Source organism: Haliotis cracherodii, unplaced genomic scaffold, assembly GCF_022045235.1.
Source record: "Haliotis cracherodii isolate W230 unplaced genomic scaffold, xgHalCrac1.p SCAF_6, whole genome shotgun sequence".
Lineage (NCBI taxonomy): Eukaryota > Metazoa > Mollusca > Gastropoda > Lepetellida > Haliotidae > Haliotis > Haliotis cracherodii.
Window position 1 is genome coordinate 22,279,813 of NW_027266319.1, and position 54,046 is coordinate 22,333,858.

Below are 54,046 nucleotides of genomic sequence, written 5' to 3' on the forward strand. Positions count from 1 at the left end.
ATAGAGAGCCAAATGTAATTATTCTTTGTAAAACATTGCTGCAATATGAGTTTTTCAAAGATATTTACACTCTTAGTTTTTATGAAACAACTACAGTAAACTACGGTTATAACGAACTAAAAGGGACCATTAATTTTAGTTCGTTATAACCGTAGTTCGTTCTAGGCATCAGCCTATATACAGGAAATGGACAGGACCCCAAAAACAGTTCGTCATATCCGTCAGTTCGGTATAAGCGTGTTCGTTGTAAACGTAGTTAACTGTATCTGGCTTTGCTGCTGAATTCTAAATGATCGGTCCTTATGGTGTCCCCCACTTCTACACAAACGACAAGAGTCAGTTTCAACTTTCAAACAATATAAATTTATAAAACGTGCAGTATGTCTCCAGGGAGGGTGTCTTCTTTCAGTGTGGAGATGAGCTTTGTTACTGGCCATTAATTCAGTGTCGTCAGCAACGCGAAGAGCTACATGGGAGAGATGTTTCTATGTGGGAGTGTGGATTCATCAGAGAGGTTGAGGTCCTGCAAACACATTTCGAGGCGTAAAGAGCAAGGACTTTCGCCTTGTCATAGTACACCTTGTGAAATAATCTTAATGCCGTTTGATGTGACATTATGCGTAATAGAATGACGGGTATTCTTTATAATGTTAAAGCCCTTCCCGTTGATGAAAGGTACCAGCATCTGGACCAAAAGTAGTCGGTGTCGCGACAGTCATCATTAATTTTGTTCGTTCATTGTAAGAGGCCGCCGACCACGGTGCTGAGCTGTTACCGGTGGCGGCGACAGAGCTCCGCGAACGAGCTATCCCTGTGAGGAGTTTAGTCTGGCTCACACAAGGCAAAACACAAGTACATAACAGTACATGGACATGCGGAGGGACAACAGACAACCATCAATATCCCTCAACCCAGGTCCCCCGCCCAGACTCGTTATCCCATAAAGACCCCTTGCGGCAGACAGTACTTTTATGGACAGTTTAAATTATAACATTGTCTAATTTCTAGAATGTGATACACACATTATGCTGATTATTAAACTATCTTAAGAGTCACCCTGCAGAACAGTAATAAATTTCATCATGTTAAACAACAAGCATACAAAAAACCTCCACAGCCGGACCATACATCTCCGAAACCGCTTCATTATAGCGAGGCAACGGCAGCGACGACACTGGGGCACAGGATCACCCGACAGACAGTGTATATAGGGCATTAAGAGCACGTGGTATCAGTGGACGTCTATGCTACCTCGGTGTGATGTTAACACAACACCGACGTTACAGGTTGGCATGGACCAGGCGAGTTCGACGTTGGCAAGTTCGAGACTGGGGACACGTCATGTTCTCCGATGAGAGTAGATATTGCTTAGACCATGGATGTATATACGTCTTTGCTTGGACGGAAATGATGATCGGCAGTGAGTATACAGACGAGCAGGTGAATTAAGCGCCAAATTGTGCTCACCAAGTTCAACCATTTGGAGTCAGTAGCGTCATGGTCTAGGGAGGCATCTGCGCTGATGTCAAAACGAGGCTCGTTATTATTCAGGGAAACCTGAATACCCAGATATATCGGGATGAAGTTTTTGAGACTCGTTCAGCAACCATTCATTCAGCAACAGCCAAGTGGCATTTCCTTCCAGCAAACAATGCGAGACCGCACACGGCAAGGCTCACACAGAACTTTCTGAAAAACACGAACATTCAGAGTTTAACCCGACCGGCATGTTCTCCTGATATGAGCCTCATCGAACATTTATAGGATCACCTTGACCGTCAAATCAGAAGACGACCAGCGGCACCAGTCAATGTCTCCTAGAGGGCATCGGATTAACCCAAACTCCATCCACCTTGTTTGTTTGTTTGTTGTTTAACGCCGCACTCAGCAATATTCCACCTATATGACGGTGGTCTGTAAATAATCGAGTCTGGACCAGACAATCCAGTGATGACATTCTGAGCATCGATCCACGCAATTGGGACACGATGACATGCATCAACCAAGTCAGCAATCCTGACCACCCGATCCCGCAAGTCGCCTCTTACGAGAAGCAGGGTCGCCTTTAACGGCAAGTATGGGTTGATCAAGACCTGTTCTACCCTGGATCCTCATGGGTCATCCGACCTTGACGTCATCGTGGTGTCGTTGTGTTCAGGCGTGAATTAATGCACAAGGTGGACATACTTGGTCTTAAGTTGGTGTTGAATGCACAAGGTGGACATACTTGGTCTTAAGTTGGTGTTGAATGCACAAGGTGGACATACTTGGTCTTAAGTTGGTGTTGAATGCACGAGGTGGACATACTTGGTCTTAAGTTGGTGTTGAATGTACTTTCAGGGACCTTTTGACCAAGTCATTTTGACCAAGTGTTCTGAGAGTGATCATATGAAACTTGTCATTTTTTACTCCCGTGTATCTAAGTGTCTCAGTCAGTCGTAAATATATTTGAGGGTAACATGAGAAGTTTTGCACATTTTGTTAAAAAACAACTCAAATGAAATATACACATATTGACATTCTACATGCTTTTGTTTTTTTCTTGCATATTCTTTCAAACTCTTCGTATACTTGATTTTGGACATTAGTTTATACAGTAAACTACGTACACATTTAATACGCTTATACCGAACTGACGGATATAAAAAGGTGTTTTGGGGTCCCGTCCATTTCCTGTATATAGGCTGTATATGTCCCTATAACGAACTACGGTTATGGGTCAGGCTCGCTGACTTGGTTGATGCAAGTCATCAATCCCAATTGCGTGGATCGATGCTCATTATATTATTCACTGGATTGTCTGGTCCAGACTCGAGTATTTACAGACCGCCGTCATATAGCTGGAATATTGCTGAGTGCGGCGTTAAACAACAAACCAACCAACCAACTGCGGTTATAACGAACTAAAATTAATGGTCCCTTTTAGTTCGTTATAATTGTAGTTTAAAACTGTATTTGGTACCTGAACAGGCTATTATTCAGCTTATTAGAGGCAAGATTTGCCGGGGGTGGGGGTGGGGGTGGGGGGCGCAGGTTTATCAGCTTGCATCACGTGGGTACCCTAGGGTATGGTTTAGTTGTAGAAAGAGGATTAAGCACGTAGGTAGCCAATATTTTTATGCGTATGACAGGTAATTTGATGGAGCTGGTAATTCGTTGTATACAATGTAAGTCATAGTACATAATACCTAACTGTTCACATTTCTCTGTGTAGCTTGTAGGTAATGCAATAGCTCTTTCATCGTTTGTTTGTTTGTTTGTTGTTTAACGCCGCACGCAGCAATATTCCAGCTATGACAGCGGTCTGTAAATAATCGAGTCAGAACCAGACAATCCAGTGATTGACATCATGAGCATCGATCCACGCAGTTGGGATAAGATGACATGCATCAACCAAGTCAGCGAGCCTGACCAGTCGATCTCGTTAGTCGCCTCTTACGACGAACACTGTCGCCTGTTACGGCTTGAGTTCCTGAAGGCCTATTCTAACCTGGATCTTCACTGGCCTCTGTCATGGTAGTCAGACCGTGTGGGTCGTTACTCATACTTTGAACCCCTTTTTTATTGTTCTGTCCGGGCTCAATAATGTATAGGCCTGTGTGATATATACTCAACCGGAAAAGAAACGCAAGTCATGTTTTTTGTTTGTGAAATGCAAAAATAGTAATTTGTTAAAAGAAATATACGCAAACGTGAAGAAACGCATTGAAGAAACACTGTTCACTATTTATATCATTCATTTTGAGCATGTCGCAGGAATGCAGTCGACCCGTGAAGATCCGGGGTAGAATAGGTCTTCAGCAACCCATGGTTGCCATAAAAGGCGACTATGCTTGTCTTACAAGGCGACTAACGCCTTTTTGGTGCGGGAATAGAACGGGATTCCTCAAGCCTTCTTCCAAAGATTGGTCGACTCAACGAGGCGGCGATGTGCGGCCTGTATCGCAGCTAACGGAGGCCACATTCGCTATTAATGGACACGGCTGACAATTGTCTGTTTGTGGGGATTTCTCAATATACACGGATGGATGTCATCAAACAACAGCCATTTGTTATCACATATTTTCATTTCTTAATATTATCTATAAATCTTTTATGGTCTTAACGTTTTCCGAATTTTATGTACAACTGGCGTTTCTTTTGCGGTTGAGCATAGTTGATTGTGATCTGTAACAGAAATCAACCCATACTTGCCCTAAAAGGCGACTGTGCTTGTCGTAAGAGGCGACTAACGGGATCGGGTGGTGAGGTTCGCTGGTTTGGTTGATGCATGCCATCGTATCCCAATTGCGTGGATTGATGCTCATGGTGTCAATCACTGGACTGACTGGTTCAGACTCGATTTTTTACAGACCACCTTCATATAGTTGGAATATTGCTGAGTGCTGCTTGAAACAACAAACAAAACACTAAATAATTTTACATACCCAAAGATGACGCATGAAAATTTGAAGCGTCGTAAAATGACTAATACAAACACGTCACTCAGTCTGCTAGTTTCATTGGGTATAGTTTTCGGATTCAAAGATTATTTACAGACTAAGCCTCGTACAGAATATCTAAATTGAACTTTGGGGTCATTTGAAGGAGGAATACATTTGTTCAGGGTTGGAAAGTACATGGAGGGATTGAATTATATGCGGTGTTCAAAGTTACCTCCCTTTGACTGACACTGGTCAACAGTTCGTCAGCAGGGTACACAGCGATAATTTTTATCGATTATAAAGGCTCTATGCATGCCAGTACTTCTTCTTACTTAAAGTATGGGATACTTAAGAATTGACTTTCAGCTTGTATGAGTTCATTGGGGATATGAACCTTCATAGACTCACGCAGACCTTTCTCCCATTGAACACTTCTGGGGCATGATAGGGAGACGTGTTCGTCAACGTCATACGAGCGTACGCCGCGGACCACGCTGGCTGAACTAGACCAACCGCAGTGAGAGGAAGGGGGCTAGACACTCGCCATTGGAAGACTCATACGCAGTATGCCTCGTGGAGGTATTACGCATTTCCGATCCAAAAATGTCAACTTCGAAATATCCCATATATATAACTTACCGCTATAGGTTTTCAAGATTGTTTAGCGGACTTATTACATCTACTGCAACACCTTCTGAACCGTGGCCTATATTACCATGTGACCCATAATCGGCCTAAATCACCAGCTCTGTGACCAACATCCGCCCACACCCCGTCACACCCCGGGGGTAGATCGTCCATGACCCAGATACGCACATCACCAACCAAAGTTCCCTGTGATGATGTGCCCGGGGGCTCGATGCATCATTTCACAATAAGTATGTCCTCCCACACGTTTCCTGCGTGTGAAGCTACACGTGTGACTGGCTCTACTGGCTTGGCACGTCATTACCTCAACACTTACATAACAACAACGGATAAGCGCTAGATTCGTACGCAGGAAATTAGGCTGCATGAGTGTCATCCAATTTAGTTAGTTCTTCCAATTATTTGGATGAAGTGGTAGTTTCTAAATTAAAGGATGTATAGGACCATTTTTCATGTTTTGAGAACCGAATTTTCGGTTTTCAAATGCTTGTACCTTTGTTTTGTCCATATTTACCATAATTTCCATTGTTTACAACAATTTTTAGTTCCATGATTTGTTTCTGTTGACAACCAATAATAGATGAGATTAAAACAATACCATCTGGAAATAATAAAAGAAATAAATCTGGGTGTAATTGTATACAATTTGTGCAAAAGAAACTTGACACCCAAAGTACAGAACAACAAACTATTTTGATTTGATTCATACAAAATACTATTCATTTGTCCTTGGCACATGTAAAACCTAGATGCCATCAATGTGGTTCGACTAGATATAGAGACGACAGCAGTCAAACACATGCACTGTCGGAAATGTTTTTTACATAAGGACAGCAATTATTATTTCCTTAATTTGTTTCTGTTGACTACCAATAATCGTTGAGATAAACGCAATAACATCTGCAAAAAAATAAAGGAAATAAATCTGGGTGTAATTGTATACAATTTGTGCAGTTACTTTCAATTTGAGTTGCTAATTCATGTATAAAGAAGGATAAATAAAGGGACTCAAAATACAACCTTGTCTTACTCCGAGTTGAATATTAAACGTTTCTGAAAAATTATGATTATTCCTTTCGCAGACATTTCCATAGATGTTAATTAATATTAATTTGTTTTCATAACTTCGACCAAAACGTGGTATTTAAAATAGTCCATAAGTTAAAAAACTTTCGCAAAGTCTTAACTGAAGTTCAAAGAAACTTGAAACTAGAGTAAAGTATAACACACTATTTTGATTTGATTCATAGATTTCCTACATTAACAGTTTTAAGAGTTCAATTTGTCATCGAATACACTATTGTGTTCTTAGTTTATCGTGTATACTTTCGTATTGCTAAAATACTGTTGCTTAATCTGTCAGGCTGTCTATGCCTTGCCGTCTCGAATGTCCAGAGCTACAATACTGCCCCGCTAGGTACGAGATACCGGGGTACCGACTGTATTTGTATCCTAATGAGTTAGTCTGTGACTTTGTTGTGTTCATGTTTTATCCATGGAGTTACCGTGTATCAGGGGTAGGTGTCTCTCTTACAGAGCATATATTTCATAAATATATGCAACAAAACCCTTTCCATAATCATAAGATATCACTGCCAACAACAGAGGCGATTTTCGATTCCGACCATATGAGTGAGTGAGTGAGTGAGTATGGTTTTACGCCGCTTTTAGCAATATTCCAGCAATATCACGGCGGGGGACACCAGAAATTGGCTTCACACATTGTACCCATGTCGGGAATCGAACCCGGGTCTTCGGCGTGACGAGCGAACGCTTTAACCACCAGGCTACCCGACCGCCCCTCCGACCATATGACGAGCATGTGTTTATGAATCAATATCAAATGGCGATGATACCATGTGTTCGCGAAATGGTTAGCGTATCCTGCCCAACCGGTGGCACCCGTCACAAAAAAAACGCTGGGTCAGTTAATTGTTCACCTGAAAAAAACAACACAGGAACATATGGTAAAGTCAAAATAGGAAATTGCATCGTGCATATTTTTTGGTCACTGATGTGTCAAATTTAGAAATGTGCCCCACATGACTATGTAGTGGTCACGTAGTGTAGTGCTCGTCACGCCGAAGACCCTGGTTCGATTCCCGACATGGGTACAATGTGTGAAGCCCATTACTGGTGTCCCCCGTCGTGATATTGCTGGAATATTGCTACAAGCGGCGTAAAACCATACTCTCTCTCTCACTCGTTCTTTGAGGACGCACATCGGTGCTAAACCACTAGTTTGTCTTTGATTACATGTTTCAGGTGTTTGTAGGCGAGAATACAAAATTCTGGTTCTGATAAACCTGTAATATTGCTGACCTTAGCGTAAAACCCCCACTCGTTCATCCATCCACCCACTCGTTCATCCATCCACCCACTCGTTCATCCATCCACCCACTCGTTCATCCATCCTCCCACTCGTTCATCCATCCTCCCACTCGTTCATCCATCCACCCACTCGTTCATCCATCCACCCACACACCCACCCGACCTCCCACACAGTCACTACTCACGAACTCTCATCTCAAAAATTGATTAGATAGATAAGCATGTTGTTTGATCTCCTTTGCCCCAAGGGTGAGAGGCATATATCTACAGTCCGACAGTAAGCCAGATTAATGGGCAACTCGCGTACAGCCAGAATCATAGCTGCCAGGGATCTCATTTACTATTTGGTAACAGGTTACATGACGGGAGATTGGCCGGGGAGAGTCAGGTAGCTCGGCTGGTCAGGCCTCCCCAGGTACGTGCAGACGATTGGGGAGCGGTGTCCGGCTTCACGTTGCATGCTTCAAACTTCCTTAAAAATATGCCCAGACGGACAAAACGAGTGAGTGACTTGGGTTTAACGTTTCTCGGTGATACCCATGAGCATGGATATGGTGCTGACAAACATAGAAACATAATCAAGGTGAACCGGGATTCGAACCTACATTCATAGGTTTCTGGCGTGACCAAGGGACGCAACTCTGCACCGCAAAAAAAATCGCCCCCCCCCCCGCCCCCCCGCCCCCCCGGACAAAACGATGCATTTAGGGAGGATTCATATGTTGATAAATAAAATGAATCAATTGTGAAAATGCTGACAGTCTCAAAGAGATCTTCGAAAATAAATCACAGAAACTAGTTTAATGCATACATATTATCAATGGAAGTTGTCGAGAAACACCACGCCAAACCACCAAAAGTGTTTCTTGGATAGTGATGCTATATATTTTCTGAGTAATATGTGACTATTTAAACTGTATTTTATTTACTTTAATTAAAGACAGAATTTGTAAAAAGTTGATTTAACCTCCTCTTCCCCTCCGGACACACACAACCGTTGGGGGGGGGGGGGGGGGGGGGGGGGGGGGGGAATTATGATGTTTATCCGACTTCGAACTTTTGAACTGCTTCTTACGCTAAGCTTCATTGATTCGAACCTCCATCGTACGACCTAGTCCCAGGACTATCATCGTTCTCGGAATGCGATCGGTTAACTGTTTTGAAATATACAGCATCACAGCGATAGAGATAAGAGTTTCAGTGTTTCAGGCTACTTGAGATATCGCTGCCACAGAGCATCGAATATATGCCCAGGGCTATGTGACTAACAGTGTGGGGATTTAGAAGGGTTAGGTTTTTATCTTGTTTGAGGCCACCCTAGTACAGGAGGGCGCGCTAAAGAGCTTCTAAGGTCACGAATGAGTTCGGATGCTTTGGCATAAGCCTTGCAATAGGTATGATAAATAGACGTTATAACACATTCAGGGTCATGGGACTGCTGTATACTGCACAGACATATCTGGCATGGGTAAATTCGAGGTCAGGCTCCAACAAAGCTATGGTAGCCTTGCGACTGTCTTATCCATGTTAAACTACAAGGGTAAGAAAGATCGCGTTCCTGAAAGGGCGGTTGGGTAGCCGAGTGGTACAAGCGTTGGCTCGTCAACCCCGGGTTCGATTCCCGGCATGGGTACATTGTGTGAAGCCATCCATGATGTGACTGTGATATGATAACTCTGATGTACATCCTACCGTAGTCGCTATAAATGCTGTCCGTGAAGATCCGGGGTAGAAGAGGTCTTCAACAACCCATGCTTGCCGTAACAGGTGACTATTCTTAATGTAAGAGGCGACTAAGGGGATCAGGTGGTCAGGCTCGCTGACTTGGTGGATACATGTCATCGTATCCCTAATGCGTAGATCGATATTCTTGATGTCAATCACAGGATTGTCTGCTCCAGACTCGATTATTTACAGACCGCCGTCACATAGCGGCGTTAAACAACATACAAACAAACAAAGCTATAAAATGCGCAAGTATCATTAATTGGGAAAGATAACAAAGTATGTCGATTTGGCTTGAATGTCCGTGCTTTCTCTTCAGTTAGTTTTCGTTATTAAGTGTAACAATTATATAACATCGAAAGAGATTACCTTTGTCGATAATAATTACGAGAGCGTGCAACACAATTATTTGGTTAGCGAAAGTTTAAGTTGGGTTTAACGTCACTTGGAACAGCATGTCAGTAATATCACTGCCTGTCAGCTTGATGTGGGGGAACAACTCGAGGTAATACTGGTCTGTCTTGGAAGTTTAACATTTGAAACATACCAGCACGGACGTGCTAATAAACCGAATATAATCAGGGTTAATCTAGGATTCGAACCTACGATAACATGATCCGGACATGCCTAAGGGACGTAACTCTGCTGCACAGTAATTGCCGTACCCTCGACAAGTGGCCACCCGCTCCCCTCTAAACATATGTGAATGCAGTGATTTCACAAGAATATAATTGACATAAAAGGCTTTCACGATGTGACTTAACCCGTTATGAAACCATAAACCGTTAACCGCCTTTAGATTATAAGCCCAGGGCCAGTACCTGCTGAACAGGTGATTAATCCAACAGGAAAAGTAAGCTTAAGCCTGTAATAATCCCTCCCCCCCCCCCCCCCCCCCCCCCCCCCCCTCCCCCCCCCCCCCCCTTCCCCCCCACAAAAGGTGTTTGAAACCATTGAAACCATAGGTCACAATACACAAACAACAAACACCAGTTCCTGTGATATGAACACGGGTGATAGAGAAATGTACAGTGACTGTACAGTTGAAACTAAGTACACAAGCACAGCATGGTTCTCACGGTACAGGAATCTCGCCACCTGCCCCCCGTCTCCTTAGTGTATCAGCATGTCAATCTATCTCCCATCACCGAGCACTAGAGAGGCTAACCCATGTATATCGCCGTGTTTATGTCCCTCTTGTAAACATACACATTTATATTACAGGGATCCGAGAGAGAAGACTATTCGTCTGAGCGACCACGGCCGTAATGAGATGTAAAATGGATTAAAATGTAGACTGCAACCCGAATGGTTGAAAAACGTGGATAACGCCATACAAAAAAAAGAAAGATACTTTCTGGCATCAGTATTAAAATACAACCCTTAGTTTGAAAACACATAATATTTATCTCCTGAGTGTTGTTCCTGAGAGTTTCTGTGGCTTCGTTCCTGTCCCATACTGAAGCACGTGCACCACATGTGGTGTCTCCTAAAGAGAGGGACATTTTTCGAAATGTGCCTCTACTCATGCACCCAGCAGTGATTTGGTACCCGGTAGTGAGGTTGTTAACCTCCTGACGCCTCGCGGGCAGCTTTGGTTGTATACTCCCCAGGGAGCTGAGAATGAAATTCGAGTGCACACTGATCCATTGACCGGGGTAATGATACTGTAGCGCTATGAGCATCCACTTGATGAATGGAACGGTGCATTATGAATGCACTTATTTTATTATTAAGAACATCTTCGTAATGGGTTGATGAAATACCAGAGTGCATGGCATCCCTTCAGAGTGTATCAGTATACCTCTCAATTAGGGGTTGGTCGGTAGCCTCGTGGTTAAAGCGGTCGCTCGTCACGCCGAACACCAGGTTCTATTCCCGAATTTGGGCACAATGTGAGAAGGCCTTTATTCAGGTGCGCTGATATCGTGATGGAGTTATGAAAGCGCGAAAACGATGTTCTCACTTGTAAAAGAAGAAAGGTTGTTTACGGCGGAGTCAATATTCCTGTGATCGGGTAGATGACATATCCACCCAGAGCACACATTGTGGCCACCTGATCCTCTTTTCGCGAATATTGGCACACCTAGGCGTAATATCCATGTCAGGTATTAAATAGCCATAAAATACATCATTTGATGTTATTCAGCCAAAGGTAAAGACGGTGCCCAGTCTGCATGTCGCAGTGCCGGCCAAATATAATGAATACAACACATGTCTATGAAAGTATTGTTTACTGAGCATTAAAAACAGATCATACAAAATGTCTCTCTTTACACAGTACAGGCACCAATACACGTGATATCATTCAGCGGTTTCACATTCATCCATGATATCAGAGACCAAATGATATCCGACGATATGCGCATCAGATCATACAACGAATACACCATTCACACCAAGAATTATATGTACATCACATCATTCGGTTGGTACACAATTCAGAGATGATATACACATCATATCATTCAGCGGGTACAATCATTCAGAGATAACATACACATCATATCATTCAGCGGGTACAATCATTCAGAAATGATATACACATCAGATCATTCAGCGGGTACAATCATTCAGCGGGTACAATCATTCAGAGATGATATGCACATCAGATCATTCAGCGGGTACAATCATTCAGAGATGATATGTACATCCTATTCCCCAGTGGGTTCACCATTCATACCAGAGGTGATGTATATGAGATCACTCAACTGTATCTAATTCAATGACATTAACACCAACCAATCACATAAGGTCCCTGTCACGACCAGTATCAATTGATTATATGATAATTATGGATTATTAGTCCCAGAGGTGGATCATGGAATCCTCAGTCAATAACAATAAATACTAGCACAGGCAATTCATCTTCAAATGCCACAAGTCATGTTTGTGGATGGATTCAAGGAATGGTCCGTTTATCACAGTCAATACACATGATATCAACACAGCTATAGATTACACATAGGTTGGATGAATCTCGTGTCGGAAATCGCGTTGGAATACCTCTGACGTCATCGGCTCTGTGACGTCATCACTGACCTCTCTCCAAGGGTTACATAACAATCCTTTATGCAATAACTGGGTTTCTATTTCCAGTGACTCGGAAAATTTGGCTCTTGTTTTGCTGTTTTGGAGTAGGGTGTAGATATTCGCCCTGGTTTTAGGGTTGTGATGTTCGTGGATGCCATCGATGAAGTTGAGGACGTCTCCCGATGACCACTGGTCAATTTCCCGGACCTGCTTCACGGGGTCCAGACGACAGTATGTCTCTGAAGTAAGATCAGAAAAATCAAAAGTGTTCCTCTGCCTGGGTTGAGGGGGGCACACGCGGGCATACAACTCACTGTCTAAGTCGGACAAAACGTCACAGTCGTCTATCCGACCCAAGTAACCATCGAGAGACATGTTGTCGAACGACTTCGTTTTACACACAATCGCATAGTCCTGGTTTGAGGAATCACACATAACGAGGGAACGCTCCCCTCTGTTTGAAACACTGTTATTACACACTTTCACACACCTTGGAGGGATAGGAGGGTCCATTTTCTGTCCCGTGTATTTTCTCTCTGGCAAGGCGGGTGGGATCTCAGGGGACGTCTCGAGGTTACCCACGGTCGTCCATTTAGCAAGTGCGAGCTTGGTGTTTTCACACGATACCAAGCCTTGTGTACTAATCACGCTTTCGTCACCCGGAATAACTTCGTATATATGTTCATTGTCACTTTGCGCTTCGCTGGTTTTCGAGTATTTTGCTCCCTGTCGTGGCGACCCACGCATGACCTGATCAAGCCGGTGGTTATCGTCTGCTCGATCAGCTGGTTTAATGCTATCATCTTCAAAAGCACTCTGTTCTCGCATATCCATATTGAATAACCTTTGCGTTACACCTGACATAGCACATTGTTGCTTCCTGATTTGGGAGTAGCGTTCATTGCATGAAACAAAGCTTGAGTCGTTTAACGACGAGTCGGCCCGTGTGGGGGTGTCGTCTGCTTTTGTGTCTTGGTATCTCACGTGCAGATTTTCTTCAGATTCGCTTTGAGTTACAAGCACATCTGCCCTGGATCGCAGTTCGGGGCTGAATATGGGAGACATAGACACTCTCCCACCCTCGCATCTACAGTCGTGGTTTTCCTTAACTGCGTCACAAGAGTGTCGTCTCATCTTCCTCGAGGCATTCTCGTGTTGAAGATCATGAATAATCGCATACATAGATCTCGTCACTTTAGCCAACTTGTGACTCTGCTTAAGGCAGACTGAAGAGGGCTGTCCTGGTCGACTGCCGGGCAATATGGCATTATGATGTTGTCCAAATCTCACAAAGCGTGATTTACCGAGAGTTGGTACGAAGGGTGCTTGTTTAGATCTCACCTTCAATGGCAATGTTCCAGATGAGGCCTGTTGCGTTTGAATATCCCGTGTAACTGACTTAGGGTAAGTGTCCGATTGAGAGAAATAGTCTGTATGGTCATCGTCCGTGTTGACACAGCTCCTAAACTTGTCCAACTCGGGTTGTACTGGAGACGGGATCGAGTCGCTCTCATACCCGCTTGATATAGTCACTGGTGACAGTTGTGTGTCGTCTGCTATCGGGCTCGACTTCCTCCCAGACCTACACTCGTTCATTCTGCGTCCAGCGCGCTCCGATCTGTAAACAGTGTCAGGTCTGTTATGCACCTGACGAGTAAAACCCGTCTGGGTGATCACTGACAACATATCCGACTGGTAACCCGGACTGGTTTGTTTTATCTGATGCATGTAGCTGCTCTGTCCCTTTGCTGCAACTCGTTCTGTTTCGACGGGGCGTCTGCTCCACTCGGGACCAGTAGGTGAGTGGGACACTGGCTGGATCACTCTGTGACCGGGTACGGCTCTTGCCAGACTATAATCATTCCTGGGGCACCAAGCGCTAGGCTGGACAGCCACTGGGCCAGCGTTCATCTCGTCGCTGTGGTTGGTGAAAGTGTGACGATTTAGTTCTTTAGCCGATTCAAATCCCCTGCCTGAATCGACATTTAATGAAGCGTGACTTGATAGACCGTGGCGATTTGCTCGACTGACCAATGAGCTGCCAGCCATAAATTGGCCAGTCCTCTTTGCGCTGACCGATCGCATTAGCGCTGAGTGTCGGATAACCTTACTCTCTTTGTCCAGGAACAGTCCGGTGTTCCTATTGTTCAGTGGGTCATTGATAACACGCCCACGGTCGAGGTCATTTGTTTTAGGGTTCTGTGCGAAGAACCTACTTGTAGTATCACCTGTCACTTTACACGAACCTCTACCCACTGTCCGGCGTCGTATCACCCCCTTTGTCCACTCCACGTGTCCCAAGTTAGGAAAATGTCCATCCACACCAAACCCTTTACATCCAACTAAACAACTTGATTGATCGTTATTTTCAAAATCTGTTCTGTAAGACACAGACACGTCCAATGAAACTAGTTCTACGCTGGCAATCTGTTGCCGATCTAAACAAGACCCTTTCGACGACTGTTGATTCAGCTTAGAACCACATCTGCAAGCAACACACTTATCAGAGCGGCAAACGTTAGACGGATAGCACCCCACTGGGTCTTTCAAGCCTTGATGATCACACCCAATTATCCTCTTCCTTCTAAGAGCGTTATCTTTCCTGCTTCTTATCCCCGTCTTCTTATCTTCACTAACGGGTGGGCAATTTCTTCCGCCTACAGGACAATGCAGGTAGTGATCGATGTCCACTGATGTCGCCAACAGTGCTGCTGCACGGTGTGGATGATTGATACAAATGACGTCTTCAAATGTTGCATACAACAACCACATCTGCCGCGTCAGCGATTCACTCTGCGCACGGAGGTCTAACTGAAAAAAAATCGATAATATATCAATATTTTTACAACCATCTGTTACACAATACATCGTTAATCGCTCATCTTAACATCCAATAATACTTCATCATGTATGTGTGAAAATGTTTATAACAGACACAGCGATTGAAATAATAATTAATTTAATTGGAGACAGAATGGCTGCGTCTAATCCCGACTATCAACACTACCAGCGTGGCGCTGGACCTGCCAAGACCTGTCAGAAGGATGGTGGCAGGAATGGGTGGGGAGGTTGTAATAATATTGTCTTAGAACGTCTGAGATGTGGATCGTGATGACGAGATTGGGAATATGGCTGGACAAAAAGTGTAGATAAGATGGGATATTGTGTGACAAGAAGCAGTGGATTACGATGACAGGTCGAAAGAAGCACAAACATGCTTAACACACTAGTCTAGTCTATCAGTAACGGTAACGATAACATCTCTAGTGTTATCATATATTTCTTTATCATATCATTACAAACCCAACATGGTGATAATTATACCGACAACAAATACGTATACATTTTTGTAACTTCCAATATCACAGATCGTCAAGATATTAGCAGATTATTTCCTGTCGAAGGATATTTTGTTAGTAATTTCGAGTTCGACCATTTATATTTAAGGGAAAATGTTTAGAGATGATTAGTTTTTTTAGAGTGTCACGCATTGTAATACATAAAAAAATCATAAGTGTCATAAAAGGGTGGGGTCGAGTACAATGAGTACAACATTTCCTATGAGACACTAAGTATATATATATCTTACATATAAAATATATATCTTACATATAAAATATATATCTTACATATAAAATATATATCTTACATATAAAATATATATCTTACATATAAAATATATATATCTTACATATAAAATATATATCTTACATATACAATATGCAACTTGCATATAAAATATATACCTTACATATAAATATATATATCTTGCATATAAATATATATATCTTGCATATAAATATATATATATCTTGCATATAAATATATATATTCTACATATAAATATATATATCCTACATATATAATATATGTCTTACATATGAAATATACATCTTACATAAAAAATATTAATCTTCTACCAACCAATATAATTGGGAACTGATACAGACTATTGCTGTCGGGTTTTTTTCAGCGCCGGGGTATGGTTTTGTGAAAATAATTTCAGGTTGGAGAAGATATAATCATTTGTCCTTTATTGAAAACCTGTTTGTGAATATATGGCATGCATGTACGATGAGCTATGGTTGCACTACGCGTATATGTAATCTGAGTCCAGTGATAATGGAGAACTTCCACTGTAGACAACTGTCGACTAGATTATTATTTCAACGTAATTATGTGCAGGCAAAGTACACAGAAGCTCTCCATGCTAATGCAAGTGGCATGCTATTAGACTTCAAACTATCACGATCCCAGCTGATATAGACAAATTAGTTCACGATTTGATGCACACTCGTTCCAAAGATAAACATCTCATCTAGACCACCACAAAACAACACATGCTGCCTACCGGTGACGTAATAAAGTAATGTAAAGTAATGTACTGTTTCCTCTGATGTAATTAGAACTTTAAAACCGACCTCGTTACCACTAAATAGTATATTGACCCTACAAATAATGCCACGACTCTCAACGTTAAGTTCCACGCCCACCAATCCAGTAACACAATGGACAAACGTAAAACTTAAGACTCCTCTGTGGGTGAAATAGATGACTTTACTATGCTATGTACACACGTCAATCAAGCGTACAGTGCCACAACACCTCATTAGCATTCTACAGATGAACGTTAAATACCACTGTTAGGCTCGACGTGTAATGAAGTTAAGTTCGGACACTTTTATGATTGTGATAACACCCAGAAACGTACAACTCAAATATCTTCAGTATCAGCGTGTTACGTGTTTATGGCTAACGTTCGGTAACAGTGTCAAAACTTTCGTCTTTATTGTGTCGCCTGACAATATACACTTGTAGGCTGGTGACACGTCTGTAATGATAGGGGGGAAGTATAATTATATACAACTGCCGGCCCACTGGGGTAGGTAGAAGGATATACCTCTCATTGTGTTTGAAATTGAATCATAATGACTTCGTATAATGTTGAAGTCTGACGGGCGTCGGTATGTATATTTATGCCCTTTCTTCAAAAAGGGCGTCGCAGGTCTATCACAAGTAATGTAAACGAATGAATATTTCATTATGTAGATTTGAACATTATTACCTTCACGATTGGATGAAAGTAATTTCAATCAAATATATAGCATGTGAATTCCTTTTCAATACTTATTACAGTTGTAACAATGTTCACGACGTTATCAATACTCTTCACAAGTATTTTTAAAGCATCTTTATTACATCATGATTCACAAGTTATATTTATTTTCAAATCCGCAATATCAAAATCAAATCACTAAGATCTAAGGCCTAGTGGTTAAAGCGTTGCACCTTTACGCCGAAGACCCGGGTTCTATTCCCAACATGGGCACAATGTGAGAAGCATATTTCTGGTGTCCCCAGCCGTGCACTCACTCACTCACTCTCTGTAGTACATTCCACGTCCTTGCCATGGTGTCTCTTGATTAAAATTTTGCAAAGTATATATTTTATTGGTTATTTTATTTAATTCTGACTCGCCTCGTAAGTCGCAGCTTAGTTTCTGTACCAACTACTGGTAGAAACTTGGCTGTTTAACACCCCACCATATAACACCATAACGTGCCTCTTCCTAGCTCTTTATATACCTAGACCTTTATTTATCAAAGGGGCGGTACACTTGAGAAGATTTCTATAAAGATACCTATATGCGTGAACAGAACTACCTACACGACACATGTATCTATACTCACAGGTTGCAACTGAACACCATCATCAACTCTCGGGCAGGTACAGTCTGTCAGATACCTCCAAGACCAGGAATGTACACCACAGACTTCGGTGACTTAAATATTTACAATCATAATCCTTCATTTCTGCTAAAAGGCGACATCTGAAAAGCTAGCTTGCTGAGCACTTCAAAGACCGACATATACAGTGTTTATAGTGGGTAAATAATACATGTGGGAACATAGCCTGACTCAAGACTCACGAATGACAGATGAAAATCAATGAGACTGACAACTGAACGAGCTACCTGCATGACTACACACGCCAACGTATACTACAGTTCGCCCTGTATACCTAGACCCAGCCATTGACGTGTGTGCTTAAACGATACCATGGGCGAGAGACTTCGAAAAATGCAACATAAAGTATGGTTGATTATGGTTATCAAATCGTTACTGATATTAAATATTTATGAAGATAATTACTTGTTTATCAATATGCTTTTGTCGCATTGTTACTGTCTGCTAGAGTTTTGTGTTATTTACAAGAAGCTTTGTTGCAGTGGAGTTTGTCGGATACCGCTTGCTACACCGGGTGCTTTCATTGTTGGACAGATCTTTACAGTACGAACAGTTTTGTCAAGCGACAGAGAACGTTTCCTATATGTATTTGTATGTTGTAAAAACAAGGATCATAATCGGATCGAGATTCGAACCCACGAATAGCGGTTTCTGTCACCTATTAGACTCATCTCTGCATGTATCGTGTCGTGTAATTTTTCTAAACATTCTTCAAATGCTATTCAATTTGAATGCAGCATCTTTGCTTGATAAACTGGATAGGAGCGTGTGTGCTGCAATCGGACATTTCACTGCGTATGAATATATTTCTTGATGCGCATCTTTTTTGTCTCAATTCAATTTTGAAAAAAAAAACCCATTGAAATTCGATCAAGGAACTTGGATTCCACACCAATGAAATAATTGTTTTATCCATATTTATTATCAGCACAAATGTGGTGTAGCTCCTTTTGTCCACATTCTGCTACACAGACGGGGAAAGTTATCGTGGAAGTATATGACGTCATCATTGTATCATGACGTAATGATATACCAGCGTGACGTCATGTCTGTCTCACTACTGTGAGAGATTACGCAGGTAGGAAGAGCGTGTTACGGGGAATTACGGAAATTGTAGGAAATGAAACCTCCTGCTAACGCCGTAAGCTCTAAATGAAATGTCTGGTCATCGAAAACTCAAGAACACCCGCGGATTTTAAAACACGTAATCTTTATCTCCTAAGTGTATTCACTTCTGTAATAAAGCTGACGCGTTATCATCAAACAATTTACTACAATAGGTGTAAGTTATTGCTAAGATTAATCATTTTTATACCACGAATTACTCATATTTGTCTCACAAGGTATTCCAACATGTCCCAGCTTGATATCATTGTATATACATCAATATGATGAACGCTACATATCGGAGGAGCCGTTTCAATAAGGTCATCCAGTTCCAAAGATTATTAATCTGCAGATAACGATATGAGCGTGGTGTTCTATAGTTTGGAAATCAAGCAAAGATTTGAATGTTGGAAACGCAAGAACGTATTAAATGAGCCAGACCCCAGCGTTCTAACCCACCTACCTCATGTCTTTTGAGTGAGGCTGCACATCGCCCACTATGGGAACAAATCCGGTCAGAATAACTACAGTGTATACGCCTAGAGTATACACGTAGCTTCCTATACACCGGGTATACACTGTATACAAAGATGCTCTTACACACCGGGTAGATAAGCTTCGTAAGGTATATTAAACTTATATAAAAGCGTTAAATGAAGCTTATGGGTCAGTACTAATATGAATGTAATACTGTCACGTGGTCAGTTTCTGCCGAATACAATAAGTTCACCCTGGGGCTCACATGACGTAATCGGATGAATGCTTTAGAACTTAGCTTTGTGCAGCAATCACACGGGTTTGTCTTCGTTAAGAGGTAACGATAATCTGAATATACAGTAATGTGTAGAGGATTATTCAACCGATGTATACCGATGAGGAAAAATAAGGGAACGGCTTACATGAACATACGGGTTTGATATAAGTGAGTGAGTTCGTTTTTACGCCGCTTTAGCAACATTCCTGCCATTTCGTTTGTTTGTTGTTTTACGCCGCACTCAGCAATATTCCAGCTATATGACGGCGGTCTGTAAGTAATCAATTCTGGACCAGACAATCCAGTGATCGATATCATGAGAATCGATCCACGCAATTGGACACGATGACATGCATCAACCAAGTCAGCGAGCCTGCCCCCTCCCGTTAGTCGCCTTTTCCAGCAAGCATGGGTTGCTGGAGACCTATTCTACCCCGGATCTTCACAGGTCTCCTATCATCAACGCGGGGGACACCATAAATGGGCTTCACATATTGTTCCCATGTGGGATGTGGGCAATCGAACCGGGTCAACGGCGTGACGAGTTAAGGCTTAAACCACTGGGCTACCCAACCGCCTCAGATTGTTATGAAATCTTATATACCTCAGACGAAGACCACAATTGTTCGACGATTAAATGAAAATAAATAAAATACTCACATTATATTTACATTATTTTTGTGACACTATGTCGATTAACAAATATGTGACCCTTTTTTCTGTAATAATCTGTGTTGCCGTATTTGTACCGGTCAGTTTATTTTGAAAATGGCTTATTTCTTTAAAATATATTTTTTAGTTTGATTTAAATCAGAATGTTCTTTTGACAAATGATAAAACGTTGTTCTAGTTCCAACTTAATTTTCAAATATCAACACGCAAGTCTACAATACTTTGTCAAATTTAGATTTGTTAACTTTTTAAAAATGAAAAGATACCCTGAGCGCGGAGGCCTTTTGGGGCTATTTGTTTTTTTCTTGAAATTTCAAGATACTAACTTACGTATCTTGAAATTTCAACATAGCATCTTGAAAGTTCAAGAAATAGAATAAAGAACAAATGGCTCGAAAGTCTTCCGTATTTATATGTTATTAAAAGATATTTCTTAGTGTACTGTTATTCTTAAACCGGGACCCTCACACTCTCAGCAGCAGAATATTTCAATGCAGTGTCACGTGTTTTGACATGGGTTATGGGTGTGGGGAATCATTTACTTTTGCCTGTAGCGACATTAATAACTCATCAATACATGATCTAATATCGATATTTGTCTCGAGCTATGGGTGACTCTATGGTTCCAAGGTATTCGAGATTTACTGTATCTACAAATGTCATACTAAGCGATATACTACCTGGTATTTCTTTACATATATATACTGCCGCGAATATAGAATGTGTTGGGCACTCAATAGTATTTTTAACCAAGATACATCTCAAGAAGAATTATTTTGTACAGGAAAATACATATTTATGATTGCATCTTCGATCATTTTGGTTAGATGGGAAACTCTATTCGTTATCCTTAGTCCTTGGTTCCTTGAATGAAAATCAAGTGGTAAACCTATTCCATGGCGGCAAGTGTGTACTTACATTAGTGAGATGTACGCACGTGCTTCTCGAGTGACTGCGACACTGCACGGTGCAGGGTGACGTGTATATATCACTGCCTGTCAATCACCGGTGCCAATCACCCATGTTTTCAATTATCAGTAATACACCATCACTGTTTCACACGCGGATGTCAGATTTCACACATGCTGATAACTCCATTTACAAATAGGTGATAATTTTCACACATGCCACGGTTACACTGTGTCGAAGAGGGTACTGTTAGTCTGTACGCATGACAACTGACACCCGGCACACGTGATTACTCTAATCCTAATCCGTTAAGAAGATTAGATTAAGATTAATCCAAATATACAATCAACAAGCGACCCATTACCAACACAATGCCAACCATTACATGACTTTCGAATTCATAAATGGGGAATAAATTATGATATTATGCGGTATTTCGTTCAAGCCTGTTATTATGTATTCAAGAAAGGGTATGTAATAGCGTTTCTGGTTTCATTTCGCCACAGAGGCGGTCGCGCTAGACTAACGCTTAGTCTCTAAACTATATAATTTGATAGAAACAAGTAACTGCATATAAATTGAAAAAGAGCCCCAGTGAGATGGGAGATTCGGATTAAAATCTAGACTTGCTTGCTTCATGTACAGCTTTAGCATTACAGTTAGGGCTGGGGAAAAGGAAAATAATATGGTTCGGGGACTGGGAGACAGACTAGGGGTCACGCATGACACAAACATTCTTCACAAACCACTAGCTCTTCCATGAAATACCATAGGTCTATTAGCGTTAAGAATTGGACCTTGTCTATTCATTAGTTATGGACTTTCCGCTGACCCCTAGCTGTGTGTAGAGTTACCCATTAACATTTCCGAGACCCCCAGTTGGGTTTTATACGAAAGTAAAAGAGAGTTAACGTCTTCTGCCAGAGATCGGGGAACACACCGGGACTGGTCATAGATAACCTGTTATCAACGCCGTTAGCGAAGTGAGGGCCTTTACTAATGCCTTCTTTCAAAACATGGTCATTTTCAGCCAAATTAGATAGCTACACGACATGGTCTTCAGTGCCTAACGACCCCTGTCACGCTTCCCCTGACTCTAACGTTGGGGTACACTGTACAGACAACCTGGGCCACTCAATTATTGGACATCATGCCACAGACCTGTCAAGATTCCGGGGTAGAATAGGTCTTCAGCAACCCATTTTTGTCGTAAAAGGAGACTATGCTTGTCGTAAGAGGCTACACACGGATCGGGTGGTCAGGCTCGCTGACTTGGTTGATGCATGTCATCGTATCCCAATTGCGTGGATCGATGCTCATGATGTCAATCACTGGATTGCCTGGTCCAGACTCGATTATTAACAGACCGCCGTCATAGAGCTGGAATATTGCTTAGTGCATGCGGCCTTAAACAACGAACAAACAAATAAACAATCTTAATTAATTGGGGTTAGGGGTAGTGCTAGGATATTGTTTGACGAAATATTTATTGTTCCAGAGTTCACACTATAATCACTAGTACCATGGTCCGCTTACCCAGACTCTTATCACCACCTGACCATTTCACTGTCCGGTTTAGCGAGTTTTAAATGACATACTTCCAGTATGTGTAGACAGCGTGGTGGATAACATCAAATCATACATTCGTCACCACTCGCTCCTTTCCGTAACCTGCAACATATAGCTGGAATATTGCTGAGTGCGGCATTAAACAACAAACAAACAAATATCGTGCCAAGTTACAAAGGTTTCGATGTTTTCATCCGATCGTCTCTTCTGTTATTTTTAGATCTGCCCTTAAGGATTCAGAGTGACAAAATACTCTCCACAAGACTGTATGACTTTTGAAGTATAAGCGATTGTGCCTTTTCTTCGAAGATTTCAAAGAGCGTCATACTACTCTTTGTTAAAAGTTGTTTGATCAGGGTGGCAGCGGTGGGGCAGGATACGTTCACCTGTTCGCGAACATCTGATACCATCACCATTTGATAGTGATTCATAAACATATGCCCATGATATAACCGGAATAGTACAATGGACAATCTTAGCATATATTTCTTATGATTATGGAAAATTGATGATAAACTTGGATACGAAGCCTCGAAATAGCAACAGGTATTCTACCATTCTGGCACAAACATATAAGTCAAAATTGTGATCTCAAATGGTCCAAGCCTCATATTAATAAACTGCCGGGCAAACGAAAGTTGAATTTGACCACAAAAATACAAACGTTACCTACAAGTTACTAGGCTGGAAACAGTTCAAATCAACACATAACGAGGAGAAACACTGCAAATCAACACATAACGAGGAGACCCGTATGAAATATATAACCAACGAATATCATTTCTTGTTTGTTTCAGTTTTAGCATTCATCAAACATGGGTCCATACTTTCAGTTGCCCGGCAGTTTATTTGATAGATTGTTATAGACGTGAAACTCACCCCCAAAAAACGAACTATATGAATAACGATCTACTAGTACTGCTGCTACTGCTGCTGTTAACAAAATTAGTTCATAAAATCATGTTCGTAACTCTTATGTAAATATTCTTGTATTTTCTCATGTACAGCTGTTTTCACGAGAACAAGTGATTCTGATTCTAATTCTGACAGTCAAATTCAAGATCGATTACTTCGATTAATTTATCGGTTCTAAATCTATAATTCATATTTATTGATAGAGTACCAAGTGCCTTCCAAGTGATAATGCTGTTCTTAGGGCAAGTACTTAATAAATAATCAAATACTATTCATAAACATATGGCAACCCTTTCTAATTCAACGATTACTTCTTTCGTGTGAAAACTTGAATAACACCTGTTACCCTTCATAAGATGTTACATATTGAATAAAAACCAGCATAATCATTTTACCATAATTCAAAGGCCATTGTTGCCTGACGCTGACTGTGTTAAGACCTTGTCATAGGTCTGTGATGGCGGCCTATCTAGAGCTCTGACACTGCAGGGTGTCTGGCCATCGCTATTGGCCTCTGCACAATAAAGACCACGGTCTCAGAACCCCATTCAAAAGTCGGCTCCGAGGTTACATCAAGAATTCTATTCACCATATTTGCTTCAAAGGTTTAACTTAATGCATCTTTCAACACAGCCTCTGTAATTGGGGGTAGGGGCGGGCACGAGGCGGGTAAGCCGACACCCGGACCGTGGGGGTCGCGGGAGGCACGCGCAGACACGCGCACCTGTCGCGGTTCATTCGGTCAGTGTATGTGAAGCAATCATTTGGGTCTTTTGTCGGATGACAAAGGTTACAGACCAGGGACGGATGCAGCAGGCAAGGAATTGTTCGGGGAACAACTGTTGTTTATGTGTACCGTTCGCTGGCCTTGGGTTCGCAGTGCCAACATCTGTCGCCTTCTAACCAATGGGTTTCCCTTCCAGACACCTCTTCAGCATTTTATATTGTCTGCATTCCTCTGGAGGATGGGGACTACCTGATACTATTTAGGAGATAAACCTACTGTGTTTTGAAATTTGATGTAGTCCCACTGTAGAATAGATACCTCTTTATTATAATTTGGAACCGAGCGCTTTAGCGCCCCACCTCCCCACCCTGAAATGAGAACCGTCCTAACGTGTCCGGTTGTCATGTATCTGCACTACACTCTCAGTTATGGCTGCCAAAGAAATTGTTAACAGTAACAGCTAGTGCTGTTAAAGAATTGCAGGAAACCAGAAGACAACCCACTACTGTGTGTGTGATGCTGTTCAACATTGACACGTTGACTATCCCTGCTGATGTGATGTTGTTTTTTCAAACAATTTTTATAATGTTATATTTTACTTTCATTGTCGGTTGTTTCAATGAGGAAATAGCTTAAATTGTACCGATTCTGGTCACCATAGAACATTTCCCTAACAGTTTCATAACATTTCATTTGTAAGCAAAAGATATGCCTTTGTTAAATCTTTTAATGTCATCATCGAAGCAGTCAGGGTTGCGGCCTAGAACGCCCCAAACAGCCGATATCAAACTACCGTATTTCCTCTATTTGACACTATACACCGTCTATTAATTTCGCGAGAGCCCTTGACTCAGCGTGTATTAGAGACCTGTCTGGTATTTGAGACCCAGCGTGTATTAGAGGAAATATAGATATGTTTTACAGTTCATATATGGGGGTGATCGATCGGCAGCCATTTTCTGTGAATCGATATGTAGGCTATCTATGTATTCATACGCACGTTTTTTTGTGAAAAGGCTTAATATATTTGAAAGGGGTTTCTGTAGCAAAAAGGAAACCTCTTTTTAACCAATCAGAATCAAGCATTCATCAATGTCATGGTAGAATTTATGATGTTCACCATCCCAGGGTTACGATAATAACCAGAGGGTATGATTAAAACGTACACTGAAACCAAACAACGATTTTCACACGTACCAGTGAGAAACGAATAGCACAGTAGCGAGAAGAGAGTTGCATTTCTATCCCAATTATTTTGGTTTTTAGTTATTTTGAAGTCACTATTGCTATATGTATACAATAAATTGTTAACGATCATAAGAGGTTATTGTAGCAGCGGTTGTTCGCGAGTAAAGGGTGAGTGAGTTAACATTTAACGTCACAACGGCAATATGTCAGCCATATCGTGACGAGAGAAATTACTACATTGAAAATAAATATATTTTGACTGTATAAAAACCTGTCGTCGAGTGTGAGTGAGTGAGCTGGGTTTAACGCCGCTTTTAACATTATTCCGGTTATATCACGGCGTGTCAGCTTAGTGTGGGAGGAAAGCCCGAAGTGATGCAGGTCTCAGACGTTTACCACTTCGGTGAAACCCACGAGCACGGGTATGGTGCTGACAAACCTAGAAACATAATCGGGGCTAACCGGGATTCAAACCCACATTCATAGGTTTCTGGCATGTCCAAGGGAAGCACCTGTCGTCGAAGGAGCGAGTAAAGGGACGGCGAGTTGGAGCCTCGTAGTCCTGTCCTTCGCCATTATGCACTAAGCTTTGTAGCGATTGATTCATGCATAATTTATTCTCATTTCATAATACCCAGATGGTTAATTATAACATAATGAAATGTTGAATAACAAACACGAGCTCGTGCACGTCGACGCGTTCATTTAAATAAATCAATGATAACGCGTGTACCAAATTCTTATGGAAGATAAGTGATCACAAGAATGTGTTATTATTTGTCGGTTAGGTTGATCAGATATGTTAATGTTCTATTTCACCACCAGTATATGATCCCCGCCAACTGGTTTTAATTCAAACACAATACAGTTGAAAAGATCCTGGGTTTGTTGAGTACGCTATAACCTGTGTAGTATAGGAAATCGAATGTCTTCACCTTATGCCAAGGTACACGACTACCTATTGTCTCTTGTTGTGGCAAGGACGGAGGTAATTAGTCGATATGTCATCTCAATAAAACACAGGTAAAATCAATCTTATTCTTCGATCAAGTATTCCTTTAACTTCCACATGAGTCGTACGTGGCGACCACTCGTCAATTTTACGTGGCGACCACTCGTCAACTGTACGTGGCGACCACTCGTCAACTATACGTAGCGACCACTCGTCAAATTTCGTAGTGACTACTTGTCATCTTACTTGGCCACCACTTGTCGTCTGTACGAGGCGACCACTTGTCGTCTGTACGTGGCGACCACTTGTCAACTGTACGTAGTGACCACCTGTCGTCTGTACGTGGCGACCACTTGTCAACTGTACGTGGCGGCCATTTGTCGTCTGTACGTGGCGACCACTTGTCAACTGTACGTGGCGACCACTCGTAAACTGTACGTGGCGACCACTCGTCAACTGTACGTAGCGACCAATGTATGAAGCAACTCCGCACGAAGCAAAGATGAAATGAGTTGTACGTGGCGACAACTTGTCAAAAGTACGAAGCAACGTTAGCATAAATTGTTCGTAGCAAGCATAAACGAGTCGAACAACTGTACGTATGTATCATAACGCCTGTATTTGTTACAATGTCACGCCTGCTTGTGTTACACTGATACACCAGCTCCGTTACACTGCCACATCCGTTCTTGTTACAATGTCAAACCTGTTTACGTTACATTGCCACATCACGATAAACTGCCACACCAGTTAACGTTACGATACAATGCTGTATCAATTAACGTTACAATGCTACACCAGCTTAGGATAAAATACTACGCCAACTTAAGATACAATGCTGTATCAATTAACGTTACAATGCTACACCAGTTAACGTTACAATGCTACACCAGTAACGTTACAACGCTACACCAGTAACGTTACAACGCTACACCAGTTAACGTTACAACGCTACACCAGTAACGTTACAACGCTACACCAGTTAACGTTACAACGCTACACCAGTTAACGTTACAACGCTACACCAGTAACGTTACAACGCTACACCAGTAATGTTCCAATGCTACACCAGTCAACGTTACAACGCTACACCGGTGACGTTTCGATGCCACGCTAGTTTTGCATTTGGTAACATACCAGTTCACAGAGCCACGTCAGTGCACGTTATAGTAGCACACAAGTTTACGTTACAATGGTATATTCGTTTACGTTATACAAATAAAAGCAAGTAAACCCTTCCTATATTCATGTGAAGTATCTGCTAAAAGCAGAGTCGACCATACAATTCCGACTATGTCATGACCATGTGCCCATGAATCACTTTTAAAAAGTGATCACAACGGGTGTTCACGGAAAGGTTTAGCATATCATGCCCCATCGGAGGCACCGTCACAAACACATGCAAAGGACAGTCAATTGTTCACCTGAAAAAGACACGCGAACAGATAGTACAAGTCAAAATAGTGAATTGCATCATTCTTGTCACTGAAGCGTCAAATTTGGAAATGTCCCCCGCATGCCTACCTTAAACGTTTTCGAAAGCATTAACATAATGCATTGAAATGCCATTTACTTTTATTGATTGAGTGTACACGGTATTGCCCACACATTTTATGATTCAAATATGTTGTATGATCTTGTATGTTATTTGAACACTGCTTTATGGTCTCCCAGTACCCTTAACGGAGGATCAATTCTAATAATATTATTAGTGTGTGTGTGTGTGTGTGTGTGTGTGTGTGTGTGTGTGTGTGTGTGTGTGTGTGTGTGTGTGTGTGTGTGTGTGTGTGTGTGTGTGTGTGTGTAACGTGTTGGATACAGCATCAGCTTCTGTTCCGGGTAGTCAGACTTACTTGCGCTTTATTTACAAAGGTCTGTATATGGCGCGTTCCCCAGATATACATCACATCCATAAGGATTTATTAAGGATGCTATCGAGCGTTACCCAAAGGCTGGAAGACCTAATATAACACGTGGCCTACACATGTCAGACTGGAGTTCCGTTTCTGCACACGACACTAGTCAGTGTGTGTGAGAGAGAGAGAGACGTGAAAGGAAAGTTTAAGACATATTTTTTCTCTCTGCCATGATGGCCTGGTTCTGGATATTCTGGTAATTTTGGGGCGGGCATTTTGGATCGCCACCGACACTGCAGCGACAGCTTCAATGAAACGGAGTTAACGACCTCTATTCAAGTTTCCCACAGAAACACGTGCGTTCATACAGTATCCAAGAAAATCCTCTTAGTCGGAAATATGAAACACGTGTGCACATTAACCCCGAAGAATTAAATAGATACTTCCCGGATTAAAGTAGCAAATACCATGCACGTGTTCCACGCCCCTCTGATCCGGGCTGAGGGGACTTGGATCTTCAAACAACGGTACACGTGGGACAGCTGTTAATTTTGTATAATGCATCGCATATTGTAGCAATATAGGTGGTCTGGATTTACTTCAAAGTCCATTGATGTTCCGATACCGTTACTGATAAATCAATTAGAATTTCCCACTGCCTCTGTCCTACTGCTGAATAATACAGACGTTAATTGCAATGAAGTGTGTAAAGTACCAACATCACAGGATGTTCCAAGGTAACGTTAATTGGCAGATTACATATCTCTGCATTCACGGTCGTTGATTCCAAACAATCTCACAATGAGGGGACAACCTAAATCCGTGATAATTTGACGATAGCATAATAGATTGTTATTAGCCATACTATCGAAAAAGATAAAAATGATTGGCTGTCGGTGTCTTTGATTTTAACAGATACCTCTGGTGATCGTTAACAGGTCACTGTGGGGGTGACTGTTTGGCTCTTGGCGCCGCAAGGGTTAACGTCGAGTTCCTCTGGGCGCTCCGGGCTAATTGGTCATCTCTACAATGTGATCCATCAATGGTTTGTCGGCAATTAACCACTTCATTGTCAACAGTTGATGGATAATTACTTGCAGCAATCGGTTTTCTTTACGTTTTGCCTGTCGGACATACCTGGGTGTGTTGGAAGGCAAGGCTGACGAGGCTAACTAGGGTCAAGCGATGTTGATATAAACATGCATTGTTGACAGGCCACTGGTCAAACTGGTTGATGTAGTTTCTAGCATGAAAAATGCAGCTTGATCGAGTTACATCATATTTGTTTTTGTTGTTATTTAAACGCAAATCATGCTATTGTTACAACTGTGTTTTCGTGACAAAAGAGCCCTTAAATTACAACAAGCAGGAATTCTGTAACGGGCGCTCCAGAGTGAATGGTGTTTTATCGCGATTCCTTTGTATATTTAGGCTCAATCCCGACAGTACAGACCGTTTTTGCTTCTTTTCAGACACTAAGTCTTACGATATTTCTTACAGCATATAAAATTACATATATTATTTTCAAACTTTGGACCAGCATGTTACCCAAACTAAATAACGCTGAAAAGCAAGTTAGCTGTTGCGGGTTGGAGTTGGGTAAGGTGAAATGGGGTTTAACGTAGCCTTCACGTTTATCGCACTTACATAGCGACACGTCGCGACATCAGGTAATAGGCAGGAAGACATAAAATCAATATATGTACAAATTCAATACCATTTACATTTGAAAAAGGCATAAACAAAAAGCATTATTCGGCCATCACGATGAATTGTTACAGCCCCTCGCACCACTGTCCCTACAATTATGTAATATACTTCTAAAAATTATATAAAAGAATACATGGATGTTTCGTAGATATGTATGTATCGAACATAGAGACATAGGGAGCTAACATTGGTGATATACTTTGACTACCTAGCCGGACACAGCTATAAGGTTTTATAATAATTAACTTGTTTCTCATCGCGATATGGCCGCAATATTGCCGATGCGATGTAAAATTATAACTCACTCACTCACTCAACTATGAGGTAAGGTATACTGTTTATACAAAACATGAAAGAGAGAAACATCTCCAAGTCTTGACAGTGGGTTAAATCGTCAAAATGAATTTGCTTTGATAAAGATACTTTGACGATTTTAACGTCGCACCACATCAGATCTCATCACCATAACGGAATATAGCACTTACCATGATACTTATGTCCATGGTTGTCATGAAACTTTTAATACTGATATCAAACACTAGCCTTTTAAAAAAAATATGACAAAAAACATTTCCATAATCTTAAGAATCCATTGTACGATTCGGATTATATCAAAAGAATGAGTTTATGAATCAATATCAAGCAGTGATGAAACTACGTGGTCGCGAAAAGGTGAGCGGATCCTGCCCCACCGGTGGCACCCTTCATAAACACATGCAAAGGCCAGGCACTTGTTCGCCTGGAATGGACATGTGAACATACGTACTAGTCAAAATAGCGATTAGCATCGGACATCATTCTTTTCAATGATGAGTCAAATTTGGAAAAATCCTCTACATTTCAACAATAACGTTTTGCTGAGGCCTTGAATATTGTAACCTTGATCAAACAACGTTTGAGCAAGAGTTGGATTACTCTCGTAGAAAGTGGGTGGTCAGTTGTATTTCAAGTCACCCCCTTAACGCATCAAGTGAGTCCGTGCTACTAGAACCGGCCCCTATTCCATCGAAATACGTAACTCATCACAAAATCGACATTATTGCTTTTAATTGCTCACATAGACATTTAACTCGACTTTTATGCACTTTAAAAAAAAATCTTATATCATATCTCGGTTGATCGTCCTTTCGACTGTACTAAATTTACAAGGTCTGTTTTTTGTGAACAATGGCTTCATTCACCAACAGCAAATATTTTTAATCCTGCAGATCAGGAGGATTAAAGAATTATGGAACACCCCGCCTGAGAATTTCATTTTTTTTATGTCTTGAGGTCTGAACAAAATACCACAGCGTACAGGATACATGTCAAGTCAAACAACATTGGGGGGTACGGGTGGCCCATTGGGGGGGGGGGGGGGGGGGGGGGGTACGGATGGTCCAATGGGGGGCACGGGTGGCCCAGTCGTCTAAGGCGCCGCGATACGCTGTGCTGAGTTGCGTCCCTTTTGCACGCCAGAAACCTATGATTGTGGGTTCGAATCCCGGTACGCCCAGATTATGTTTCTAGGTTTGTCAGCACCATTCCCGTGCTCGTGGGTTTCACCGAAGTGGTAAACGTCTGAGACCTGCATCTCTTCTGGCTTTCCTCACACATTAAGCTGACACGCCGTGATATAACTGGAGTAATAATAAAAGCGACGTTAAACCAAACTCACTCGCTCAAACAACATTGACAGGAGAGGATGTAAAATAAGGGTTCAAGGTGGCGCTCAAGGTTATTGCACTCACATAGCGATGTGTGCGTGTGAGTGTGAGTGTGAGTGAGTGAGTATGGTTTTACGCCGCTTTTAGCAATATTCCAGCAATATCACGGCGGGGGACACCAGACATGGGCTTCACACATTTTACCCATGTCGGGAATCGAACCCGGGTCTTCGGCGTGACGAGCGAACGCTTTAACCACTAGGCTACCCGACGCCCCTCGTGTGAGTGTGAGTGTGACTACTTGCACAAGCCTTGACTAATGCCGGTTTTATAGTGCTAGCCTACCGAGATAGTAAGGATACCCCACGTAGACACAGTGTATTGATTCTGAGCCGACCAGTCCATTTTTATCACCTCAAGATCATCTCTTAACGTCTTTTGGTATTGGAAGGAGCACGAAATTAATGGAGGATTGCCTTGCAAGGGAAACCACTACTTTTAGTTAACAATACCTTATTTACTACTACAAAGACGGTATGAAATATTAAATACCTAATAGATTGTTACTGAATTCACAAAAGCGAGAGAAAAGACAATACCTTATAAAACAAAACGTTTGCAGATCTCACTGAGCATATCCTTTACAAAATATTCGAAGGAAGCATCCTTCACAAATCCTTTACTGACGCATAGCTCTCATACAAATCCTTGACTGAAGTATATCCTTCATACTAATCCTTGACTGAAGTATAGCCTTCATACAAATCCTTGACTGAAGTATAGCCTTCATACAAATCCTTGACTGAAGTATAGCCTTCAAACAAATCCTTGACTGAAGTATAGCCTTCATACAAACCCTTGACTGAAGTATAGCTTTCATACAAGTTCTTGACTGAAGTATAGCCTTCATACAAATCCTTGACTGAAGTATAGCTTTCATACTAATTCTTGACTGAAGTATAGCCTTCATACAAACCCTTGACTGAAGTATAGCTTTCATATTAATCCTTGACTGAAGTAAAGCCTTCATTCAAATCCTTGACTGACTCATAGCTTTAAATTTTCCACCGAAATAAGGTATTTTCAAACAAACCCTATACATAAGCACAATCTTCTCACACAAATCCTTTACAGCATTCTAACCTTATCAGACATAGCCTTTCAAGGAACATAACTTTCATACAAATCCTTTACTGAGGCATAGCTTTTATACACAAATGCTTTACCAAAGTAAGGTCACCTGAATAAAATCCTTTACATGAACACAATCATGACCGAGAAATCCTTTCCAGCATACCAACCTCATCAGACAAATCCTTTCAAGGAGCATAACCTTCATACAAATCCTTTCAAGGAGCATAACCTTCATACAAATCCTTTACAGAAGCACAGCTTTCATGTATGCACACACAAAATCCTTTACAGATGATTTGCTGCAGAAAACAGAACATCTGTGCTGGGATTATCTCTCCCACTAACTACACCAGCTATATATCAAAGGTTTCTTTCATCCGCGTATAGATATATCATGTAGAACACGCCCTATGGATTCTTTCACGCTACATATATTTTCCATCTTTATTTCCTACATTAATCTCCTTTCTGAAATAGAGGGGACAGGGCTTGATTACCTTAACGCATCGGTTTAAAACCGCAACGCAGTTCGCATAGAAATAGCATTGTCTGTTTTTAACAAACTCATCGAGGCATGAACTATTCCAAGTGGTGTGGCCGGACATTAGATAGTTAAGTTCAACACAATGTTATACCCCACCCGATTCAAAATAGTCTTAGTGCGTTCCCCTAAATTCATTTCATGAACAAACGGGTTGTCATCTTACTGTTTTTCTCTCAAACTGAAATTGCACTTGTCGACTTCAGGTACGCGATAGAATCTTTCTTTCGAGAAAAAAAGGTTAACCTACACAAGGATCCACGCGTTTCTGTTGTCTCCATATCGCGATGGGTTCTGTACATGATGAATATGGGTTATTAACCCGTGATGGGGCGCTCACACAATACAAAGGCGTTTATTACATGCTTTAGGATAACTTAATCAGAATCGTAGTCAGTAGACAATTACACCATGTCATATTGCATAACACCCATAGGGACTATAAGAAGCAGGTGCTCGTGATTCAACTATAAATCACGTTAGTTTCATCTCTCGAGTATTATATAACATCCTGTGATACTGTATCTGTAGTATTCTTTGTGATTTGAAGTAATGGTGAGCTCTACTTCAGGAGCTATAAACCTATTTTACTGCAGTCTTCATGGCAAGGGGATCATTTAATATAATGACACGACTATAAAATCCTATTTAGTGTATTTAGACGTTATTTACAAGAAGAAGTGACATGATAATTATTTCTGACTATTGAGTAATCTGGTAAAGTGACAGCTGGAAAATTACGAAATAACGAGGTTCGACCTAATTTTTATGAGAAATCGTTCATAGGAGTTATACAACTACCACAAACAAATAAATAAAACTGGCACATTGGTCGTTTCTTTCTAATCCATGTAAATTAGGAAAAGTGAAGTCATTATTAATATATTTATATAATATAAATATATAATATAAATATAGATCATCTTTACACAGCAAAGGGAACATTGTAATTCTTTATCAATTCAAAATGCTGCCGAATGTGACCTGAATGGGTCATCAGTTAATATTTTCTGCGTGAATGACACTAGATGTGCTTAATATACTTGCATGTCAGCATAGAGAAAGCTAGCATAGGTCGTAAACGTCAACCGCGTTGTGCAGACCATGACCACAGGTATGGTGCTGACGAACTGAGGCGAATCAATTATTTGTACTCATTATCAGCGGATCCTGACGCGAATAAGGGACATAACTGCACTGCGAACCGGGGCGCCTATTTTCTGCGAGAAGAGAAAATACTAATGCCAGCTAGAGTAGAATGAGATTGTGGGTGTTGATGGATTATCCTTTCCATTGTATACGAGAGATTATTCTCTAATTTGAATAGGTGAATATTTTATATTCCACAGAAAACGTCTCGAAAACAGTCAGTAATCTTAAATAGAACATCTAAGCATGTGGTGATCCTATATGATGGTTGTGGACCACTAAATGTTATCGCTGAGCGTGCCTTGCATCATCCTTATTTTATATTACCGATTTAGTGAAATCATGTCCTGCCCTACAGTCAGAACCCGCACTCTAATAATTTGGTTACAACAGTAAGTGTTTGCTGTTGACCGACACTGCTCCTCGGCACTCCTTCTGTACGACGACCGCCTGCAAACAGGCCTTTCTAATCACCTAACCATAATTAATAACCCACAAACACTTTAACACGCCCTTGCTTTAATCCACTTTGCACATATAATTGCATATGAACATAATAATGTGATATCTTTTGATTCGTGTTTTACTAAACGAATAAGATGGTAATCACCTCCAGGTTAACTATCTATAAAAAAATTATTATATTGAAATATATCGAAAACAGTACGAAATAATATCTTTTACCCAATGGACTACTTGAAGCTTAAACGACAAATCACACTCTTCAGCAACCCATACTTGTCGTAAAAGTTTACTATGCTCGTCAAAAGAGGCGAGTAACGGGATCGGGTAGTCAGGCTCGCTGACTTGGTTGATGCATGTCATCATATCTCAATTGCGTGGATCGATGCTCATGGTGTCAATCAGTGGATTGTCTGGTTCAGACTTGATTATTTACAGACCGCCGTCATATAGCTAGAATATTGCTGAGTGCGGCGTTAAACAATAAAAAAACCCAAAAAACAACATACACATACATTTCTTGGTTTGAAATACAGTGAAACGTCGCTGAGCAGAATGTCATTAACACGATGTTACTGTATACTACAAATACCTAAATATAATGGGTTATCGAGTTTACCCGGTATATAAACAACCGGGCAAAAAAATATATACTTGAAAACTGGACTTGACCAAAACATTACAAACGCTATCAAAACGTTACTAGTCTGAAAACAGTTGCCGAAACACCACAAACTGAAGGTAAAAACGACCACTCTGAGACCCGCATCAATTACAGAAGAAGAAGAAGAAGAAAAAGAAAAAGAAGAGGATTTATATTATAGTGGCACGCATTGTACAGTATAAAATTGCTACGAAGCTCGGGCACATGTGTACGATGCCCGGCCAGTAGGACCTATGGGACATAAAAGTCATTATAATATGTAAAACATGCATGATAATTTCATCACCATCCAATAACCATTTTTGCTTGTTTCATTTCTAACCACCACCAAACTTGGGTGTATACTTTGTCTTGCCCAGCAGTAAACAGAAAAGTATATTCAATCACTTACGTCTGGGAACACATTACTCCATCATCCACTTGATTTTTGAACTGTTTACTCAAACGTTATTATGTACATACTTCATGTAATAGACAACTCATCCTCGAGAAATGTACACGAATGCCACTTTGGCATGTATATTATACTCGACCAGGGCTGCACGTTTACGCCTTTACAGCCCAGCCTGCTTTTTCTTCCATGCAGTCATGGTAGAGCTGTACCCGAACTATGGAGTGACAGACATAACCACATTGTCACGAGTGTATTATGTTTACTTATGATATTGACTCGTGTACATTGCAGCACTGATTGACACTGTAGCCCGACATAGGTAACGACTGTAAACCCAGTCTGTTTCTATTAACATTTCATTCATGGCAACATTTCCCACACCGTATATTTCACGGATGATTGACGGGTCGCCATGTCGAGAGTACCTGCTATTGACATGCCCTTGTAGATACAGGAATGCTGACCACTTGTTGGTTTCACCAGGACACAGGTAGTTAAGTGGTCAATGTGGCACATATTTCCAAATGGCACGCTATGTAGGACTACTTCAAATGGTCAAGGGGGTCTCACCAAATCTCGCCTGAACATTTCTGAATATGTTATGTAGGTGATCTTTGTGTGAAATAAACAATGTAGATTCCTGGCTACAAAGGTTGGGACTTGGCGCATCATTGGTTATTGAAGACAGCGAGTTCCCAACTCATAGCCATCAAATAAAGGATGGACGCGACAACAGTTGGTGGAGGGCTTTGGTTGAAGATGGAGTCTGGGGCGAAGTATTCAAGTACAAATTTGTCTGAATGTTGTTTTTCTCTTTTTCATTTCCACATTCTTATTATTTAATTTAGAGTTCGTCTTTTTTATAAACCGTAACAGAAAGTGTGTGTGTGTGTGTGGGGGGGGGGGGGGGGGGGCATGTGGTATGTGTGCGTGGTGGGATGTGGTGTATGTGTCGTGTGTTGTGATGTGTGCCGTAACTGGTGGTGTTGTGTGATGTGATGTGATGTGATGTGATGTGATGTGATGTGGTGTGTGTGTGTGTGTGTGTGTGCGTGCGCGCGCGCAATGTGATGTGTGGTGTATGGTGTGTGCAATGTGATGTATGGTGTGTGCGGTGTGATATGTGGTGTATGGTGTGTGCGGTGTGATGTGTGGGGTATGGTGTGTGCGGTGTGATATGTGGTGTATGGTGTGTGCGGTGTGATGTGTGGTGTGTGCGGTGTGATGTGTGGTGTGTGCGGTGTGATATGTGGTGTATGGTGTGTGCGGTGTGATATGTGGTGTATGGTGTGTGTGTGCAATGTTATGTGTGGTCTATGGTGTGTGCGGTGTGATGTATGGTGTGTGCGGTGTGATGTGTGGCGTATGGTGTGTGCGGTGTGATCTGTGGTGTATGGTGTGTGCGGTGTGATGTGTGGTGTATGGTGTATGCGGTGTGATGTGTGGTGTATGGTGTGTGCGGTGTGATGTGTGGTGTATGATGTGTGCGGTGTGATGTGTGGTGTATGATGTGTGGTGTATGGTGTGTGGTGTATGGTGTGTGGTGTGCGGTGTGATGTGTGGTGTATGGTGTGTGCGGTGTGATGTGTGGTGTATGGTGTGTGCGGTGTGATGTGTGGTGTATGGTGTGTGCGGTATGGTGTATGATGTGTGCGGTGTAATCTCTGGTGTATGGTGTGTGCGGTGTGATGTGTGGTGTATGATGTGTGCGGTGTGATGTGTGGAGGTATGGTGTGTTGTGTATGGTGTGTGCGGTGTGATGTGTGGTGTATGGTGTGTGCGGTATGGTGTATGGTGTGTGCGGTGTGATGTGTGGTGTATGGTGTGTGCGGTATGGTGTATGGTGTGTGCGGTGTGATGTGTGGGGTATGGTGTGTGCGGTGTGATGTGTGGTGTATGGTGTGTGCGGTGTGATGTGTGGGGTATTGTGTGTGTGGTGTGATGTGTGATGTATGGTGTGTGCGGTGTGATGTGTGGTGTATGGTGTGTGCGGTGTGATGTGTGGGGTATTGTGTGTGTGGTGTGATGTGTGATGTATGGTGTGTGCGGTGTGATGTGTGGTGTATGGTGTGTGCGGTATGGTGTATGGTGTGTGCGGTGTGATGTGTGGTGTATGGTGTATGCGGTGTGATGTGTGGGGTATGGTGTGTGCGGTGTGATGTGTGGGGTATGGTGTGTGCGGTGTGATGTGTGGTGTATGGTGTGTGCGGTGTGATGTGTGGTGTATGGTGTGTGCGGTGTGATGTGTGGTGTATGGTGTTTGCGGTGTGATGTGTGGTGTATGGTGTGTGCGGTGTGATGTGTGATGTATGGTGTGTGCGGTGTGATGTGTGATGTATGGTGTGTGCGGTGTGATCTGTGGGGTATGGTGTGTGCGGTGTGATGTGTGGAGGTATGGATGTGATGTATACGGCGTGGCGGGGATGGCGGTGGGATATGTGGAATGTGATGGGGTAGGGTGAGTGTGTGAATAGGTATAGGGGTCTTTAGTTATGGGTGATATCACCCATAAAACGGGCGGGACGAGACCAGGGCAAAGCCCTCTCCAATAGGTTTATGAATTTACAGAGCGTTGTGATCAAACAGGACTGTTATCACACTGATCGGGTCAACATCTCATAAAAAAACATATCATTGTGTCCTGTTTTAGTCAATGCACAATCGAGTGTCAATTCCCAATGCTGTATTCATCACGTTTCTTAAAGATTTATAGGTAATGTCAAGATGGACGTGACTTCTCAACACCGGGACAATTCCTACTTCGCGATGCGGTACAATGAGATATGATAGCGCACAATGGTGACCATCACGTACACGTACAGGACCGGATGTGCCGATATACCAACTTCCTGTACTTCACAATGCGCCAATAAATCTGTAGACAGTGCCCCATGAAAAAGATGCACGCCCCCGTGTTGTGTTTCTCTGTCAGTGACAATACACGCGGGATACCGACGGCGATGTCGTGGTAATGTGCAGAGTGTGTGCAAGTATGTGGTCAGCGGGAGGTCATCTGGGGTTTATTTACGTCGAGATGAAATATATACGCTTGTGACACTTCCACCATAGCCGCGATACATGCATAATGGAAGTCTGCATTCGGCTCCAATCGGCTTGTTCCGCTCCCTACGTTATACCTCGGGGAGACAAATGGTGTAGTGATATTCACTGTGAACCGAATAACGACAGATCCTGCCGCAATTCTCTAGTAGTTCGTTACAGAAATTATGTGTACACGTTGGACAAGGCTAACCTAAAAGAGTTTGGACAGTTATATAAGGGTCATGACTGCCGGAAGGTTGTGTTGTGCCATGTGAGTAGTCTGTCACACAGACCCTGAAACAAATATAGCCAATCCAGTACATGCAAGTCTATAATATATGTCAAGTCTAGATTACTACAGTTAATGAAAATGAAGAAAGTCTCTGGGGTCCTTTTTATAATATTTTTATAACTATAATTTTAAAAGTATTTTTTTCTTAAAATATGTTCATTTTAGAGACTAGATGTTAGTCTGTCATGTGATAGTCACGTGAACAATATCAGCTTCCGTATTGTTCCGAACGAGGTCCTGTTTGACCGAAACGCGTCGAGTGAGACAGTTCGCTGCCATCATGTGGATAGTGTTTAATAGTTATGTTGATAGCTATTACCTTAATGCCACAGGGTCAACGTATCAGTGGTCATGGCCCGGGACATCGAATATCTGAGCTGAAAAGTTCGTTCGATGGCCCGGTACCTGCTGTGGTTAAGTAAATCAGATCATTCGATATCCCTGTTCCTTTTAACCATTATTCCATGTCGCGGTGCTGCTGGTTTTTTTAAGATTTGATGCCCGATACCGTCTCACACATGGCATTGTGTACAAAACGTTGACCTAAACGAGCAACAGGCCGTTGAACATTGTCATTCTCTAGACAGAACTTATGAATGAATGTTCTTATTTTCTCCTAGCATATCGGTGAGCTACCTAATTACAGTTATTTAGATCCCAACATCATGACAGGGTAATAATGTCAATATCAATAACAATAGGAAGATATGGGGTACAATAGGTCTTCAGCAACCCATACTTCATGAAAAAGGCGACTTTGCTTGTCGTAAGAAAGGAAACCCTAAACAACTGAATCAAGGTTTGGAATCTATAGCTAATTCATTATATACCATTTTATTATAGCTAATTGGTACCATCCCAGGGAAACTGGTTGGATAGCATGGATACACCACGCCCACTTCTATCAAATATAGTTATAGCATCGGGGTTTAGTTGTGATTAAGAGTGGGGCGTTAAAACACACCATTGGAAATTGTAAGCGAGAATTGTCTAAATTCACAAAGATGACGTCATCCATTGATGATGTCACTTCTTTTTGCGTGACGTCATTAGTACAATGGATCTATATTTTCTTGCAAGCACATTCATATTACGGATTGTTTGTCCCCCGTGAATTAGTTTTGAAAGTCACTCGCCGGCGTGTGGACACAGTTATGCACAGTTCGGGGGTAGATAATCCGTTATTCCCTAAGATCATGAGCTATTGCTTTAATCTAGAGGGCCGGTCGAGCAGCCTAGTGGTTAAAGCGTTTGCTCGTCACGCCGAAGACCGGGGTTTGATTCCCCACATGGGTACAACGTGTGAGGGCCATTTCTGGTGTCTCATGCCGCCATTTTGACGGAATTATGCTAAAAGCGGCGTGAAACCATACCCACTCACATAATCTAGAACTAATTCTATGATTCTGACTAACAGCGATGCCCACCAGTTATATAACCTATAATCAACCACTGAAGCAAAAATGAAATGGAATTTTGTTTACAGAGAAACTGCGATTCAACATCCATACAGTTCACAGTAATACATCATTAACTCGAACTCTAATGGCTCGATATATCGTTTAAGACGATGTAGCGCTGTCCCGAAAGAATCACTACAGGTGCTATGACTTAATATCGGTACTCCGCCTGTGTCGAACTTTGGATATTTCAGAATGCATTGGATAGTGCCAGGACTTCGATTTAACAAGGTGCACCTAAATATAATTAGTACCGTTCAATTTTCATGGCGTTATTGGTATACTGAACAAAACAATTAGGGATCATGAATATTTTTGTATATTTATCATCTGTAATAGTGTGCTCACTCTTCTCTACAAAAGAAATCCCTAAAAATATCCATATTCCCAGCCTATATATACCAGCAATATAACTGACACATATAACCGCCGGGTTCGAGACAACGAGAGTGGACACACATTTCATCCGTCCCCGATCAATTAGACACAGCACATTACCTTGTATGACGCCACTGCTGCCTCATCTGCAGACAAGTCTACAAACGAATACTCGCAACTTACGCGTTGGCCTGACCCCACATGACGTCACCCCCTGGAAGTGTGTGTGCTGGTGGTATAATGACCAGTCAACAGCTCTTCAACAGATCCACATCTCCGAGAGCAAACCCTGTACATTCCCTAATCACGCGATGGGTCAACTCCAGTAAGACTCACATGCGCCTTTCGCGATAAATAACAAAAGGAAGCGAGACGACATATTTGAGCATGGATTTTAAGGACATGCCTTGTGACATTGACGCTAAGAAATCGTGGAATGTGCTAAGTCTAAATATACACACACGTTACGTCAATGCCAGGGAATATTTACGTTGCTTATGCAATGGGAGTAATAGAAGCTGGGGAGCTTGAGGGTGTTCGGACTTCCCAACAAAACACGTGACATTTCATCCACATGCATATATATTAAACTTCTTAACATTTGAAAGTATTGTTTACTCACCTGAACGGTTTTACGAATGAACAATTTGTATTGTCTTCCCTGCCGAGGTCGGGGAATGTCAGTGTAGATATGAGAGATAGGTACGTCCCGACATGGGTCTATGTGAAGGTATTGTCATGGTAACTGTGAGGGATAGGGTGTCTTGAGCGCTTGCTCGGGTTTGATTTCCTGAGTGGGTACAGTATGTGAGTGAGTGAGTGAGTGAGTGAGTTGGGTTTAACGCCGCTTTTAATATTATTCCAGTTATATCGTGGCGTGTCAGCTTAATGTGGAAGGAAATCCCGTGATTCACCAATTCTGTGAAACCCGCGACCACGGGTATGGTGCTGACACTAACGTAGAAACATAATCGGGTGGAACCGGGGTTCGTACCCACAATCATAGGTTTCTGGCGTGCTCAAGGGACGCAACTCTGCACGTCGAACAACTGGGACACCCATGGTCACTACAATGTGTGAGATCTTTCTTGATATTAACGTCACTTTGATAAAAGCGTCATAAAGCCTCACTCGCTCACCCCGTCCCTCTCCCATGCATTCGTTCATTCATACATTTGTTCAGCCAATCACCTTCTCACTCACCTACCCAAATCCTTCCCACTCGCTCGTTCACTCGCTCACTCACTCACTCAACCACTGCCTCAACCACTCACTCCAGCCTCACTCACTCACTTACCCACTCAATCACTACAGTCTCACACACGAACACACTTCCCAAGGCAAGGGAGTTTTAAAGTCAAGTTTTCATCCTTGCCGAACTAGGCTGTACTTTCGGAGTACCCGTACTGCGGGACGCTGTGTTGTGAGGGACTAACAAGTATATACATGGCCTATTCAAAATCGCGTTACGAAATCGACATCCGGTTCGTAAACTGGCGTGCGGATTTAGGTCGATTGCAGGGTTTGCAAAGCATTTGTACCGTCAACTAGGGTCTACGACCTCCCGATCCCGTTATTCGCCTCTTACGACCAGCATGGATTGCTATAAATACCAATTCCAATCCACATCTTCATTGGGGCTAGACGTTAAGACACGTGATCTGTAATTTCGGCATTCATTTACTCGTAGATTTTACATCATGAGTTAGCAAAAAACATGTTTGAACAAGTTGAATCTAGGACAACCGACTCGAGTCTAGACACTCCTTAAAAGGCATTTAGGACAGGGACGTTGGGGTAGCCTAGTGGTTAAAGCCTTCGCTCGTCACATCGAAGGCCCGGGTTCGATTCCCCACATGGGTACAATGTGTGGAGCCCATTTCTGGAGTCCCCCTCCGTGATATTGCTAGATTGTTGCTAAAAGCGGCGTAAAACCATATTCCTCAGTCCTCATTTTAGGACATCCGTCAACCTATATTTGTTTCTAGATACATAACATACACCGGTTTATATAAAAACTTTATAACGCGAAAAATACAAAGAAGACTTTTCTGGGATCAATAATGTTAAACTCCGGAAGAACAAAGACCTCAGTTAACTATTGGACCGTAGGGCCGAAAGTCAATGTTAACGAGATGTTAACCCCGATAGAGGTGTCACGACTGTCGTTACTCCATATTAACGTAAATGAGTTACGTCTGTCGTTAGTCTATGATAACGTAAATGAGTTTCGATTGTCGTAATTCTATGTTAACGTAAATGAGTTACGAGTGTCGTAATTCTATGTAACGTAAATGAGTTACGTCTGTCGTAAGTCTATGTAACGTAAATGAGTTTCGATTGCCGTAATTCTATGTTACGAGTGTCGTCAGTCTATGTTATGGTAACTCTCAACGTACGGCCTACGTTGACCTAAGTTTCGACTGTTGCAATTTTATGTGTCGTTCATGAGTGAGTTAAAATTGGTGTACATGAGTTACGACAACCGTAAATCTTTGTTAATAGAAATAAGTTACGACAATGTTGTAGACTTAAGTTCGCTTTGTGAAACGGGGCACAGGTGTATATATCTTGTATTCCACCACCCAAGTGCGGCTCTTTGTTTGACTGGTTTCTGTGACCCTTAGCGCAAGACGGGAACATGAGGACCCCAACGACACCAGACTCGCCCCTTTCAAACTCGGGCGAGTAAATCCCTGGTGTCCTACACACAAAAACAAGCAAGTAACATCACCAGCAGTGTCTATAGTGTGCCAGATATACTGTTAACCGTGTAACTTTATCACGAATTCGCGTAAAATCTGACACGCAACTCCAACATGAAAGCATCAAAACACCGTCCCTTAAGACCCGAAGGAAGAAAACAATTACACGCTTTACAAACAACAAAGACCACAAAGCACACCTGAATGCGTAGTTATATCGCCTGGAGACATCATTTTTTATTTGCGCCAGAAGTCCCTCACAACACAGCGTCCCGCAGTACGGGGCATGAAACGGCCGAGACGCGCTGCCCTTGATGTATCTATAAGAGTCTATATACTCATCTATGAAGTATTTGTTTAGTTTTATGACCCCTGCTACTCCCGTCCCCTACAGTGACATGCGTTTGTGGACGTTTCTGTGTCTGTGGTGGGGGTGACGTAAGGCCCAGAGGGGTCGTCGTTTGATGTATATTTGGTGGAAAATATTAAGTCTTCACCCCCTATTGTCAATTCATTACTTATAGACGTAATCTTACGTTGAGTTACGCTTTCTGTCTGTTGAAAAAGAAATGTTTCGCTCTTGGACATAATCCACTTAGGAATTTGTAGTGAGGTGATGTTAGGTCGTGTTTCATTAAAAGAAAACATGTTTTTATATAAACTGTTTACATTTGAACATTTCATGGATATATTTTATTCCACGTTATTATACATTTTAAAAAACAACAACGATATCTTTGATGGTAGCTTAAATTGAAACAAACAAGATGGCGATTTGATGAAAATTGACCGTGCATTAGCAGTGTTACAGTTTTCAGTTTTTATAAACCAATAAACCAATAAATCCAATTTTCAGATATACTTTCTTTTGCTCGGTAGTGTATTTATATGGTTATCATCTAATATTATGCCTGCGGTATAAAACAGTTTAAACAAGTAACTACAGGTTATGTTAGATAAATCTCAGACCGCCGGTTATACATATATACGTTTAAATGAGTGACTTTTATTAGACGTGTTTGGTTGGTCGTTGTTTAACGCCGCACTCAGCAATATTCCAGCTATATGACGGGGGTCTGTACAGTATCGAGTCTGGACCAGACACTCCAGTGATTGAGATCATGAGCATAGATCTACGCAATACGATACGATCACAAGCATCAACCAAGTCAGAGAGCCTAGCCACCCGATTCCGTTGATGGGCCCTTACGGCAAGCATGGGTTGCTGAAGACCCAGGTCTTTTATTAGATAATCAGCCTTATCGTAGTAACTATAAATTTCGTAACTTTAAAGTTTAATTATTACTTAATTGCCTACATTCTGCCTTTGACGCACGTGTCATAGCAACATTACTTTATAGACGCAATTGGGATTTGAGATAGCTCATGGAATTCAGCGTGTTGGGTGTTGGCTGCGAAGCTTACCACAGAGTGGATAATATTCGGTCACTACTCTCGGCATTTTCAAGCGACAATTATTTTCATTCCTGTATTTCATGAACAGGAACAAATAACTTTTTTCAAACTATTCCCCAGACAACATCCTACCTCCCCACCTACCCTCCGCCCACAAGGGACCAGGGACAAAGCGTTTTCGGGCCGAAGACCCGATTCCTCAATATGCGAATCCCACATGGCTAGACTCTCTTAGTAGGCTATTTCTTACAAGCATTAGGTAGATCTATACAGCTTCGGAGTTAATACAGCCGACCCAACCCCTCATTCACACACCCCACACACCCACACCCACACCCACACCCATGCCCACCTACCTCACCCCCGAGGATTTCACAAGCGTGCACAATTAACCCCGAACCAGCAATAGGCGATGTGACATACATCTGCAGCGAACTTAAAAACGTTAGCTCTGATTAAAAAAAAATCAAAGTTCAACGTTCGAACATTCTCTTCAATCATAATTATTTATTTTTACATTGAAGGTATTTGGGGATATTTTGTTACACATTTTAGATATTTGATGCAACGTTATTTCAGTAACGCGATGTAGAGTTCGAGCCATCCAATTACCGCATACCTGTCCGCCAGGCGAGACAGCATTCATCGACATGCCAACAGATGCACGTCGCCGGGTTACCGCAGTTAATGGAGCTGAATTAAAGGGGGTGTCACCAGTGGCGCTTCACCGTCTACTGTCGCAAATCGTGACAGAACATTACCGCATGTCAGTCTTTGATGTCGTAAATAATGTCGTTAAGGCCCTTGGTGGCTAGCTCTGTTGGTCAGTGGGGACGAGCATGGGATGGGGTGGGGGTGAGAATGGTGTTCTGAGCTAGCCCCCTGTAATATTATAGCGTCACAAGTTTTATGGCTCTGATAAAAGTCGAGTTAATTGTGTTTATCACAGCTAGGCATGTCTTAACCTCATCTCTTTGAAGATCAAAAGAATGTGTTAGAAGCTTTTTCGTTGTCTCTTTCTTGCGCATGATCATCACCTGTCAACACCTTGACGTGGCGACGTACACAATAGACACGTTTAATATATATAATTACCCGTGTAACTACAGTTCCATGGAGTTGTGTTGTCCATGTATTTGCCACAAACTCTCATTAATGCTTTGATACGTTTCGGATCCAGGGCCCCACTCCACCAAGGAGTCTTATTGTACAGACAGTTCGAACTCGTGTGAGACCCCTGAAGATCCGGGTAGAGAATAGGTTTGCAGCAACCCGTGCCTGCCGTAAGAGGCGACTATGCTTCTAAGAGGCGATTATCGGGATAGGGTGGTCAGGCTCGCTAACTTGGTTGATGCATGCCATCGTATCCCAATTGCGTAGATCGATGCTCATGATGTCAACCACTGGTTTGCCTGGTCCAGATTCGAAAGTTTACAGACCGTCGTTATATAGCTGGAATATTACTGAGTGCGGCGTTAAACAATAAACAATCAAACGAACACACTGCTTGATTTGAAATACAGTGAAACGTCGCTAAGTCGAATGCCATTAACACGATGTTGCTGTATTTGTGGTCAGGGTCGGTGACTTGGTTGATTGCGAGTCGTTGTATCCGGACAGGGGAAGTGAGGTAGCCAGGTGGAAAAGGGTTAGCTCGTCGGAATTGAAGACCCGGGTTCGATTTCCCATATGGTTGGTACAGTGTGAAGCCCATTACTAGTGTCCACCACCATAGAATATTGCTAAAATCGGCGTAAATTCACACTAACTCACTCATACACCCACGGCATAGGATGAACCAGTGGTTGATAGAGCATAAGTAAAGGGCAACACCATCGGGGTTCGATGACACACAATCAGCCAGGTCACACATTGTAACCAATCAATCTCTATTATGTCCTATTATTATTTGAAACGAACACCTATTTGAAGTTTGTGAATATGTCACTTTGCGTTATTTGGAAACTATTAAACTGACACTATGAGACTGTAAGACACTATCTCCCACACCGCACCACCCTCTCTCCCACAAAAATACGCCATGCTTTAAAAAGCCTCATATTAATTGAACATCATATTTGTATTTTTTTTTCAAGAAGAATTCAAGGTATGTTAACCATTAAACAAAAAAAATGTCTACCCTTAGAAAAAAATCAAACGTGAAATGAAATCTAGTTGAAATACCACCCCGACAGTGACAAGAGACAGGAAAACCGTAATCAACAACCTAAAAGTTTTGGGTGTTTTTTATACCCCAAGAATCAAGTTGAGAAACAGCAGGAATAAAGGAATAGCGTGACGACAGCGAAAGTGAGGGTCTCAAATTACGAGAACACAATATCTCAAAATAATGGCACTTGCCTACATTGAAAAAAGTCGAACCGTGCACCTGTCGTCAACTCACGGGTAGCAATTCAAGGCGAATTTACCGGGTATGTGGAGCAACAGAATAGAGAACCTAAGCCAATCCGGGTACAGAGGGGTAGATCGGTTCCTTTCCAGCTGATCTCGGTCTATGACAGGTTTTGTCACGGGTATATATCTAGTTTGTCTGTGTCGTGGTCCGTGCAGGTAATTACTCATTTGGCCAAGGCTGAGGTTTGAATAGCCGTTCAACTACCCGCTGGGTTTAATTGATTGTTAAACTTAAAAACCTGCGAGGGGATAATTTAACCGTGAATAGTGAGTGAGTCATCTAACATATACACTAAGACTCCAAGTAAAGGGGGATGTATAAAGGGGGTAGATTGAGTCCTCGCATTGTCAACATGTCAACTTAAGTTTAGTTTATGTAGCAAACATTGAAATGCTCGTGAGGGTCGGTAGGTATTTTATTTAAAATTCTAAATGTTCATACTGAAATTTCTGACTATTTCTACACCGATAGTTCTACACAGGTGTATGTCACTCTGGAGTGTTTTAAATGTTGACTAGTGCCATTAGAGTTGATTAGATGAACCTGACTACATATATTGTTTGTAACGACATGGTTATTTATTGATGGATATATCTAGAAAGTTAATACAGTAAACTACGGTTATAACGAACACGCTTAAAACGAACTGACGGATATAACGAACTTACTTTTGGTCCCGACTATTTGCTGTAGTTATGCTGTATATATGCTTATAACGAACTACGGTTAAAACGAACTAAAATTAGTAGTCCCTTTGAGTTCGTTATAACCGTACTTTACTGTATTAGACTTCTACAGACTGATATGATCGATTGTCCAGGAAAGACAAGGATGGATGATGTCGCAAGCGCTGATGTTTATTCCGCTGCTGTTGATGCAACAAGGGTCATGTGATTCACACATCTAAACATTTGACAACTGTTCAGAATAGACAATATTGTTCCAGTCAAATTGGATACGTACTTTTATTATCTTACTTTTAGTGTTTAACTTCACAGCGTACTCAGGAGCATAAGGATATATTATACGTGCACTTCTTTTCTTGTGTGATTTAAAGGTGAAATTGGGTTTAACGTCGCGTTCAAGATTTTTGCACTTATATAGCGACGTGCATGCACGTGTGTGTGTGTGTGTGGCTGCTTGTACTAATCCGGACGGATGCCGATTTATAGTGCTAGCACACTGAGATACCATGTCGCAGTTTAACATGAATAGCCCACTCAGACACAGTATACTGACTCCGAGCCGACCACTCCTTGTTTCAACCCCATAATGCTAAGCGCCAGAAAGGGTAACAACAAGTACCATCTTTTAACTTCTTTTGGTATAACATCTTTCGGGATCGAACCACGGACCTTCCGCTCTCCGGGCGGACGCTCTACCACTAGACCACGGAGGCGGTACTGTGTGATTTAGAAGATATTATCCAAACTGTTGAAGTACTTCTCTATGGAAATACCAGCCCGCCTCCTTGGTCTAGTGGATATAGCGTCTGCCCGGAAAGCGGAAGGTCGTGGGTTCGATCCCACATCGCGTCATGCCAAAAGGCGTTAAAATATGGTACGTGTTGTTACCCTACCCAGCGCAAATAAGGACTGATCGGCTCGGACTCAGTATATTGTGTGGGGTATTCATGTTAAACTGCGGCAAAGTGTCACGGGTTGCTACACTCTAAATCGGCATCAGTCTGGACTAGTTCAAGCACACACACACACACACACACACACACACACACACACACACACACACACACACACACACACACACACACACACACACACACACACACACACACACACACACACACACACACACACACACACACACAGAGAGACTAAAGCACACACACACACACACACACTAAAGCGCGCGCACGCACACACACACACACACACACTAAAGCACACACACACTAAAGCACACACACACACTAAAGCACACACACACACACACACTAAAGCACACACTAAAAAAAACACACACATGCATGCACGTCACAATATAAGCGCAACAATCTTGATCCCGACGTTAAACTCCCATCTCACCAATTAGTATATGTAGCGATGCTTAGTGGTGTTATTTTGGTAGACATTTGTTTGGAAATATATACACGCAATACGTTATACCAGCGAACAGCGCTCCTATATATGTAGAAGTTTAAAAGTGTACATCTGTTTATTGGGGTGAGAATTTAAAGAATTACAAACTCAAATCTGCACATTTCTTATGCGCTGGCAAATAGATATTGGTCGAGTTATCATTAACTGTTGTTTTCATATTAATTTTTCATATCATTGGCTTCATCCGTTGATATTACTATAATAACCATTCAATGAACAGCTGATATGAAGCTATAAGGAGTCCACACGTCGATTTGATTAAATTTTATAGTGTGACAATGTAAACAATCAAACAGGTTACGCAGACTCTTTGAGCCATCTACTTTAATTCCAAAATATTGCTCCTTTGTTGCCGCCTGTAAACTTAGCGACACGTCGACACTATAGGTTATTGTCCCGCCATTTGAATTTTACGTCTTCGGTCAAAGCAACACAAGTGTATACAATCATATCATAAAGCAAGTAATATTATACTCCAGGTTATTCAATAATTCAAGTGTCTTACAAACCATGTTACGCAAACATAGGATCACAGGTTAAGCTTTCACACTTACCTCCCTTGGTGCTTCTGTATTTAGTAGCATTAAATAAAAGTAGACATGTTTATCTCCGACTACAGTAGGTACTCCGGGGTCGAGTGTATCTGGAGGGTGGGGGTGAGGGTGGGAGTGAGGGGTGAGGGGTGGGGGGTGGGGTGGGTGTAGTGCAGCGGCGACGGTTCAATTAAGTATCCTCAATTACTCCCGTCAAGCGTGATGGGGCAATCATTTCCCCATCTGCTGTCTCGTAAAATTTGTAATATGCACATATCGCGCGTGTCATTTTATCCAAACACATAAACTTGATTTTACAGTTAGGCGATTAAATATTCTGTGGCAAATAATCATCACAGTCAATATCATGTGAATATCTTCCAATACCTGTGATTTTATCTTCACAGTTGCTGTGTTGTTTATATTTACAGTAGAAAAGACAATCAACCCCAGAAAACATTCCTAAACCGCGATGTCGCCCTATGACCGCTGTTTATACGTAACGCTTGTTGCGAATAAAAGTGTCGGCCATTAGCAGCGTGAATTGGGGTAGCTATTGATTGCTTATTCCAAGCGCTGCTTCATCCCAGAACGAGGCTTTCAGTATCGTGCTATTTTTTTGTATCACTTGTTTTTTCTTCCCATAAGTCCTGACTAGTGTCGTGTGCAGAAACGGAATTCCAGTCTGACATGCGTAGGCCACGTGTTATATTAGGTCTTCCAGCCTTTGGGTATCGCTCGATGGCATCCTTTATTAAATCCATAATGGATGTGATGTATAAGTGGGGAACGCGACCGATAAAGACCGTTGTAAATAAAGCGCAAGTCTGACTACCGGGAACAGAAACTGCTTCTGTACCAAACACGTTATACACACAGGAGAATTTGACAGCGACAACCAGTGTCGGGCGGATTACAGTCAAAACCAGTTTTAGGAGTGACGAATGGCAAACACCAACTGTAGATACTGATACTGCTGGACTGTAGATACTGAGGTTAATTGTTACTTTGATAGTTTACACTATAAAAAATTAACTATATTATGTTCCCTACCCCCACCCCTTAGTGTAATGCTATGAACCCAAATGAAGCAAGTCTAGATTTTCCACAGGTTATGAACCTCCAATCTCACTTGATTTCCTCTTTATTTTAGATAGAGCTGTTGTCTGACAAAGCGTTAGTCTATTACTCCGACAAAAGATTATCAACGAACGCGATGGGGACAGACACACTGTTTGCAGTGCGATAGTAAACCAGGTATGTCTCAGCCAGATGCTGAAATTACAATTTGGAATGTTTTAATATATATTTTCATAATTATTTGTCATGCACGTATTTCGCATGTAAGTTTGTCATTAAACACATGTCAGACAATAATACAATTTATTTTTAAAGTTTGTTTACATCTTTCCAAATACATGTACAATATGAGTATACAAATTTGTAAACAGAAACCAACGTGTTTCCTTTGAAACGTAATACAGGGTACGATTAAAACAATACCAAATTTAGCTGGAAACTTTGATTAACTGGTACTTAACTTTTTTCCAGGAGAATATGTTAAATCAAAGCAATGTACTACAGCCCAGTCACGCTGCGCGGCCCAGTTTGTATTATTGTCATTCAGGGGAATACATGAACAAGAACACGGCGCCGAACTGTAAGCCGGTTTGTGTGGGGTATCGCCGGGTCTTGCCCTATACGCCGATCTTAGTGCCGGTCTTCGAATCAACGGCAGCCATAAAAACGTCTCCCCCTCATTAATGTCTAATAAAAACGCTGGCTTTCAAGGCGTCTTAAAAAATCATTTAATACCCTTTTTTAACGTTGATCACATTAGATCTAAAGATAAAAAAAAAACACTTTGAATAAACTGATATTTGCGGTCCATGTTTTCATTTGGGGGGGGGGGGGGGGGGGATAGGGGCGGTTGGCTAGCCTTGTGGTGAAAGCGTTCAGTCGACACGCCGAGGGCCCGGGTTCGATTCCCCACATGGGTACAATGTGCGAAGTCCATTTCGTGTCTCTCGCCATGATATTGCGACAATATTGCTAAAAGCAGCGTACTACCATATTCACTGGTTGAAATAATGAATCATTTACAAACTATAGGATGATGTACATCTGGAGGCACGTGCGGGCCAAGTTGTCTAAGGCGTCGTAATTCTGTTCAAAGCGGCGTGAGCTGACGTCACTCACTCGCTAATTAATTTACTTTTCGATTTTTACTATGTCATTTTTACACTCACTCACTCACTCACTTACTCACTCACTCACTGAGTGAGCACGCACACACAGCACACCCTGCTTTAAAGTGGACCGATCACACACTAAAAATATACTGGGGGATAATTTGGATTGTTTTTGACGAATTAACATAACTGTTACTGAATATATGTGAGAAATATATGCAGAAAGCGTACTTACCACCTCTTCTCTTAGTATCTGTAGCAGGTTATTCATTGAGAAACTGTTGGATGTCAATTTTCAAAACCGAGACCTCAAGTAACAGCACGCGACAGATGGTTCGTGCAGCGTCCCCTGACCATTGGTCAGTTAGCACAGTAGGAGGTCGGCGTCCCTTGTCATCAAAGGGCCGACCAGGTAAGTCTGTTACAGGTGTGAGGACTCTAGAAACGGAAGAAGCCCTTAAAGATTTGATCTCCAATAATATATCACACCCAACCGCTACAGCCTGACCCTTAAACTGCCAATCTTAGGCAGGTGCAAGTACCTATGTTAATAATGGACTCTTCCTAGGCAATAACGACAATCGTAAATAAATTCGTGTTCATTTGCACAAAGGGGCATTTGGTAGTTACAATAACGACATGTGTCAGTGCTATTACATGTCGGTGACTTGAAAGAGATACATAATGCTTTCATTCATAACTTCTTATCAACACATGCCCACACAATCGAAGCTATGGTAATGGGAGTGTTCAGGGCAATTAACTCACAGATAATTATCATAGAATCTATGCCCAACAGTCTGTTTGTTTTTCAATATCAGAATGCCATTCAACATATAGGAGAGTCGTTGTTGCATTATAAAACCAAGCCATACCATGTGCTATACTGAGTCCCCATGTGGGGAGAAATTAGACATTAATTTTGTGAATGAAAGGGACCTATAGCAATTTATTGCCGCGTGGAGCTTTCTATTGAAAACTTATAAAAGCATCCTCCTTTATTATAGTATAATGTGCTTAAAATCCGTATTTACTGGTTTTAACCTATTTATTAGATGTGTTTTCAAGCTTTAAAGGTTGGTACAGAATACTCTTTCTTTGCTTTTACTCTGCGTAACAGTTACAACGTGTGCACATTATGATTTGCATTCGTGACCAACTCGTGTTATTCCGGGACAAGCCGAATAGCGACTCGTGTCCCTCTCATGGCCATTTTTGTGACCGGGTTCCGTCTT

At 41.8% G+C, this 54,046-nt stretch overlaps 1 protein-coding gene across 3 annotated transcripts; it reads right to left on the minus strand.

Moving 5' to 3' along the window:
- Nucleotides 1-11,400: 11,400 nt before the first annotated feature.
- Nucleotides 11,401-53,116, minus strand: LOC139445158 (uncharacterized). Of its 3 annotated transcripts, XM_071226265.1 has the most exons (3): nt 53,047-53,116; nt 12,652-14,972; nt 12,259-12,400 (listed from the first exon to the last, which is right to left on the minus strand). In XM_071226265.1, exons 1-3 carry the CDS (start codon nt 53,080-53,082, stop codon nt 12,355-12,357), a joined length of 2,403 nt encoding a protein of 800 aa, XP_071082366.1. In that variant the 5' UTR covers nt 53,083-53,116; the 3' UTR covers nt 12,259-12,354. The 3 variants fall into 3 exon arrangements, with proteins under 3 accessions (XP_071082364.1, XP_071082365.1, XP_071082366.1); XM_071226263.1 differs by having other exon boundaries at nt 11,401-14,972; XM_071226264.1 differs by lacking the exon at nt 53,047-53,116 and adding an exon at nt 36,255-36,289 and having other exon boundaries at nt 11,401-14,972.
- Nucleotides 53,117-54,046: the final 930 nt, after the last annotated feature.

What these genes read in the sequence shown, in the direction of transcription:
- LOC139445158 (XM_071226263.1), bottom strand. Translation starts at nt 53,082, where the DNA reads ATGAATAACCTGCTACAGATACTAAGAGAAGAGGTG. An exon ending in AGATACTAAGAGAAGAGGTG is followed by an intron (nt 14,973 to 53,046) that starts GTAAGTACGCTT and finishes ATTTTTTTTCAG; the next exon opens with TTAGACCTCCGTGCGCAGAG.